This window comes from Trematomus bernacchii, unplaced genomic scaffold (assembly GCF_902827165.1).
Source record: "Trematomus bernacchii unplaced genomic scaffold, fTreBer1.1, whole genome shotgun sequence".
Lineage (NCBI taxonomy): Eukaryota > Metazoa > Chordata > Actinopteri > Perciformes > Nototheniidae > Trematomus > Trematomus bernacchii.
In genome coordinates, this window is record NW_022987727.1 from 11687464 (window position 1) to 11759552 (window position 72089).

Below are 72089 nucleotides of genomic sequence, written 5' to 3' on the forward strand. Positions count from 1 at the left end.
TATAAAGTAAGACTCCATAATTAAGGTCTGAAAACAGCCTTTTTTGTCAATTTGAAAGAAAAATATTACTTTAATAAATGGTTGGTGGTTTTTTTTCGTCAATGACAAAATATCTGCAGTAAATCATCCGAAACCTTAGACACTCAAGACATAACCAAATATATAACAAAATAGAAACACAGACACCGTGCTGATTGAAGGAATTATTATATTGTTGTACAACAATATAAGAGCCAGAATACTCGCGTCAAGTATTCTATTATTCTATTCTTATTCTATTATTATTATTAGTATTTTATTCTTAACATATTATGTGTCTGTCTAAAGAATAACAGAATCTTACAGGTTTTATACACTTCTTTTTAGTTTACACAGCACTATACCTTTGGACATTTTACAATCACATGTTACAAGACCCTAGGATCAATAACACGCTGCAGACAGACATGTGCACATTCATGGTACAAAGGTCTCTTTAGATAAACTAAATGATGAAACTCACTAGCATGACTTAAACACATGATCATATAATATAGATTATTTCAACACTGCAGAAAGGGACCTGAAACTTGCATCTAAGTGAGTGTTCTGGCACAGGGAGAGCAAACATGAACAGGGTGGCTAGTTTTGGCGAGAACTTCAGAGTTCAGACCTGAATCGGGCTGAATCGAGACACTAAACAGCTGCAGTTATTTAACCTCAAACCACCTCTAAGCCATTCTGGACTTGTAGGATATCTCCAGTGACAACTTCTGCTGCATCATTCATCAGCTATCATTCTGGCAACTTTCTGTGCCAGAACCAGGCTGCTGTTGGGAGACGCCATTTTTGGCTTCGACTATACTTGGGCATTGCCTGATTCTCTGCAACAGAGACTCTCTGTCTACGTATGTACAGGATGTTACAAGAGACTGAAAGGACAATGTTTTGAAGCCAACTGAAAGAACTAGGTGCTTACCAATGGGGAAGCCAAAGGTTGTTAGAATTGGGGCAAGCCAACATCATGTCAAGTGTTGGCAGTGCTCATTGGCCAAAGGGCTTGAAAGGAAAAGACCTGGTCAAACTGTGGATTTGCATTTAGGAAAACTGCATTCTCCTGACTTCTTACTTCAATTTGTGCCAGGATTATTTGGGGTGTCCCTCCAAATATGCCTAATATTAGTCCCCAAATTCGGCCCTTTTATCTTTAGTCTGTCAGATAGTGTTGGAAAAACGTTTTCGCAAGGAGGCAAGTACGTGTACTTGATCAAATGTCAAACTTTAACTTTAAAGTAGCAGGTCCAGATTTGTTTTGTTTGTATATAACAACCAAGTTTTTATAAATAAATGCAAATGTATCTTTGAACTTTGAAAAAAATAAGCCCAGAATCATTGGAATTGCATTCGTATCGGATAAAATGAAACCTCAAATCCTAACATAAAGATTTGACAATGTTCCGAGCCAATGCATTGAAGTGTGCTTTATTTGTAGGGAGGATTAAAAGCATCTCTTCTTTAAACATTAAGCCATAAGGAGAGGCGGTGCTGTGGAAGTGTAAACAGAAGCCATTTAGAGATTTGCTATTCCCTTTGTCTCTGACTGGCCTGCCACAGCCACTTTTGTGTGGTTTAATGTTTACATTCACAACCCTCTGAGAGCCTCCCAGATGAAGTCAAATGATCTTCAATGTGATTAATTATTCAACGTGAATTCATAAAGGAGAGTTTAGTGTGGTAAATACATCATTTAAGAACAGGCGATCTCTTTGAGAAGTTCCTTTCAGAGGGTTGTTGAAGACTCATTATACATTCGTGGACAGAAGATTGACAGGAGAGATGACAACATGGCCAGCACTTGGTATTCCTCACTTAGCGTTGAATCATCAGGAGACCCCAGGGCCCTCACCAAGTTTTACATTCAGATCCTCAAAAGGTTGTTATGTCTCCTATTTTCTATTTTATCTATCCACTTTTAAGTATTTTAGTTTCATGGTATAACCCCGGCAGAGCTCTTTTATGTCAAAAGAGAGGGTTTTGAAGGCAATCGGTTTCAACATAACAACCGTTGTTATTAATTTAGATTCATGATATGAAATTCAAGCAGTAGTATTGTTTGTTATATTAGTTTTAATTATTTCTTTTTTGTATTAACTCATGTTGTACATTCAAAACACCTTTAAACATTTGACATCCCAAAGTTCACAAAGATAATAATAAACATGGGCCATATATTTAAATATACATTAAAAGAGAATGCAAAAGATATCAGGACCATTTGATTGAATGGTGCCGTCATAAAACATATGGATCGTAATTATGAAATAGCTTCAATAAGGAGCTAGATGTAGCCCATATCGAACAATCAGATACCGCAGGCGGTGAGGGCAAACAAAATAGAAAAATGGCAAGTGGAAATATTAGTTTTGTACAGCAAACGTTAACGCATGTAAATGGTTTTTATGGGTGCGCTCTTACCAAACTTGGCAAGTGGCATGATGCCAATATTAATCCATATGTCCCAAGGCTTGAGTGAGCCTTGGGAAGCATAACTACGGATCCAGCCACATTTATTCCGCAGGTGCATTCTTTTTTGAGCCATAGCTCTTTGATTTAAGTTACACAAAGCCTTTAACTCTGCCTGCCAACCTGCTTAGCAACAACTCTTCCTAACAACACTGCAGCCTCACATTTAACAAAATGTACATCTATCATCAAAAGTAATTACATCCCCATTCTTAAGATACACCTTGTAAATCCACGTTGTGTAACCGCGTCTCAGTGAACATCTTGTGCATCTATTTGGCAGCTGTGCAACACAGACCCCTCTTTGATGTTGCATTACCTCGACACTGTGAATTTATTAGAACATTTATCACTGGCAATTAATGAAAATAATCTCGGTAACTGACAGCCTTGATCGTTTTATCGTTCAGTTATCATCAAACGGGAATAATTGGCTTGAATGGCTCTGTCGATCCTTAGAGACGTTTCACAAGTGTTTAGGGCATCAATCATAGACAAGCCTTTTCTTTATCTTTTCGCCAAACAGTTTTTTTTCCTTTCTCTTTTTGGTGACTCCAACTTTTGTGCTGGTGAGCCAGATGTTCAGCAGGAAGAGAAATGGAGCAGTGAGGGTTGCCTTTAACAAACACAAACACACTGCGAGGCACACACTGCGAGAAAACTCACACTGAGAACTGGAGTACACACACACACACACACACACACACACACACACACACACACACACACACACACACACACACACACACAACACACACACACACACACACACACACACACACACACACACACACACACACACACACACACACACACACACACACACACACACACACACACACACACACACACAAACGCACTTCTAAGCAGGTACTTGGTCATGGAAAAAGTGCCTTAAACGTGCATTCTTAATAATTTTCAGCAGGGGGCGATGGTTATGCACAGAAGTCTGCTGTATAGAAGTCTATGAGAAAATGACTCTACTTCTAACTGGATTCATTACCCTTGTAAACTTTATTACTAATGAGTTCATGTTCTTAATAGAACATGTCCAGTCTTCTTTAAAACAGCATGTTGTTCGTTTTCAAAAAAATGGTCCCAATTAAGAGAACATTTTATTTTTGTACAGGTTTTCTTTATGTTTGACAGGTTGCTACCACAATGCTCCCCTAGTAGTTGTGTTAGAACATTAATAATATGTGCCGTTATACTTAGCTCCACCCTCTTATCCTTTCGCTTAAAAATGGTTGTGCACAAACCAAGGGGTGATACGATAATTACGTCCACAGCCAAACTCTATACCAAATGTACATCTAAAAATGGCTACGAAAAAGTAGGTTATATTTGAGTATGTTTTTTCAATTAGCTGCAGTTTCATCGTTGTTCCCTATATGCACTGTTTAATATAAAGTTATGCAAAATGATCACATAAGTCTCAACATTTCTGTGCAAGTTGCCTTAAGGCCTTTCAAAGGTGCATAAGAGAATACTAGTCGTCAACATTTGAACAAAAGTCTTTCTGATTCCTCTCACCATCACTGGATAAAACAGATACATCATTTAGGGTTAGACTCAGCTAAGGAAAAGAAGAAACGGTAGTTCTTCAAAAGAATTGTTGGAAACTTCATCATCTCATTACTTATGAACTCTATAGTAAGAAGCAATTCAGACACAAGGAGATATACTGAGCTGCTGCTGGGTTTACCTGGCGTTCTGCATTAAAGTAGAAATAGTAAGCTGTGATTTGTCTCAAATGGGGATAAGAAGGCAGGAATATACTGGCTTCACACCGAACATGACTGAAATACCTCGCCTTCGATTTGAAAACCCCTTCACTGGTTGTGATGATCAATTGCTTTCCTTGTCACTCTTGTTTTTGAAGTATATAAGACCACCTTTTGTAAGCACGGTTACATTGTCTATGGTGGGAAATGTATCATTGCATCATCTGTGCATCTTTTGTTAAAATGTTAAGCCAATTCTAACTGTACTCTGTTAGTGGTGGATGTAAACTGACTTCAACACCAAAGGTAATGAGTGATACATGGGGCCAGTCTAAATTAATCAAATCGTTTTTAGTCTTTTCATTTTGCAAACATGTAAAATATCTTTAATTACATGTTATGTTTGTTTCTCTTTGCATATAGAATGAAAAACGTTATGATTTGCAAAGTGGCTGCTGAAGATTTCTCTTTGGCTTAAAGGGCCCATGTCATGGCCATTTCCACTGATCATAATTACATTGTTGAGGTATACTAAAATAGATTTATACTGTGCAATTTTCCAAACTCACATTGGTTTCGCATACAGCATCTCTGTCAAGCATGTGTATTCAGCAGTATTCACTCTCTCCACTAAACGACTCGTTGGGGCTCTTGCCCCCCCCCCTCCCTGTGAGCCTAGTGTGCTCCGATTGGTCAGCTCGGCCACTCTGTTCTGATTAGTCAACCACCAGAGAGGCTCCGCCCACTTTTTTCGGGGAACATCAGTGTAATAATGGCGTCGGTACAGCTGATATTTTATACGCTAACTAACCGAACTGAACCTACAACTGTTGTTATAGAAGAGTGTGACGGCCCCAGGGCCTTTGTGCAGGTGTGTTGCAGGGCTTACGGTGGGGTGGAGCTGAAGAGGGTAATCAGCGCGATCACGGACACCTCCGTAGCCGGTGCTATTAATCCCAGCGGCCCGGCGATTCTCTCCCCGACCACCTATCTCTGCATTTACCACAATAAATGTGCCGTGGTTTTGTAAACTCGTGTATGTCTCCTTGCCTTTCCGTTGTGGCCTAACGGTCATAACAAAGAGTAAGTTATTTTTACCTGTAATAAACTACTACTGTTTGATGAGAAATCAAATCATGGTTTGCTATATATGAATGATATGTTATAGGAGCAAATAATTCAGGGAAGAAAGGATAGGCCTACTAAGTATTTCCATTAAACTTTATTTTTAGAAATGTACAAAATGAACATAAATATACATATATACACGGTATATCATCCATTCCTCCTCGCATCTTGCCTGGCCGCAGCCGGTGCCTTTTAGCACGAGGCCTCAGTAGTAGTAGAAGTCCCGTCCCCGTCATGGATTGTCCGCCAGGATCTGGCTGGACGAAATCAAATGCAAATCACAAAATATTAGAGAAACTTAGTTGTTTTAGATTCGTTAGTAGTAGTTGTGGTAGGAGTGTAATGAACAGCTTGCCTGCTAATATGCTAACCTAGCTTTGTTTACCTTGGTAGCTAACACGATATGAACGTTAGCTTGGAGGAAAGGCAACTATAATGCAGTGTAATAAAACTACTATGAACAAAAGCTAGTGGTTCATATTAGGCTAGCAATAACGTGTTTATAATTGCAATCGTATACGGGTATTCTGCTACGTTCGGTCATACAATGTAACTTGCATGAATACATTGTTTTGCGCTAGCATACAGCTAGCCTCGTTAGCTATACATGCAGTATATGTACTGTCACAATGTACGGTAAATCACCCGGAGTATACTGTATGAGTATTCCGTGTGTGTGACTGCAGACATTCTCCTGCCATGACAAACATGTAAGGCCATCTGCTGACATTGTAGTTGATATATTTAAACGCTAGCAACGTAGCATAACAAAAATGTTTTTCCGACCAAACCTAGCTCTAGCTCCGTGGGTTAGATCGGTAGCATACACGCTATGCTAGCTATAATGTAATTACGTTTTGCGACTGACTGCACGGCAAATCACCCGGAGTATACTGTCAATAGGTATTTTGTGTGTGAATGCAGACATTCTCCTGCTATGAGATACATGTATGCAAGGCCATCTGCTGATATTAGAGTTGATATATGGAAACGCTAGAAACTTAGTTAGCACAGTTAGCACTGTGTCAATGGCTTAGCAGTCCAACACAGTTTACACATTCTTGTTTGATAAATACACAAATAACAATGCAAACTTACAGGTTGTGTACCCGGATCTTCCCCTGCTCCAAACGGTCCAAACAAGCTGTGCATATCCGGCCTCAAACTGGGCAATGTTTTGGAAGCTTTCGTCTGTGAAATGCCGGTTCTTCGAACCTCTGAAGGAACAGTGTTAAAAAGAAATTTCAACCACTGACTTCGTCGTGGTTCTTCCGTCGGTAGGACAAACAGCTCAGATTTCTCCTCACATTTCAGGAAACAGGTCCTTGGCAGTGGCATGACTGGATGATTGTGAACTGAACCAGAGCTTCCAACAGTAAATGTTAGGCTGGCAGAGGGTGCGGCCAGCGCGGCTGGGTGTGACCATAGCTCTTCGGGATTGGTCCATTTCGTTCCGGGTACCGCATGACATCAGGCCGTACCCGGAACTACATGGAAGACTCAAATAGGCAGTGACGTATCTCCAACGAGGCGTTTTGGGGAGGTATTTTCTGTGTTAGAGTTTTACTCGCTACAGGGTGTACTTTGAGGGTTTTGACTCTGCACACCGTTTACATGCATAAAAACCTTCATAACACACAAGGGGACGGGTAATAACCGGAAAAGCATGACATGGGAGCTTTAAGTCAGGTGAAGGCAGTAGCTTGGGAACCGGATGTCACTGGTTCAAGTCTATGAACAGACCTAAAAAAACACACAGTGTGGACTAGTAGCTTGTAGCTCATTCGCTGTGACTCCTCTCCATTAATACATGCCTATTGTGTATTGGTCCTTTTGGTGCATATGTGTATTTTTGATATATTTTATATACTAAAATATGATAAAAGTGAAAATGTAATTTATTTTCCCTTGTGGGATTAACACAGTATGGCTTTTATTTTTTTTTAACTTGATTATCGATAAACCCATTGGATATGTTTTAACTGCAATTGTCCCACTTGAAGGTGCTTATAGGGGCAACATTACGTTTTTCTTTTTTCCTGTAGTGTGTTCTATAGATTTGTATGCACGTAAATGGTCTGCAAAGGCTAAAATCCCAAATATCCCTCCAGAGGGAGTTTTATTTCCCAATACCCCCCTCCTGCCTGAAAAGCTTCAATTGGACTACTTTGTTTAATTTGTTTAATATAGTGATATCACCAGAGTTGGGTGTAACGCGTTACTGTAATAATATTACTTTTGTCGGTAACGGAGTAGTGTAACACGTTACTTTTATAATTCAGTAATCACACTACAGTTACTAACATTGCCCCGACACGCGTTACTTTGTTACTTTTTTCAGACAAGAGGGGTTTCCGCCGCATGTTTATATGTACGTAATCTGCGCGACTTGGGTCCACATCTCCACGTGCAGTGCTGCATAAACATGGCTGAGTCAGCGATAACTTTCGAGGGGTGGAGGTATGCCCATTATTTTGAGTTCGTCCGAAGAATAGACAGGAATGTGACGGTGATGTGCAAACTGTGTCCAGGCCAGAAGCTGTTATCCACTGCTGCAAACACCACATCAAACCTCAACAAACACCTGCAAAGAACACATGCTAAGGTGAAGCTAATAGCTAAGGACCCCGAACCCAGAGTGAGGATGTTGTGAGTGCGCCGCCGCCGACTCCGAAGCAGCAAAAATTTGAATTTGGAGGACCGGTAACCAAAGCAGAGATGGACAGGCTTGTAGCATCCTTCATAGTAGAGGAAATGTTGCCCATTTGCACAGTGGAATCACCATCGCATCGTTCAGAGATATACTACGCAAAATACAGAGACATGCAGGAGACTTCAGGTTCAGGTTCCTTGGGGTCCACATCACTGAGGACCTGACATGGTCTCTTCACACCACCACCATCACCAAGAAAGCTCGACAGCGGCTCTTCTTCCTCCGCAGGCTGAGGAGGTTCAAAATGGATTCCAGGATACTCTGCAACTTCTACAGGTGCACGATAGAGAGTATCCTCACTGGCAGCATGACGGCCTGGTACGGCAGCTGCACCGACCTCGATCGTAAGGCTTTACAGAGGGTGGTGAAAACTGCACAGCACATCACCAGGACGGAGCTGCCATCCATGGAGGACCTTTACTCCCAGCGGCTCAGGAAGAAATCACTACGGATTATCAAAGACCCCCATCACCCCAGCCACAAACTGTTCTTTCTGTTGCCGTCTGGCAGACGTTACTGCAGCATCCGGGCAAGGACAAGAAGATTCTGAGACAGTTTCTTCCCGCGGGCAGTGAGACTGTTAAACAATTGAACTGTTGAAACAACATCAAACATTCAACTGCTACTCAGTAGTATGTATCTAATACCTAATATATATATATCATTCCAATAACTTGTATATAGACTCATACTGCACTATTCCACATCATAACTTTATTTCATTTTTATAACTATTATTATTTTTGTATTGCTCTTGCTCTTATTGTTATTATGTTATGTTATTATGTTGCATTGTTGGAGAAGCCTGTGACATAAGATTTTCAACTGCATAATTACTCTGTAGCTATGTCAGATTGACAATAAAGAACCTTGAACCTTGAACCTTGAACCTTGAGACAGAGGACAGCCATGGTCAGAGCTATCTGGATCAGTCTTATGCGACAATGGAAACTGAACTAAAGAGAACATTTGAAACTTTAGCAGTCTGAGTGATCTGCCTGTAGGGAGGGGCGGGCCGGCCCTGCGAGTAAAGTAAAGAGTAAAGTAAAGAGTAAAGTAACGATTTACTTTATGTAGAGAGTAACGAAGTAGTGTAATATATTACTTTTTTTTAAAGTAATATGTAATATGTAATATATTACTTTTTTTTAGTAACGACCCCATCTCTGGATATCACTATGTAAGACTCGCGTTTCTATAGGCTAACGCTCTAACACATTATACGTGAGCTGTTGACCAATTACAACAGAGCTGGCCAGCTAATCAATCAGAGCAGACTGGGCAGTGGCGGCTGGCCAATAGAGGGCGATAGGGCGCCGCCCTCCCTAAACCACACACAAAAACATTATTATTAATAATAATAATAATAATAATAATAATAATAATAATAACAATAATAATACTAATTAGTTATATAAATTGTCAATATTTGTGTGTTTAAAATATGGAATGCAGAAATATGTGTAAAATATGATTTAAAAATAATGTGCGCAATATATATGCTTTTCCTACACTGTATGACTGAAGTTCAGTTCTGGGGCGATGGAGAAATCGCCCCACGGAGGCGGGTCTTTGTAGCAGGTTAGCCAATTGCTGATTCAAGATATGAACGTGTGTCATAAAATGTAGCCAATCAGCGTCCTCAAAACTAATACCAGAGGGGTGATTATTTTATCGCCCCAAGTAAGCAACTGCTACGCAGCTGGACGACGGCCACAGGATTGCGGTGAGGAAACACAATCAGGTGGTGGATAAAAACAGGCATATTTTATCCAAAATAATGAAGTTTTGTGGGGCTTTTGAGTTGGCTTTCTGTGGGCATGATGAGACTCTTCAGTCAACCCTGGCATTTTCAGGGGATTGGTGGATTTTGTTTCCTCCCTGCACACTGTGCTAGAGGAGCACCTGAAGACCGCCACCGTTTTTAAAGGCACGTCAAAGACGTGCACCACATTGATTTTATCTTCAGCTTTTTGTATTACTGTTGATTATACCGTTGTTCTGTAATATATATTATATACATCATATATATATACATACATAAATGTATGCAAATATTGATAATGCCATTGTTTTTAAGTTTTTGTACATAGTCCTCAGTCTCAAATGCTTAAATTGTTTATGGAGGCATTACAATTTAAGACTGGTAAATTAACACTGAAAACTCCAGTTTTTTTTTGCATTTAGTCATACTGGGATGTTTGCTGAAATTGATTGCATGTGGCACAGCCCTACCTAGAAAAAGTTCCACCAGCCGCCACTGAGACCGGGCTCTGGTTTCAGACAGAGGGTGAAAAGAGGTGCTGCAGCACAGGCAGTATGAGAAAAATAAAGACCTTTTTGAACATTAAAGTATGGAGACATGTCACAGTAGAGACACTAGGCTGGAGCCAAACGAGAACGGTAACGCAAACAAACCAAAATCGTTATCAAAAAAGTCTTCCGTCCACACGCAATAGGCACCAGAAACGTGTCCTTCCACACGAGACCGCTCAACCCGCTGGAGACGCTGTAGTACATATGCCGGGCTTGTAAGTGGCGCTGTACTTCCGCCACAAAATACACCAAAAGCAGCGAAGAAGACTTCCGAGCATGGTTTCCATGGTTGCCCTTCTGTTGATTCTCTGCGGTGGAGGTGGGGAGAGACAGGGCTCTTTTTCTCCATCAGCAGCAGCTGATCTCTGATCTCTCTCTCCTGTCCGATTAGACTTCACTCGCGTTTATGTCCATATCGATCAGATCTAGCTAGTTCTAGCTAATGATATGACTGCCTGAGTGTCAAAGGACACCTAAACAATAAGCGACATTTTGACCGGAGAATTTTAGATTTTGGCTAACGGAAACTCTGCCATGCGGGGGGGTCTGCTGGAGGCACCTGCTGGGTGCACTGTCTTGCGAGATACCGGGACCTGGCTCGAAACACTCGGAAAACTGTTGTTGTTTTGGCGAAACACATCAGCAATGACGCGGGTGACACGGGGGTGAGCAGGAGAGGTGGGGAGAGGCGGGGCTATTGCGTCATTGTTATCAGAAAATGATCGTATAGGGCGTAGACACGGAGCCGTTTGGCCCCCCAGAGCGTTTCATCCGCAGATCTACCCACCTTGGGACCCGTTATCGTTATCGTTATCGTTATCTGCGTTTCCCTGTCGGCCTTGTGTGGCCGAACCGTCTATATGATAGAGAACTGTAGCGGATACGACCGTTACCGTTCTCGTGTGGCTCCAGCCTAAATACAAATAGGTTTTGGTCCGACCTCCTCCAGCGTCAAACCCCACCGGGCGAGTTTCAGAAGTGGAGCGTCTTGCGTATTTTGGGGATTGACTGGATGCTCTGACCGTTCCACTTCCTGCCCGGCGCTATGCAACGCCTCGCGTTGAAAATAGACCAGCCGCGTATTTTTAGCGGAGCCCAGCGCCGAGACGCTTCTGGGACGCTTCTGAGACGTAACGTGGCGCGTCTGGTGGAATAGCACCCATTGACTAGAGTGGCCGCGACTGCTGTGAACGCCGCGGCGCAGCCGTAACGCGGCCGTAACGCGGCCGTAATGCGGCCGTAAAGCGGCCGTAATGCGGCCGTAAGGCGGCGGCACAGACGGACCCGGTGGAATCTAGGGGTTAGTCCAATGACAACTGCAAAAAAAGTTCCCTGACATTTCTCTGTCGTCCTCTCTCTGTCCCTTCCCTCCGACACATCTCCTTATTTTGTTCTTTCTTTGCTCTCAATTGCGCAGCGCAATGTTACTTCTGACATCTATGGTATACTCAAGGGTCAGCATTATGTGGCTTGTAGCATTGAGAGACACCTGATAAAAGATATAACGAAAAACCCGAAAACCTCTTATGCCTGTCATGCTTCAGCTGCTGAACCAGAGCGAGGCAGAATTGGCGTAGGATATGGTCTCATTGTAATTAACTCTAATTAACTTGTCTAAAAACAGACACCTATCACACACTCGCACACAGCCAGATAGATGCATGCATGCTGCAGACATCATAATAGGTTTTTGGGATGAAAACACCATAACGACAGAGAGTACTAACAATTATTTTTGCTCCTGTCGTCTCTTCTTCTGATGCCCCGACCCCTGCACTTAGGTGTATTGTAAGACTTGTATTGAATGGTATGATTTCATATTGAGGTGGTTACAATGTGCAATGATTGTCTCTTTCCCTGTGTGTTTGTTCAGAGGGAAAACAAACGGCCTCAGAAGAGTATGTAACAAAAGAGACCCTTGAGTAGGTCTCAGTCTATTTTCCTATTCCTATCACTCACACAAATGCAAACACACTTAGGCACACACTGCGAGAAAACTCACACTGAGAACTGGAGTACACACACACACACACACACACACACACACACACACACACACACACACACACACACACACACACACACACACACACACACACACACACACACACACACACACACACACACACACACACACACACACACACACACACACACACACACACACACACACACACACACACACACCCACACACACACTCAAGCCATTGGCTGAGGTAAATCAGCCTATTTGCACATTTTAATACTATTCTGCCTTTTGCCGCATTAGAACTTCCTCCAGGCTGTGGATTAGACTGCTGCCAGTATTGACTTTATTTAGCATAAAGGCTGCTAGTTGTGAAATTATTTATATAACCACTGCCTTGACTCAGACTTTCTTATAATATTTAAACGAAGAAATATAAGTGTGTGACCATACAGAAACACACGATTGAGATATCAAAGACCTTGACAAGAACTAACGACACGTACATGCTCAAACAAACAAAAAAAGTCTCTTCACACACTGTGACACACACATCTTGTGAGAGGAATCAAACCAGTTTTGAACTCATCTTATCCTGGGGCTGTTGCCCTGGCAACCTTGTCTTTGAGGAAGAAAATTCCTGCAAAGGATCCATAAACAGGTTGGAAAAACACTAGGAGCTAAATCAATGCAACATCTATGGTTCTTGTATTAAAACGACACCTTTATACGAGAAAACATCTCTGTTGTTCAGCGTGAATTTAGGGAAATAATTGAGAGCAGTCAGGAGAATGTGTTGTAATTGTTGTTTAGGGGAAGAAAATGAAACGTACACCGCTGTTTTAACTTGAAATGAAAGGAACATCTATGATGCCAATCGATAAACTCAAAACTGCAGTGGCTGTCAAGGACAAACAAAAGAAGGATGATTTCTTCATGACTACACTGGTCGATATGGCTTCTATGGCTTCTTTTTCCAAAATGCAACAACAGTGTCTTGGATTGTTATTGACAACTTGCCGGTTCTTATTTTTCATGATTTTCAAATGATAGGTGCTTAAACACTTTCTGTAATTGCCCTGTTAAGTTTTATAAATCCAGGCTAGATAGATAGATAGATAGATAGTACTTTATCAATAATGAGCAAATCCTTTTTTGTATGGAAATTCTAACTTTTAACCAAATTATAAACCCATTAAGATTGAGCCTTTTGCCCCCTGATTTGCCCTTGCATTTGCAGTGTAGCAGTTGTTTTTTTTGCGCATATTGAACTCCAATTGGACAATTGCCCTGACATGAAAGATGAGTAATTTTTTTGTCCCACATGGGGAACAAAAGCTGAAGAGAGAAGTCTTAACCCTCGCTCTCATCAATTCAGTATACTCATTGATGTACAGTACCTTGTTTATAGCCTAATGTCAGCTATGTATTTCTTGTGATTGCATTTATGCTCCTGCTGACAAAACATGTAAGTATCATACTGTAAACATGTGTTTGCCACAGATCCAGCAGTATTCCAAAATCCGATGGTAACATCTCATTGCCTTTGGTTAAGGGAGCCCTTGCTAAGCTAACTTAAAGGTTGACCTACACTAAGACTGAACCACTCTATGAAATAAAATGGAAGTTTTGGAAGTATTTTTTTATTGCATTATAAAGACACACATGTAACACCTTTTTTCCAGCAAATTGCTTTCAAATATTTACACATTTATTTTTGATTCGTATTATGAAAATATTGCAGTTAGAATAGATTCATTGTAAATGTTCAAATGATCACACCAAAGTGAGATGAAACTTAATCTTTGTCTCCTCTCTTTCTCTACCTTTTCACGGATAAGACATATTCAGATGTTTTGATTGCGAGTTCAATCGAGTAATAATAGTGTTATTGAGAGATGAGAGAAAATCAGAGTGAGAAGAAACAGAGAAGGAAAGAGAGGAGTGGGAGTTACCTGCCTGGGCCTCCTTCTGATCGATGGCCTTGCCTGCAGCCCTGCCACTTTTAACACTCTGCTTTAAGGAGCGCTGTCACACACACACCAACTTCAATTGTTTGAACTACTTATTTTGTATCATTTGATGCATTTGTGTCCCCTGAACTGACTCCTGCAGAAAGCCACCTCAGCTCTTTCTCCACAAACACACACACTGTCAGCTTGTCTTCTATATTGTGCCTGCACTAGTCTTTAATATCCTGACATTCAGAGCGCCTGTACCTCAGAAGTAATCTCACCGGCGGAGCTGCACACACCGAGTCCTCTCACAGTAAAAGCTGTACTTTTGAATCAGCACTAAACCCAGAATTATTGTCAACACTGCTTCTGTGTGACTCCGCTTCTCGGTTGTGCAGGTAGCTGGTATTAAAGCTGCCACGGAGTCCCGACTCGGTGTTACACACACAGCCATTTGAAGCACAGGTAGTCCCGGCAGGAGTGCAAACCATAACCACCGACACTATTCACTTCAGGAGAAAAATGGGGCCCACAAAGATACGTTTTTTTTTCTGCCTCCTACTCTCCAGCAGGGCAATCCTTAAATCTACACCACAGATGGAAGCGATTGCCTTTTTCTCAGTTCCCACCCAAGTCACGAGCCCGGTGTGTTTGCATGTGTGCAAGGCTGTTTACACGTGGGTGAAACTCTGGGGATGAAGGGCAGGGGGAAAAGGTGGCATTGCCTCCCATGAGGGGACTGTAGTAAGGCATTGTGGGCCACAGCGCTTGGGCCCTCCCTCCAGTCTGTCCCGTCTCGCGCCCCACCTGCCCGTTCCAAGCGTCCATCTGCCCATCGCACATTAGCCCACTCCATCCAGCACCATCTCTTTAACAATAGCTGACACTGTTTTAGATCGCTGATTAGCACTTTGTTCTTTTTTTCACACAAAGAAACACCAGATCGAAAGACGGACAACCGTGCGTTGGCTGTGCAACACTAGGACTGTGTTGCAGTATTTTAATCGATGATGTCATCTTAAAAGCGGGCTCAGCTGTTCCAGTTTTTAACGACAGATGGAAAGTTTAGGCGTTTCGATAAAAGAATGAAGTTCTTAAGTGAACAAAGACTTATTATATGAACACATGAGCAGACTGTCTTGAATGTTTTTCTATCACAAAAGCTTGTACTGCTTTATAATTCATGGTTGGGATGTTTATTGGTATCATAGATATTCATTCCGAAAAGATATGTGCCTTTGTTAAAACTCTCGTACTACTGTTCGATTCAATCAGTGCTGTGTGATGTGAAGCCTTTACACAATTTGAAATAAATGTTGTATTAATGTGGAATAGCGATCCTGATTAGGCTCCAAGGGCCCTGCGGTGTGAAAGGTTACACAGACACAAGTTTACAATGTACTCCGTGCATACTCTACATCAGCCTGCATGCATTGACCTTGTCAGCTGATGGTGGTGGGCGGACGCCTCCAGAGTCTAGTTTGCAGCGGGGCAGATGACCTCATGTTGTCTCCAATCAGATACAGTAAGAACACAAAGTCTCGGGGCATTCCCTGCTGTCACACTTCATAGAAGGAAACGTTGAATAAAAACGGAAGACAGAAAAAACTTTTTTATCAAGTCGAAGAGTAGCCTCGCATTGACTTCTACTGCCTGAATATCGAACGAATGTATAAATATTCAGCAAATCTTCGCCACTTACTAAACTAATACATACAATAGACTGCAGTTTGAGTTCTTAAGGTTTATATACTCTAACTTTGGCTAAAATAAAAACTTTTATGAAGTGTTAATATGTGGGTGGAACAATAGTTGTGTGTGTTTCCGGCGTGTTTTACCACTTGAACAGTAACTATGTTAGACCTAAGATGCCTTCACATGACAAGAGGTAAAATGGCTCTGCGCTGACATTGCAGTTGTATTGCTATCACCAGAGCATGTATAGTATGACTATAAACATGTTTTTGTTTTGTTTTATCAGTGAGGATGCTAATATAAGAGATGATTATGAAGAGACATGATAGCATGTAGACTGTTGTAGCAGGACGAGGGGGAATAAAAACAAAACTAAGGAAATATCCCTTCCTTGGTTAAAGGGGAGGGGCTAACCAAGCCACACCTGAGAGCTGGAGGAAGGTCATCAAGGCAATAAGTCACACCTGTGTGCTTTGGTAAAAGAGGAGCTCTCATTCAACTGCAGACAGACAACTGAACAGAAGTCTGATCCAGCAAATGAACCTAGGCTAATTTATCCACCTTTCACATCATCAGTTAACCTGCATCCCCCTACCCCCCTTAAAAAACTCTACACTCAAACCTGCCCCACACACCCCACTCTGAACTGGTTTGACTGAACTCTACATTCAAACACCCCCATATTCACAGGACAATACAACAATATAAAACAACCTTTTTATTTTTGAGAGAGAAATATATTTATAATTCTTGTGTCTGGCGCCCTAATTTAATTTATTACTTTTTGGATAAAAACCTACGCTTCACTCTAACAATACAACTATGAAAATTAATGAGAAAAATGTAGGCTAAAGCTAACGTTAGGGGTTACAGAAAATGTAAGCTAATTAGCTTACTAGAGGTTTTATTTAATAGTATGGCAAGTAACTTTGTCCCGAAGCATGGAGTGACTATTTACAAAAGCACCTTTATTAATTAGCACATTAATGCAAACAATTTACAGAAAAATAAAATATTTTATGACATATTTTTAAGTTAATTACATAGCTGTTGTAAGCAAGCACCAGTAGCACAATTAGAATAGATCTAAGCTAACGGAGCATGCTAATTGTGTTTCATCTCTTTAGCCTCATTATTCGGACTGGATATAATTCTCCAGTGGGGGGATTTTAACATACCTGCGCTGGTCAGTGATTTTGATCCTGTCCGCAGTGTTTATGTGGGTTGTTTTTTTACTCCCACTCTGGTTATAATTGCAGCAGCAGTGACATTCTGTACTGTTATTATGTGAACTGGCTGGTCCTCTTGTAATTTAAATCATGTGCGGTGTGACTATGATTTTTTGAAGGCTAATTACATTCCCTTTTGGCTTTATCCTGCTGAATGTGCCTGTTTATTAGAACATATCCTGTAGGGTTGAACAACAGATGTAAACATTTTACTAAGCAATATTCAAATCATAAGAAAATATTTGTGTCTAAGAATATTGTTATGGTGCTGCAGGGATGTTCTGGCCTACCAAACACTTTCAATATGTCTTTCAATGAAATAGGAATAATAATGAAAAGATGATCATTCCTTATTGTAACGTACACCATATCACATTTGCAATATCAGTCAAAATGATCGCAATTTACTATATTTTACCAAATATGTCAGCCCTTATGGTTAAATTGGAGTTAAATCGCAGAGGAATGTCATTTGTACTTTGATCAGTTGTTTCAAACTACCAAGGTTTCCATGTTTTTCTACCAGATATTGATTTATGCTACTTGTTTAAAGCTCAACCCTGTTTTCCTTGTTCAATAAGTCACAGTTTTTTTATGTTTGCACTATTTTTGCAAATAAAATACCTTCTGATTTAAATGAATGTTTCTCTTTCAAAAAACTTTAAGCATTTTTTCTTTAACCTCTTAAGCCCTGAGCCTGTTTTTCAGGTCTCAGGCTCGAAAATGACATTCCCAGAACAAATGACCATATCTTCCCTTCTAAAAGGGTTAAATTAATAATCTTTATTCTCAAAGTAATGATAAACCTGTGAGTTGGATGTAGAAAAGTCAAAATCAATATAGATGTTTTTTATTTTAAAGAAAATTCAGATTTTACATAGTAAAAAACTGTAAATTATAGTGTCCGTCCAAAAATATTTTTTTACTTATAGTGAAAACTACCCTTGGATGATGGGTTAGTAGACTAAAAGCTATAGGAATCCAAAGTACAACATATAATAAGTACCCTGTATCAAGATTGATGCAAAACAAGTGAATTCTGGGGTCATTTGGGTGGATTTGACCTATCTCTGGCCCCCCTTGGTCGATTTTGATGAATGAAAGCTCTTTATAACCGCTAGAGCCAATGGAATCGAGGGAAAGTTATATACACACCAAAACATTAACAAATAAGGAGTGAGAGTGACGCGTTACCAAAACCGGAAGCTGCATACACTCTGGTGGCTACCATTAGCAGCTAACTTTTCCGCTCCGATTTTTACATAAAAAATGGAATTATGGATTATAAATAATTTTTTAAAAGCTACAGGTACATTATCAACCTATGGATCAACAGTTGTAGACATTTTTTCTTTCGTTTTAATGCCATTGAACACGTCTTTTGACATAATTGACAGCTACGGTGAGACGATCTGCCGTAAAAGCTCCGTAAAGGTACGTGTTGTGATGTCTGTGTTTGCTTCCCCTGTCGCAAGTTCGGATCGCTCAGTGATGATACTATACCTAAATAATCAGTGGAGTCTCAGCTTTAATAGGCTATATTGTATGTGCAGCTACGATAAGTAATAAGGGTATCTTTATCTTGAATTGTGTGCCGCAGTGCGTTAGAATTTTTTCGCTCAGGGGTCATTTAGACCCTTCTTATGAGACTTGTGTTTTGTTTTGGTAAAAATGGTTCATATCTTCAGTTAGCTGAGATTCTTCCCGTTAATCTGGTGCTACACATTAATAGTTTCATAAATGTTAAGAAGCCCTGAGACATTATCTCGAAAACAAAAAGGTGGGAGGGGTCCAATGGGGGGACCGCCGTGCTTAAGAGGTTAAGCCAGCGATAGTTTCCTCGGAGCAGATTGAGATATGTAATGCTCCCGGATGTGAATCAGATGGGGTAGGATATGTGTCAAACCACCATAATCTTTCTATATTTACAACCGCGGCTCCCATCTCTCTCGCTGCGTGTTTACCTTGGCAGCGGCTGCTCTCGGATCAGCTCTGTGTTGCCTTGGCCTCTGCCCCCTTCCCTCTTCTCTGCCTACACAGGTTGCATTCCTGGCTGCTGCCAGCCAAGCAGCCTGTACCAGTGGCACAGAGAGAAGGATAGAGAATAAGGGGGGAGCGGGGGCAGAGACGGCAAACTTTTAATATGAGCTCAAGTTATTGGCATGGTAGCAGCAGTTACCCAACCGTAGCTGCAGTCATGCCAAGTTTTGGCAAACTTTTATAGTATAAGAAAAAGCACAATTCCCATTGTAACAATGAATCCAGTTAATAGACCTGAATAAAGATCTGTTGGAGTCTTTCAAAGACTGATTTGTGTTTGTTAAGATGTCATGTTTCTTTGTTAGCAGCTGGTTTTGGTTATCATTACATGATGCTCAGTGGTGTAGTGGGCGTTGGACGCGGGGGTACGCCGTACCCCCACTTATTTGGAGCATGATCTTTTTTTCAATTGTCTAATAAATATAAAATCATTGCCAGTGTTATCAGTTGCAAGTGTGTATTTGTTGTAATAATGACAAAAACATAATACATTTCACAGTAATTATAATACAAAATAAAAACGATTTCCTTAAAAAATTATGATTCGTCATCACGCTCGTGACCCCGCGGCGAGCTGGGGGTGTGTCACTGACACTCGCCGCCCGCCAATTTTGCGGCAGCTCTTTCCCTCAAGAAAGCTAACGAAAAAGCTCTATAATGGCAGGCAAACATTTTTTACTTGACTTCTTTTCTAAAAAGAATATAATTCACAAGAAGAAAGAGGCAAGCAGCATCGAATAATCGATTAATATTCGCCAGGGCTGTCCGATTTTCGATTTTGATCATGGTCAGTTTCTGGCATCCCTATTATGTACCAGTGTGTCCATGGTTTTGAGTCTGTGTGTGTGTTGTGCGCAGCGCCGTCTGCTTTTTGCAGTACAGTAACTAAAGTAGGACTAAGTATACCGGTAGTTTCTGTGGACCTGTCTGCCCGTTTTGTGCAACCCGGTATCACGGCAAGACGTGAACATGTGACGATCTACCATGCTGGGAGACTTGAATATATCACGGTTTCGTCCCTTCAAACGTGACAGTTACACGGTATTGTTATCATGGCCCAACCAGTGGAGAAATACCCGGAAGTGCCTAGCAAATGGTCTACCGCGCCTATTGGTCGGTTTTTATTGTCAAAATTAGATGTTTTTAATTTATTTTTTAATCGTCACACTCGATTTTCGGATTTATTCCATATTCAATATCCATTACTAAACAAAACAGCAATTCTACTCCACTACAATTCAGAGGTTAACCTGGTATTTTTACTCCACTACATTTATTTTAGTTACTTTGCAGATTCTGATTAATGATGTGAAATATAAACAACCCTTAAATCAGGCTTTAGTTACACCTGAGTAAAATTCAGGGAAAGGTGATTGTCAAGTGCCAACAATCAGGAGAGATATTTGATAGTTGCTGCTTGAGAAGACTAAACATTTATCTGCAGATCCCTATAAAGTATATTCATTACTCGTTATTCTCTACTAATAGTTCATTAAAGACTGTATATAATGGCTATTTTGCATATCCCTTTCAAGATTTCAAGATTTTCTAAGGATCATTGACATGTCATATACACAACTAATTCAATAACGTGCTTTAACCACTAGGCGGTGCACACAGCCATAATAACTTTGTATTATTAGTGTAGGACACTTGTGTATGTATAATATCTGAAGATGTGTAGTTTTATTCATGTTTTCACATAATTGTACAGGATATTGCTATATTATTTCACATGTTTTACTTATAATATCTGATTTGTAAAACATCACAGACAGAAAGGTATATCTGTCATTTAACAGTAAGCTATTGAAATTCTGAATCCATAGATGTGTCTCCCATCACCCAAATCCCCTGACTATTCTCTCAACTCAGTATTTACATTCTTATATTCAAAGAAAATCAGTAATATCTTTAAAAACGACAAGTCCTTTTATATCAGCTGTGCACCGTTATGGTGTATAACGTATTTTTTTTCGGATTTCACATCAACAGTAAGTCCGTTTAACTAAAATGTCCGTGCGGAACAATACCCCCAACCCATAGATCCGTGGGTGAATAATGTCAATCACCACATTACACACACCCCTTCACATTTACATTTTAATTTACATTAAAGTATTTCGTGAGGCCTTCTAAAATGTTTTAAAATATAATTAGGGTTGTAGTTGAAGAGTTTGTAAATTGGGTTGCCTGGCAACGCAATCGCACAACGTCACGTCCGTTAATTCCACATCCTCACCTCCACACACATGGATTAACATCGATTTAATACATTAATGTAGCCTTTGTTTCTGCTAAAAGAGGTGTCGACCAGCTAGGGCAACAAGAAAATCGGCGAAATCAAGTGTGATGATTAAAAAATAAATTAAAAACATCTAATTTTGACAATAAAAACCGACCAATAGGCGCGGTAGACCATTTGCTTGGCACTTCCGGGTATTTCTCCACTGTTTGGGCCATGTTAACAATACCGTGTAACTGTCACGTTTGAAGGGACGAAACCGTGATATATTCACGTCTCCCAGCATGGTAGATCGTCACATGTTCACGTCTTGCCGTGATACCGGGTTGGTTTTGTGAGTGCACTGCGCGCGTGCGCACTTGTGTGGCATTGTTTGGGATGACCAAATAAAAATAGCGTCCCCCCAGTAAAAAAAATCCCCACTACACCACTGATGACGCTTGAAGAAACACTGAAACACATTCGGTGAGACAATCACCAAAAGACTGTCAGCAGTTCAATGCTGGGACCATACAACACTGGGACACCATGCAGTTCATACACTATTGTTACCCATGTCTTTGTTTTGAGTTTCGTCTGCCAGTCAGCAGGATTGCAGATAAACGTGAACATGAAACTGTAGTATGGGCAAAGAATCAGAATTGGAATCAGATGTATTGCCAAGTAGGTACATTGGCTGATTTATCGTCAAGCTTACTAACACAAAGTTATATCGTATTGAGTTTTTGCCTCAACTCCAAAAGCATCATTTTGGAAAGCAAAGCAACTGACATAACAAAAAAAGCTATTCAAAAAAATCTATTATCACTGCAGCAGGTTGCCATTACTCATTGCGATTGGTTGCCAAGTTTCAAAAAGGTGGGTCTAACCTAATGAGCTGATTTGATGGAAGATGACAAGAGCAAAAAGAGCAAAAAAAGTCATTTTAAATCTTGTTTATATTATGTGTTTTATGTATTTTTTAATCTCTGTACTGCTGTTTGTGATAACCACAGAGATGGAGGACAGCTACATTATAAAATCATGCTCACATACACACACTCACATAGACTCACACAGAACACACCCCACATCAGCAATGATGGCCCCGAACTTGACATCACAGACTAGGGAGCATTCTCATATTCATAAGAATGAAATATGAATGAGTGCAGCACGCATGAATACTATGGCACAGTTACACATTCAAATAAATTAAACATTCATATTTACATTTGCAACAAAGTGGATATTGCAGTTCCACCAGCGTTGAATATTGTATAAAGGTTTTTTTTGTGCAGGCACACATTGATTCTGTCTGAATATGATGGAGGCTGCAGTGTTTCTAACAAAGGCCTTGAAATATTGGACACATTCAACTGTGCTTCACATTGATTCTATTATATGGTGGTCATTAAATGCTCATAATTTACTAGATTTGCAAAAGTACTTTACTGGTTTACTGTGAAAACATAGTCAGTAAGTAAGTAAAGTTTATTTATAAAGCGCTTTTCACAGACAAAGTTACAGAGTGCTTGACAAAACAACAATTAGTTTTGAAGGTGTCAACAGAGTCAGCGGACCGTAGGTGAGCGAGCAGAGCGTTCCATAGCTTAGGAGCCACAGCCTCGAACGCTCGATCACCGCGGGTCTTAAGGTGAGTACGTGGGACAGACAGTAAATTGAGCATGTGTGACCTGAGTGGGCGGGCTGATGTATATGGATGAATTAGGTCAGCCACATATGCAGGAGTCTGACCGTGCAATGCTCTGTAGGTGAGGGTGAGGATTTTGAACTGGATCCTATAAGCTACAGGGAGCCAGTGAAGAGATCTGAGTATTGGGGTGTTGGAAAGAGGAGATTCCTAGCTTTCTAATGATATCACGATTGTTGTTGTACTCCAAATATTAAGCAAAATATGTCACATCAGTGGCGAGCCGTGACTTTTATACCTAGGCCCTCTGACCCCACCCCTTCCCTCGAAAAAAAAGAAGAGTTATTACGTCACAGCGTATACTTCAGCGGAATATCAAAACAGCGGCCCGGGGTGCAAAACGCATCAATGACAGCGACCCTCTACCACACAAAACAACACCATTTATATAAACACCTATCATGACAGGGCACCCACAGCCAAGTAACAATTCAAAATGAATTAAGTCGGCACGGCGGCCCACATTGAAAATGACTTAGGCCTACCTTTGATGATCAAATCACTTAAACACAAAGTCCATCCTCCTGTCCTTTTGGATGAAGCACTTGATGGCGGGGTCATGCAGCTGATCCTTTGCCACTCCAATTTATTATTGTAACTCAATCTTGAAAATGACTCGGTTAATAATTTCGCAACAAAATGTTATTTTAAATACAATTAAATCAAGTTATTTTGGTAAAACTAATGAAAAATGTAACAAAAAAATAATATAAAAAATAATATTTAAAAAAGAATGTTGTTTTTTTAATGTTTTAAAATATTATTTTTTAGAATATCTTAGGCCCTCACAGAGAGCCTAGAGGGCCCTGACGGCTCGCCACTGTGTCACATTATATAATGACTGTCACCGAGTCATCATTTTGAGAAAAAGGCCTTTAAAGTTTCCTCTTCTCTGGAATCCATCGATCTGATTGATTATTAGCGGAGCAAATGATCAAAATACTACGGAGGGAAGATATTTTCGTTTGGATTACTGGTCTGGGGGAAGCTCGCGAGTGTGTGTGTGTATATGTGTGTGTGTGTTTGTGTAATTTTGCGTTTCTGTGTATTGTTTGTTTCCCGGGGAAAACACTCACGAGAAACACCGGCTGTTGTTATGCCTGCTGTGACGTTAAGTTACTCCGTTCTCCGCTTGTAATTATGCCGTTACAAGCTTCAAAGTTGTATTTATCATCTGAATTTGCCGAAACAAGTTTAATATTCTGAAAGCCAAGACTTTGTTTAATTGAAATCAGATGAAAACAAACTGTAACGGACCCTGCCGTGTTATCTATGATTACTATACGCCTTACATTCATAATTTCAGCCGGAGGGAGGGGAAGCAGCGCTGCGGAACAGCAGAGTGGTGAGTGAGAGCTGTCATCTTCCCTTTACAAGCTTCAAAAATGTATTTATCGTGTGATTTTGGAAATAAAAGTTTCATATTCTGAAAGCCAAGACTTTGTTTATTTAAAATCAAACAAAACACCCGAACCCCAAAAAACTATTTTTTTACGCAAATCCACGTTTATTTTTAAATGAGCCGTTGCGACTTCCGACTGATTTCGATAGAGCGGGTCACATGTATCCTAAAAGCCTCACTAGGTTTAAATGAAATGTGGAGCTGGATATCGTCCGCGTATAAGTGATATGTAATGTTAAATCTGTTTATGATTTGTCCTAAGGGTAGCACATATAGGGAGAATAACAGAGGCCCCAAGACCGAGCCCTGCGGGACACCACAGGACAGTGGAGAGGAGTCTGACACTAACGGCCCGTCCACACAGCAGCGTTAAAAAAATCTTGGAGGTGGGCGTATCTGAAGCTTGAGGATTTTTTGCGAGCAAGGCACCAACAACCAATCACATGAATCTCCCGCCCGTGACATACGAAGCAAAAAAGCCCGAAGTAAACTGGATATAAACTCCCCAAACAGGCGAAAACATACCACTGTCTCTGCCACCTCCCTCCATGCCTGGCTCCTCCGGTTTATATCCCGGTAGGTAAATAGGGACTGGTCATAAAGCACCGGGTGATTCCCTACCGCTAATTTCTCCTCCATTTTTTGGAATATGAGGAAATGACCTGCGGTATGTCTCTCCCAGCATACACGCGGTTTGATTGGCTCGCGCTTGAACTGTCAGATTTGCGTACACGGGATTTGATTGGCTGACGCTTCCACCTCAGCCTCAAAAGTTGAACATTTGCTCAACTTTGAATCCTGAAAATCCTGAAAATCTCCGCTCTGCTGCCCACAATGCAGTTCGGCGAAAAGTGAGGGAAAGTGACGTCACCCCATTCAAAGTGAATGGGCAGAAGCGTTTCAAGATTTTTTAACGCTGCTGTGTGGACGGTCCGTCAGTCTCCAATCAAGACAGTGAAACTTCTGTCAGCAAGATATGATGCAAACCAGTCTAGTACTATGCCAGATATGCCCACCCAGTCACGTAACCTCTTGATCAGGATATGGTGGTCTACAGTGTCAAACGCAGAACTTAGGTCAAGAAGTACTAACACAGAGCAATCACCCACATCAGAAGCCATCAGGATGTCGTTAGAAACCCTCAGGAGAGCCGTTTCAGTGGAGTGCTTTTTACAAAACCCTTACTGGAACTTATCATAAATAGTGTGCCTCTCCAATGCAGCAGTGAGTTGGTTGGCCACAACCTTCTTTAGAACCTTTGACAGAAAGGGTAGTTTTGATATAGGCCTGTAGTTCACGGGCAGAGCCGGATCTAAGTTAGTTTTCTTTAATATGGGCTGAATAGTGGCATGCTTAAAATAGGAAGAGACACATCCTGTAGACAAGGAAGTATTAATAATAGCTGATACAGCACTGCCAATGTTTGGTAAAACTTTTAAAAATAGGGAAGTTGGTATTACATCCAGAGGGCAGGAAGATGGCTTCATTCTCCAAATCAAATCCATCAGGTCTTGTGAGTTGATAGGTTGGAAGCAGTCCAGAACAGCATTGGATGGAGAGGGGCTAGAGTTGGGCAGTGGATGAATACTGGACCTAATAGATGCTACCTTATCTACAAAGAAGATAAGGAACTTGTTACAGTCATCTTTCGAAAGACTTGGTAATGTAGAGAGTGGTGGTGAAACAATGTTATTAATTGTGTCAAATAGCATTTTGGGATTTTTTTGTTGTTGAAGAAATTAACTTCGCAAAGTAAGCACTCCGGGCTTCTTTTACTAACGCATTAAAAGAATATCTTAGATCTTTGAGATATAGGCGATGCACTTCCAGCCCAGTGGTTGTCCATAGTCGTTCTGTCCTGCGACACTTCCACCTCAGGCAGCAGACAGCATCTGTTATCCATGGAGAAGTGTTGCAGATAGCCCTAGTCCTATCCTTTAGCGGTGCCACTTTGTCCAGCAACGTGGAGCAATGCTGATTAAAAGCTCTACATCATTCATATTAGTGTTATTATCACAGCAAAAGTGAGCTGTGAACTGATCAGCTGTACTCTGAGTAATAATGTGTGAACGTAAGGATGTTTTGAGACACAAGGGGTCAGTTTTTACAGATAGATTAAAGAAAATACATTTATGATCACTGATCAGTAGGTCCTCACAACGGATGTGATCAACATCTAGTCCCAGAGAAAAAACAAGTTATAAGGTATGACCACCCACGTGAGTAGGCAATGTCACAATGCTCTCTCTTTTTGTGTTCATTGTATATATATTTAAGTCAGCAAGTGCAAAAGACCTAGGTTTCTAGAAGAAGTGATGAAAGACAACCATTGCGCACACAGGCAAATCAAATTAAGAGGGTTACAATAAAATGAGCTTGTGATGTGCACACCGAAAAATCTTTGTGCTATTAAATGATCAGTTCTGCAATGTAACTAAGTACATTTACTACAGTAATCATTTGTTCTACACTTACTTTTTACACAAATACATTTGTATATCATATATGTACTACTTATTTACTTAATACTTTCCAAAATGTGCTCTATATTGACAAATTACAACATAAAAACACTCTTACAATTATTTATTTACATAAACACACAATATCATATTCTATAATTACACAACACATTTATAAGAGACATTCTGCACAATGAGTACTTACTAACCCTATTATAGAACGTTTTCGTTTTATACCTGTTGACATGTGGAGTAAAAGATGACGTAGTCAGGATGGACACAAAAAGGTAACTGAATTATATAACAGTTACATAAAAATAAGTAATACTTTGATTACTGTTACATTGCTAAAAATTGACGATTACTAGCAAGAAACAATGTTAATAAAAACTAAAATGAGCATATTGTGTTCTTCCTTTAGCTTGTGTGAAACTAATTGTTGTAAAAAGATCAGATTGTATTTCTTTTGTAAGCTGTACTGTACTGTTCACACTGTGTGTGAATCTATACGCCTACTGCCTGAATCTGCTTTATGGTTTTCACTTTCTTTGCTTCATTTGTTCTTTTTAATTCAGTAGGTGAACCTATATGTTCATAAAATAGTGCGTGTGAGCTTAACTGTGTGTATTAAACTAAAACGGAGCAATTTCTGTCAGCTCAGATTTGATTTCTGCTTTTTTAAACTTGAGGATTTGCTCATGTGTTGCAGGGTTGGTGTGTAGGCTACTGCCTGAATATGCTGAATGAAAGGCAGGTTTTCCTATGAATCAAGTCTCTGAGCAGAGGACACTTTTTTGATACTAAATATCTTTCTGAGGGGACATTGTTCTGTTGTCTTACAAAATAGACTTAAGTTAAAACATCTTATTGATTTTTCTTTTCTCTTGTATTTATTTGCAATGTATTCAATATTGAGGTCATCCTAAAGTAACTGAAAGTAATCTGGTTACATTACTTTTATATTTTGATACTCAGATTAGGTTACTAATTACATTTTTTAACAGGTAACCAGTAGTTATAATCAAATTCATTTTTAAAAAGTAACCCTCCCAAGCTGGTGACAAGTAAGAACATTTTTTAATAGATGTCCGTTTAAAGATCTAAGGAACTAAAAGGATATTGTTGCCTGAAATATGCCTAAAATGTATTGATGAGAGCAATCACTTCTTCAATTTAGCAGAAAGCGTGATCAAAGTTGTTGTTTTCACACAAGCTAAAGGACGAACATTAATTTCCTGATACATAAACTCTGTGTCCCCAGACCACAGCTGATATTATTGGAGTTCAAGTACCTGTCACTGTAAATATTGATGACATTTGTTCAAAAGCAATACTGCCTTTGATTTATTACCACCTTCACTGACAGGTTGGCTAAATAAATACACTTTTTGGTTATTGCTTGGCACCTTGGTGAAGAGCACACCTAATTCTTATGCCCTGCCTTGTTTATTTTATGTTCTTTTTTACTTTGTTTTCTGTCTTTAGACGTTTTTTGTGTGTTTTTTCTCCTCATATCTTTTTGTGGCAAAACACTTGTGCTTTCATCCGGGACATGTGACACGGAGCAGCTTCTTTGATCAGGAACGCTGCGAGAAACAACCTCAGACTACAGAGGGCTTTCTGAAGGAATTCAACTGCACTGATATTCCATTGAAGATTTGGAAATAAGCCTCTTTCATAAGTAGTTGGTAAAAATGTATAATTTTAAGGTAATAACCTCAAAATGTGACATTCTTTACATAATGCATACTTTTAAAGTCTATTGGATTTAGTATTTTCCAAGGATCAAAGATTGAGTTCCTAATAAATGTAAAGAAACAGGAAAACCTACTAACAAGGGGTGGACAGTTTAAATAAGCTCCAAATAATGAAATTACTTTTATAAGATTGCAAAATAATTCTGGTTAATTACAATTTGGGTTGCTATGATCTTCATTTTGACTAGTATAGTAGAACTGCGTTAGTTTGTTTACAATCTGATAATCTAATTACAGATTAGCCAGATAAAAAATTAAAACTTTTGTTTACGTTGCTGTTAAATCTCTTTCTTTTTCTCTTTTAGTTTCTCAGAACTACCAACATTTGTTTCCAAACAAACTGCACAACGGAGACTTTGATGATATCTTTTCTGTCCCCCTTCTGTCTTCATACGAACAAGAAGATTAATCAATGTGTTCATATATAGTAAGCCTTATGGCTACAACTAGCAGCCTCGCTAAAGTAAATGTCCAAGGGAAAAAAACGGTACAATTCAAATGAACTAGAATCTCAGTTCTAAGATATATGAATAAACCACACAGTAGGATAATGAACTAGACATGAGTTCTGTTACTTTGGGATCTGTCAAAGAGTCTGTCGGTTGTTGGCTAGGGATAGCTACTGTAGCTATTTTGTTGAGTTTTCTCTTAGCAAATGTATTTTTTCTGAGAGGAAGAGAGCTATTCATGCATATGTTTCATTTATTTGGAAGGGAGAACAGCACTGAATTAGATCCTGAGAGCAGTAAAGCGAGGCTTATACAGAACTAAACAAAGTGCATTCAAAATATACTTCATCACGTTAAGTTTAAGCAATTATGTTGTCTATCGCCTCTTAAACAATGTGTTGCAAAGGTGCTTCTTTCAAGCAAAAACCAACAGGTTTCTGTTGTCACCGACAAGCTGCTTGACTTTCTAGACGGACAGATGGAGTCAAAAGGAGCCTGCTGAATTATGAAAATACATGGGGAGTCTGATTATTCATTGCAACAACGATTGTCATCATTTACTCACTCTCAATGAGTCTGGCCCTATTTGTTTTCTTGAGAAGGTCACTGTGACAACTATTCTCTGCAAAGGCTTGAATATTCATCCCCGGTGTTAGAGCATCTTTAATAGAGTGTATGATTTTCTCCAATAGAAAGAAAGATTGCATCTGCAGTTTCATTATCTTTCTGTATAAAAACGGTGCCTGTGCTCCCTCTGGCTTTCAACACCAACTTCTCAAGATAAAGTCTGACATCAGTAATTATAATGATATTTCACTTTGGTTCAAAAGCCCAACTTTCCATTCAATGAAATTGCAACATTGCCTTCATTTTATATTCACCATAGCCAAACAGGCTGTTGTTTTTATTAATCTCTTATCAATAATTTAATAAGCAAACATGCCTCGTGAAAAGTGATACACGAACCAAGGGAAAGCAGTCAACCTGCCTCGGTGCATAAAGAACAGATGTAGGTTTGTTCAAGCCTCTTGCACAGTTCACATGTGAGGGTAGTGATTGACTCATTTTGGCAGTGGAACAAACATTACATCTGAACTGATGCAACTCACATTATTACAGCAGCAATCTACAAATATGCATAGCAAAAGTCAGCAACACTGCCCAGCAACGGTGTTAACTCAAAATGGATCAGTAGTGCAGTGATGACGTATTTGTGTATGATACTGACACATTTCGTTCATAAGGATGATCGTCACATATAAACACCACTTTTAGGATCGTTGTTGCTTAATTACAATTGCCGTAAGTCAAAAGCTATCGTTAGGCTATCAACAAATTACCTGACCGTCGCGTCACGTCCCCACCGCTAAGCTAAAGGTGGCTTTGATAAGAGGGAACCGAGAACTTCTAAAATGCCAACTCATTTCGGGGTTTAGAACTCACTACTGCATCACCCAATATAGCCAAGCTTTCCAGCCTTCATGACTAATTTTCCACAGGCTGACAAACCCTGTCCTCTAGCAATGTTCTCTCATCTTACAGACTCAAATATGCATAACACCAAAGGTTTTTCAAATCTTACACGTGTGGCGTGAGACAACGCTCTCGGGCTCTGTCAAAAGCTGCCTAAACAAATCACACACACCAAATAAGAGGGAACATCAAAGCCACTGAATACTACAATGATAACACTTCTGCACATAGAACAAAGTGTTAAACTGGATTTTCTTTCACATATTAGTACCATTGTTGGTTCATATAAATAAAGGACAGCACAGGCCACTGCAAAATTATTAAACTTTTCATGTCAAGTGTAAGCTTCACAAGCTTTTCTTCATTGCAATTTCACATTCATTAAATATTGATCAGTCCATACAAATGTAACTTTTAATGCAAACAAGAAAGACCTTGTAAAGGGTAGGGTTGATGAAACTGACCAATTATATTTCAAAGTGCCACTAAATGTAAAACGCATTGTTAAGAAACATTTTAAAGCCACGCCGAAGGTTTGTTTGTGGCTTTCAGCTGATTGTAACATTCTTAAGCGAGAGCTATCATACAGCAGCAGCATCGATATGATTCTTTCCAAAGTGAGAGTAACATTAAAACCCATTGTATTGTACCATAAATAACTGTACAAAAACAGATTAAAAATGCGACAGACATTTGAGGTGTTGTAATTACTTGGGTTATTATTGTTATGGAATCCCACCTTTCTAAAAGGTTCAATTATTTTGAAATAAAAGACAGCAAACTTTTCCTCCTGGACTATGTGTCAGTTCACCGAAATGTCTTGATTCTAACTATTTTGGCTATTAGAATCTTTCCACACAAATAGTTTGCTTTGTCAGTCACAGTCAAAAGCAACAAACACCCTGAACTGGATACCTTTTTAATACGTCAAATCATTTAACAGGGCTCGACTCAGTTCAAATGACCAGTAATACCAACCATAAAAACTTTAGTTAGAATTCAAATTGCAAATGGGTATCCCTTCAGCTAGCTGCTAATGCTTCCAGCACATACACATATATTATTAAATATAAACTCAAAAGGCACAGTATTAAAAGTGCACAAACAAAATACATCAAGGTTCAACAGAGTTCAAACTGTTACAGCCCCATTACGGACCGTCCACACAGCAGCGTTAAAAAAATCTTGGAGGTGGGCGTATCTGAAGCTTGGGGATTTTTTGCGAGCAAGGCACCAACAACCAATCACATGAATCTCCCGCCCCCGACATACGAAGCAAAAAAGTTTGAAGTAAACTGGATATAAACTCCCCAAACAGGCGAAAACATACCACTGTCTCTGCCACCTCCCTCCATGCCTGGCTCCTCCGGTTTATATCCCGGTAGGTAAATAGGGACTGGTCATAAAACACCGGGTGATTCCCTACCGCTAATTTCTCCTCCATTTTTTGGAATATGAGGAAATGACCTGCGGTATGTCTCTCCCAGCATACACGCCGTTTGATTGGCTAGAGCTTGAACGGTCAGATTTGCGTACACGGGATTTGATTGGCTGACGCTTCCACCTCAGCCTCAAAAGTTGAACATTGTTCAACTTTGAATCCTGAAAATCCTGAAAATCTCCGCTCGCCTGCCCACAATGCAGTTCGGCGAAAAGTGAGGGAAAGTGACGTCACCCCATTCAAAGTGAATGGGCAGAAGCGTTTCAAGATTTTTTAACGCTGCTGTGTGGACGGTCCGTTAGAGTCTTACCTTGACTCCTGGGTTGCAGCGTAGGGCAACTCTTAGGTTCATCTCTTGCTTAGTGAAATCTATCTCCTTCAGTCCGGCTGTGGTTGTGGTCGCTAGGTGGAAACAAAAAGAGACAGATATAGTTTTTTACCTGCATCCTTTCGGACTACAAAAATGTGCACGAGATGATGCACTTTCTACAACTATAGTCCTTTATTTGAGCACTTTGGCATTACTTATAAGGAGTTCTTACAATTCATACGTTTTGTTTTAAATGCTTTGATGCTACAATATGTTTATATGATAGTGATATTATGATATGAGACTTGATATATTGTAGATATTGTAATATTTCAAGTGTTGTCCTCCTTTTCTTAAACATTGCATCACAGTAAAGTTATGTCATTTTCTAAACTAACCAGAGCTGTTCTTTTAATTGCCTTTACCCACATAGTTATTATATCCACAATACTAATGATTCATGTCCCTTAATTCTCATTCTCTAAATATTTGTTGTGAAAGCATACATTTTCTTCATATTGGCACACATTTACACACATTTTTATATGATTTTCTTAATGTCGCCCAGCAATATTTGAACCTTGAATTATTTTTGAAATAGTATTGTTGTATATCTTAACATTTTGTAAATAACATATTCAGTGATTCTCAAACAACCCATTACAAATGCATAGCGGAGTTGAAATTGTTGACATATTTACATTTCATGCGACAATGAATGCAACATTCATATGGCTAAAGAAATGAATGGTAACTGTCACACTTATTTTAAAGTGGGCCTTGAGATGTACACCTGTCTTTGAGACGGAGGCAGTAAATATCAGCCGGGGGTCACAGACTGACAGTGATTGAATCAAAATGACACATCCATTGTAGATTGGCAGTGCATTAGAGTGCAAATGAGGCTTTCAAAACCTCTTCTTCAACATGGGAAAGTGCGGCGAGGGGCCAGTGGCTCTGCGTTGACAGCGTCTCAATATTTTTCCTCCTATAGTGGTTTCCTAATGGTCCTACTTAAGAAAAACCTTATGCTTCTTTATCATACCGAGATGCAGTGCTACCTGTCAAGAAAGGACATTTCCAATGAAGTGACTGCAGATAGCATTCTGCCATGTGAAAAAGAAAGGTATATGTGCACAAAGCAAGCAGACCTTTTCGATCATACTATATTTTTGGAGCTATTGGACAAGTAAAAATCTAAATCCGGCTGGTATTCTTATTCCTATGCCCACATGAGTGATTCATGTGAATAAAAAGGCTGGAGCCGTCCGATCTTTCGAGTGTGAATCTACGCGGGCGGTCTGAATCGCAGACAGGATGTCATCACTTTGTTTGGAGGAAACAACATTCTGACACCTTAGAGGAGAGTGGCGGCGTGCTGTTGGTCTCTGGAGAGACATTTTCCTGGCAAACGAAGGATACTGTCAAAATGCATGCACGCGCACACTCGGGTAAACAAGCCGGCAATTTAAGCAGGCAGTCATAATACATCCACACGCACTCGCTGAAGCTTTAACAGTAGGCAAGATTGCTGGGTCCAGACAGCACTTTCACACCTCTCTGTCTTCCTCATCTCTCATTTGTCCCTGTTTTGCGATGACAGGGCCCAGTGGGGGAGTTGTGTGAAGGACAGGGGAGAGATGCTGTTGATGCGCGTGCCCATGAGTCTGGAAAATGCATGCTTTTCAAAAGTGCTTGACAAGGGCAATTTAAGAGAGCAGGAACATTTTATTTTAAAACTATAATAAGTAATGTGTTCTTATCAGATTTAACTTGTTAAGCATCCATTGGTTAATTAAACTAAGTAAGATGTTAACTGTAAAGTGTCTGATACAAGATAAAGACAATGACAAGTCATAAAAGGCAAGGCAAGGCAACGTTTATTTATATAGCACCGTTCAGCACACGGCAACCCAAAGTGCTTTACAAAAATAAAAGACATTTAAGAATAAATACAGTAGAAGCACATTATAAAATGGCATTTAAAAAACAGGCATTTAAAAAGCAAAGATAATAAAATAAACACAACAGGTATAAAATACATGAATAAAAGTGATACTGCAGTGTGAATATGAACAACTCACTCAAATGCAGCGTCAAAAAGCGAACCTGCAGGATTCAGGGAGTTTGTTCCAGATGGTCGGGGCATAAAAACTAAACGCTGCTTCTCCATGTTTAGTTCTGACTCTTGGAACGGAGAGCAGACCCGTCCCAGAAGACCTGAGACTCCTGGATGGTTCATAGTTCTGCAGGAGATCGTTAATACAATTTGCTCCTAAACCATTCAGTGCTTTAAAAACCAGCAGCAGTACTTTATAATCAATTCTTTGGTAGACTGGAAGCCAGTGTAAAGACTTCAGAACTGGACTGATGTGATCCACTCTTTTAGTGTTTGTGAGGACTCGAGCCGCGGTGTTCTGAATCAGCTGCAGCTTTCTAATGGATTTTTTAGTGAGACCTGTGAAGACACTATTACAGTAGTCGAGTCTACTGAAGCTTTTCTAAATCCTGTTGTGACATTAGTCTTTTAATCCTAGATATGTTCTTCAGGTGATAGTATGTAGACTTAATAACTGTTGTAAAGTGACTGTTAAAATTCAGGTCTGAGTCCATCACTACACCTAGATTTCTAGCTTTATTCGTTGTTTTGAAGTCTGCCGACTGAAGCTCTGCGATGACTTTTAATCGTTCCTCCTAAGCTCCAAAAACAATAATCTTAGTTTTATTGTTGTTCAATTGGAGAAAGTTCCTACTCATACAGTCATTGATGAGCTCAATGCACCTACTCAGTGTTGTAATCGGAGAATAGTCTCCTGGTGACATTTTTATATAAATGTGGGTGTCATCTGCATAGATATGATAACTTTGGATTGGAGGGAGGCTGTGGCTCAGTGGATAGTGTGCTGGACTTCGAATCAGGGGATAGCAAGTTTGAGTCAGCATGTCGTTGTGTCCCTGGGCAAGACACTTCACCCCAAATTGCTCCTGTGGGGATTGTCCACAGTACTGAATGTATGTTAGTCGCTTTGGATAAAAGCGTCTAACAAATGACATGTAATGAAATAACTTAGGTTGTTGTTTTTCATTATTTGAGTCAGTGGTAGCATATAGATATTAAAAAGCAGAGGTCCTAAGATGGAGCCTTGAGGAACCCCGCATGTCATATTTGTCAACGCTGATGTGTAGTTGCCTATAGAGACAAAGTTTGTTCTGTACTTTATGTAGGAATCAAACCAATTTAGAACTGTTGCCGAAAGTCCCACCCAGTTTTCTAGTCGGTCTAGCAATATGTTGTGGTCAACAGTGTCAAATGCAGCGCTGAGATCTAATAATACTAACAATGAGATTCTGCCACTGTCTGTGTTTAAGTGGATGTCATTGAAGACCTTAACAAGAGCAGTCTCAGTGCTGTGGTTTGGTCGAAAGCCTGACTGGAATAAATCAAAAATGTCATTTCAAAGAAATGACATTTTGCCTAAAAATGGGAGGTTTGATATTGGCCTTTAATTATTCATTACGGATGCGTCTAGATTATGCTTTTTTAAGAGTGGTTTAATTACTGCAGTTTTCAGGGCCTGTGGAAATACACCCGAGTGGAGAGACTTGTTTACTATGTGAAGTAGATCTGAGGCCAAGCAATGTTTTGAAAAAGCCTATAGGTATAATATCGAGGCAGCAGAAGGAGGATTTCAGATGTTGAATAATGTCCTCCAGGTCTTTATCATTTATCAGACGGAATTGTGTCATGATATCTGAACTGAATTTGCTGTACCTGATACAGAGGCACTGACTGCTTGTCTAATTTTCATAATTTTGTCAGTGAAGAAGGAGGCAAATTCATTGCAGGCCCTGGTGGATAGAAATTCAGAGGCTACTGACACTGGGGTGTTTGTTAGTCTGTCGACGGTAGCAAACAAGGCACGCGAGTTGTTTTTGTGTTTGGTAATGATGTCAGAGAAGAAAGACTGTCGTGCCTTTTTTATTTCCTGATTATAGATGCAGAGTCTCTCTTTATATATTTCCAAGTGAACTTGGAGATTTGTGATCTCCATGGTTGTTTCGCTCATATCTTAAAGAACTATCAAGGGAGAACCCTCTGTAATATGGAACAATTATTTATTTAGTTTTCGAACCATTTCAACTAGATATTGTGATAGTTGTTTCGCAATAGAGGTGCAGGTAGACAGATTTTGTATTTTGTTTTAGAGAGTACCCGCTAACTGTTTCCAATCTTGGTGCTTTATGCCAACCTAATTGGCTGCTTGCTGTAGCTCCATATTGAATGGATAGATATTTTCTTCTAAGCCACCACCACAAATAAATGTGTATATTTCCTAAAACTGCTGTTCTTTAAGTTTGTATCAAACAGAAATGGTTCACTCAAACATCCACATTCTATCCATGCCCCCGTAAAAAAAATAAAAGTCTAGTTGGCACAACCTAGGTTAGCTAGAGTGCTACTGTAACTGCTAAAAACTAGCTTGCTTCCAAACTGTTGCGCTCTAGGGTCCCTTCAACGCAATATGCAATACGAGGTGCAACACAGCTTACACTCTAGATTTATCTTTTTAGACACTGTACTTTTCTACCCAACTTACCTCTTCAATGTTTAACTATTTTAACGCAATTGTCTAGGGGCCATAAGACGGCAATTTGTGCAATGGTACTTACCAAGAAAATGCTGAAACAGGGTGAGAAGTCTTTAAGACAGCGCAATGTATATTACATAAATCTTGAAGGAGTTTCAAACTTTTTTATCTTCAAATCCCAAAGTTTCATTGCTTCCATCACTCACAGTCTAAGCCTACTTCAAAGTCAGAATGTGCTGGATGTTCATGTTAGTTTCAAGAGATCTTAACAAGTCATTTTTGAGTGTAGCTTGTGGCTGTTTTCACACGTTCAAGTGCACTCACATATTTTTACTGTGTGTTTGCATCCGCAGGCGTGTTTAGCGTCCGGGTGCCAGCGTCACCTCAGAGCCTCCCCGCTGCTCTTGGCCTCTACAAGACGCCACTTTCTTCAACAGGCTGAAAATGGAGTCGACTCCAGCTGATTCCCAATGAGAGTACTCAACAAGGGTCTAAGAGGAGTGTATTTCAACACTACACATGAATAATAGCAGCATTTTGTATTGAAGGAAATCTTTTTCTACTCTCCCTGCTTTTTCTCTCACCTCTTTGGCTCTCTGGAGACTACGGCGCAGTGGGATGTTTCTTTAAAGTAAAGACGTTGACCTTTACAGATAGAGGTGGACCACGGCAAAGCTTGCTGCACACTATCTGTGAATCACCATACGGGAAATATGCCATTTTGCCAGAACTACGCCCCAAAGGGGTTCAAAAGCTTTGCATTTTTTAGTCATTTTCCATTTACCAGGGTTTTTTCTGTAGAGTTGTGGTGTTTGGCAAAGAAAATGAGATTACATGCGGGCTCAAACCTTTCATAAAATAAACACCCCATGATTAAAAACACTTGAGCAGTGCTTGAAATGTACTGAATGAATAGCATTCTGCAGAGTTTGACACTGAACAGCTTTGTTAAATATCTGCTTGATACCAAAAGCTCTATTTCATGAAAACAGCATTCTGTTTTATTTGTTTTAATAACTCTCATATTAAAGGTAGGGTAGGTAAGTTTGAGAAACCGGCTCGAGATACACTTTTTGTTATATTCCATGGAATGCTCTTAACATCCCGATAGCAATGAATATCTTAAGTGCTTTGACAAAAAATCCATAAAAAAATGTCATCTGTGGAAGCCGTAGTACTGTAAAAAGCACGACCAATCATTTTAGCCGGCCCGACTAAAATAACTGGATGGCCTACCTGCCTGTCAGCCTTCCATCTGTGCACAAACTTATCTCGTGCCCTCATTGGTCATGTGCGCGTTCGTGTCTGTTGGAGGAGGGGCTCTGTAAGGAAGTGGCAGATTTTCTCTGGTTGTGTATTTTCAAATTCTAGCGATCTCGAGCCGGTTTCTCAAACTTACCTACCCTACCTTTAATACAAATATACCAACAACTACTCTGTATCTGTCTGTGAATGCCTCTTTTTCAGTTCATCTTCAGCCTTAAAGTTTTCTTTCATATCCCGCATAAAGGAAAAACTGTTTTAACTGTTTTGACCATTACTACCACAATATAATACTACTACTAAGACATTTCAAACATCGAATCAAATTGAATCATGAGATCCCCTGAGATTTCAACACAAACTGCTGCCGGATCACTTTTTAAATATACGAAAAACAAAAGTTTAGAGAGTGAATACACCTCCTGTTGTGATATGTGATATACGAATGGTAAATGTTAAATTGTAATATTCAACAGCTAAACGCTTGACTTTTAAGGCAACAATGCATGCTTTGTTAATATTAAATGAAATGGTCTGATTGGTTTGACTATTTTGCACAAGATACAATTCTCTCAATCCAAAGGGCACAGCAATGTTGCAAGTAGATAATCACAAAGCATGAAAAATAAACATGTATCATTTAAGAAAATGTAATTAAAGCATCTTTCTCTTCGTAAAAGTTTAGTGATTTAGCAAAACTAAAATAATTTAAACTGAATTGGAATGAATGTCGTGGCCTTTTGTTTTTGATTGTTCTGCATTCAAACAAAAAAGGCACCATTTAAGAAATACATATTAAATCAGGCGTAACGCAAGACTAAATCACTTTTAGAAAGGATTAGCCTTACAAAGTGTGTGACACAAAGTTTTCTCTATTGTTCCCTCCATAACTTCCCTCACACACAGCGTTCATGCAAGCAGCAACTAGTGCTGGTTTCCTGCCAAACAGCCTGCAGTCTGAGCCTTTTTGTTATGCTAATGTCCAGACAGCAAGCAGAGAAGAGTGGAGAGAAGACCTCCTTTCATCTTCATATGTCTGATGTTTTTACGTCACCAAAGTCACATTCTTTCTCATCATAAACTCTACATTGTATCCATGATCACTCATTTTGATACCTATCTTTAGAGAGGAAGATAGGCCTTGCCTTGTGCCATGAGGATTCTCATATATAGACGGTATTGTTAAATGTAGTAATTACTACTGTCAACACACACAGTTGCCTAGATTTAGCTTTTTAACTTATTCAGACCATCAGGAAAAATAAACAACTATACTTGAATTAGTTTCTATCTGCTGAAACTGTTCAAAAAGCAGAAACATTCACAGTTCGGTTATTATTAGGCGGTTATATTTCTTTCTTCATACTCTCATGATAGTGACATTAATATAAAGGAGTATTCTATAGAAGCCTACCCACACTGCAGAAAAGCTGGTATACCTTCAATGTCCACCTCAAATAAGCCTGTCGCTTAGTTTGCAACAAACCCCCTTCATTAATCAAAAGGATACAAGCACCACATAAAGAGAATGCTGTCCATTACAGTTACTAGAAAGCAAAACATATGCAAGTCATAACCAAAAAAAAGATTTGAAAAATGCAATTGTTGCACTTCTTTGCAATATCGAGTCGTGGAGGACAGAGTCTTATTGGCTGGAAATGACTTAGCATTACACTAAAAAGTTAAAAAATCGAAATGTCATCACGCTGAACATGAGTCCGCCTTTAGCTTAGCGGTGGTGATGCAATCGTGATAGTTATTTTACAGCCTTGCGTTAGCCATTTACTTTTAGCTATTGCATTTACACTATAAAAAAAAGGTGTTAGTATGTGGAGAAAATCCTGCTTAACAAAACATTTAAGAAGAGAACATGTGTTACCCACTTATCATATTTTCTCCCTGTTAGCCTTTTGTCGAGGTAGCCCTTGCTATGCTAACTTCTGCCCTGGCCTACATAAATATGTCATCACTGCACCACTATTCTAAACTAAATCCAATGTGGAACCACCTTCTATTTTCCTATTATTTAAAATAAGAAAATGCATGCACTCATTCAGTGATCCGGTCTCAGGGGAAGGAGGGTCCGAATAGCGGGCTAATCTCAAGGCTGTCCTACTTAGAATAAGTTGAAGCACCTGGACACACAGCACTTCACAGGAGACAAAAACACACAGAGGCAGACGTACACAAATTGAGGAGAAGGCCAGCTGGTGTGTGTTTGTTTATGTGTGCGAGTTATGAGATATGCAGAGCTCCTCGTACCATTCCCCGTGGGTTTCCCGTTCACAACACATTACGCACTTTCTACTGCTCACCTCCTTCTGAATCCATCTCTCTTACATCCCCCCACACACACACACACAGACACACACACACACACACACACACACACACACACACACACACACACACACACACACACATACATACCTCTTTAGCTGAGTAACAGAGACACAGAGTGCATGGGGAGGTTTTGACATCCTCTTAACCTGTTAAGCCCCGAGCCTGTTTTTCAGGTTTCAGGCTCGAAAATGACACACACAAACCCACACACAAACCCACATTTCCGCAATGAATTTCCGCTTTAAAATAAATACTTTATTAATGCCATGGGGTGAAAACTGTTCATTATAATAGTAATATTTTAGCTTTTCTGTCTGTAACCACACCTGTAGGCTCACTCAATGTTCCGCCCACAGCACTATCTGATCCAAATAAAAGCCATAAGCGGATTGTACAGGGAGGGCCAAATCTGCAGGACCATGACGTGCTATTTAACCAAACTGGCAAATGCAATAAGGCCCCACAAAACAGGCAAATATAAATCAAAAACAATCCTATACATTCATGTGAGACCTGTCAAACATCTCAAGTCATTTCAAAACCAGCCAGAATCGTCTCCTTTTTCTTCACAACGTGGGTGGTTCACAATCACGTCTATCACACCCTCTGTGGGCTGTGTGAGCCCTGCTGGCCACCATAGCTGTCATCCCAGTATGATTGATTGTGATGAAATGCCTCCCACAAGATAAGGAAAGAGGTACTGCAGCTGTCAAGGGTCATACACCATGGAAGTCCATCTGAGTTGCCGGCTGCCTTTACTCTATGACACTAACTGTCTTAAAAGGTGTTTTAAAAATTCTAATTTGCGTTGATCAATCTTAAAAGGACCCCTCTGAAGTAGCCAAACGCTAGCCTGCAGCGACAACAGGGGTTTAGTTTGCATTGGGGGAGAATCACATCACCTCATCTGAGGGCCAGATCTTGGGGTTAACATGAGGATCCCAATTCTGACAGGGTGTCAATACAAAGCAATTTACGGGACCCCATGAAGAATCGACCCTCTAGATAACAGGCAATCTCTCTGCTCTGCTGGTCACCACGGCCGGCAGAAGACCAAATCAGAGCAGAGAGAGCTAAGCGGAGACAGGGAGAGAGGAGAGAAAGAAGTAAGGGTGTTTGATTAGGAACATATAGTGCATCAACACATGCCTACAGTTATGCCTCATACACACATACACGTATGGTACAGTGTGTGCACACAGGAGCCAGACACACACAGGCTTACAGGTCCACACACAAAAAGTCTGGCTTACACACCTATACACGCAGCGCTTTCACTCACACAGCTGATATGGATGCGGCTCAGGAGAGGGAGGAGTGTGAGGCAGTGGATAAGATGCACCACCAGACTGAGAGAAGGACAGAAAACTAAACACAGAGCAAGGAGACTCACAATGAGAGAAAATGGTTTCTGAAAACAAATGAATGAAGTTTTACAAAGAAAATATTTTTTATTCCCAAAAATGATAATTACATCATGGGTAAAATTGACTGCCTGGGCTGTTTTTCAAGCAGACCTCAAAACTGTAGAAAAGAGAAATGTGTATGCTTGGTTTGTGCAACTAATCAGTACATCATCATTATCATCAGAAAAAAGGCTATACAAAGGTTGAATATCATTTCCTTGGATAGGAAAGGCCAATTTGTTACATGAAAATTAGGGCTGTCAACGTAAACGCGATTAATCTGAAAAAATAAATAAAGGAAACTCATCACTAGGGCTGCCCCGTAATAGTTGACTAATCACTTGTCGACTAATAAAGTCTTAATCAAGCAATTTTTCAATAGTCGATTAGCTGAAAACAAATATATATAATGTATATAAAAAGCTCCATCCTTGCGCTGCATGTGCTAAAGTATGACGCGTCAGCCGGAAACCCCCAGACTTCATTCAGAGCGGAGCCTGGTCATTAAGTTAATTTGGTCAGGCAGGAAATCCAAAGTGTGGATCCTTCTGAGCATGTATAGGCAAACTACGACGACAAAAAGTCTCCTCCATACCCACACCATCGGAGCGCAGCTTCCTGAATGCCGGCTTCATAACAAAACACTGCGCTTAATTATCCCGACGACAACATGTGTTACTTTCTCAGACTCGGAGGAACAGCAGCAGTAAGTCAGGCAGTAGGCTATCTTTGAATCAACATATATAGACCTATAATATATAATCATTCTTACCTCAGAAAGCGATAAAGCTTTCATTTCATGATGAGGGCGTAATGCGGAGGGATTTTTGCCGACACTCATATTTTCAGTGTTTCCGTTTCCTCTGTAAAATATATATATTTATAATCATAATGTATAATAAACGTGCAACGATTTGTTGACTAATCGCCTTAATTGACGACTATTAGTCGACTAGAAAAATCTTTAGTCGAGGGCAGCCCAACTCATCACATAAATCACGCCAGTTTTTTTTAATAATAATACAAGTTTTTGATCAACAGAACAAAAAAAAAGAAATGTTGCATGTTGTACAAGCCAAACCAGCCTTAAAGTGTTTTTTCTTCATTTGAAGAAAAACAATTTGAAAAGCATTGTATTTTATGTGTGTATCTGATATTGGGCCATCATGGTAATTATACTGCACTGAAAGGCTTTATGTTCTCAGCAATTGGGTACAAATATTATTGCGGACATCTGTATCGTCAATCAGCCAATATAAATAAGAAAATATCCCCAAAACTGTTCTCGGCAAAAATGTACATGGCTGTCTACTTGATGCTTTGGCATCTGATTATTTTTCACACAATAATGTACAAGAGTTTCTTGTTGAACAGTCAAAGACAAAATGTACAATTTGGCAGCGATTCTTCTTTTAAGTCTGGCTGTTGAAGCAGCATATTAATGAGATGTTCAACAATCACTTCTGGGTATTATGTTCAGCCTCCACACATTTGTGTTCTTATCATGTGTGGATACTGATGTACAGTGGTGCATTGGAGAAACAACTGCAGAGCATGAAAGCAAAGTCAAGTATGGCACTGAGATGACACGGTGAGGGAGAGGGGAAAGGGGCCTTCACAGAGAGAAATGCAGCGGGAGAAAAAGATTTGGGTAAAAGACATGGAATGAAGTGCAAAGGATTGTGGGTCAAATCATACGTTTGCCTGCTGTCAAGGGTGAAGCTCTGGACTCTGGAGGCAGAGGGAAGAGAAAGCTCCTCCAATCCAGAGCCAGTCTGTTAAGTCGTGGATGAGTGAATAATATCGCTAATTAATCCCGATCATGAGAAACATTTAATGGTTTCTTGTTCAAAAGCGTTCACATGCCTTGTGTTTGTCATTTTGCAACTCAAAAAATTTCCTTTTTTTGTATTTCCTGCCCAACTTTAATTTGGTGAATTTCAAAGTGAACCATGGATGGTTCTTTTAAATAAAATGAAAACAGGCTACCTAAAGACAATTAATTAACCATGTCAGCATGATATGGTTTGATATTTGAATGTAAGGTACAACTGATGTATTTGGTCATAAAATGAAGAAAACCACCCAGTAGGAAAACAGGTTTATATATTCCCCAAGCACACATATGTCGTTTAGAGGGATGACCTTCAATTGGCTGCATTTATTCACCTGTAACTTTACCTCTGGGTTTTCTGGTTTTACGTTTGAAGTTATTCTCTTACATCTTTAGTCTTCACCAAAGAACCAGCTCTTTCCCAGAAACACCTTTGAACGATGAGAATATATTAAAAGAGAGATCACCTGTTTCAAAGGAGGATTATAGGCAATAGTACACACACATGCACTAACAGAAATAGGGAAAGCATACAGCTGTCAAAACTATTGATCTTCATCTTCCGCTCCTTTTATCCTACTCTTCCTCTCATCTCCATGAACCATAAATGTATGAAAAGGAGCGGGAGCAGCCAGGTGAATACACTACAACTTGGTTACCATGGAAACACAGGTAGCAACTCTCAAGACGATACTGTATTTAGAATTCTGTACACACACAAACTAAATATGTGTTTTAGTTGGTATAGTATTGAAAGTATGAATACCTGCTAATATTTTCTTACTGCTACCTGACTGACCTTTGACCTTTAACTTCAACATGCAAGGTGAATGTAAAACCTCTGCACTCTTACTCTTCAAACGTTAAAGTCGGAAATCAGTCCGAACTGACTTATCATACATAAAGTGGTGCAGTGATGAGGTATTTATGTAGGCAGACCCGGGAAGTTAGCATAAAAAGATCTACAGCAACAAAAAGCAATGGGATCTTTCCATATATAGAGCAGAAAATAAACTCTTTGGCAAACATACGTTGATGATAGTTCCAGATTTTGTTCAGCAGTATAATCTCCACACATTTGTTACATGTCCTTTTGTTCTCCTCCTCCTCACTGCAAAGCTGCACCTGATCTGTTCCTGGCTCCACCTCCGCTCATATGGGGGTTATTCCCTATCTTTATTCAAGAGCGTGGTCTTTAAATTTGAGAGCATCATTTATTGATTTCAGGTTTAGATGATGTATTTCTTTCCCTCAAACCCTGTCCTCGCACTCAAATAGTGCCTTCTTGCGCTTAGATTTGCTCTGCTTCTGCTCAAACTGTACGCTTGCACTCAGATATATTTCTGCTTGCAGAGATTCCCCGTGTTCCAGCTTAAAACCTTCTCCTCGCACTCAGGCTGTTTCTGTGCGCTCGTCAAATGTCTGCTCTCAGATTTCTGCTGTGCGCTTGGATTTATCGTGAACTGTTAGTTCTGTTAGTTCGCCGGAGCGTCGCAGCGGGGTTACTGCGGAGCGCGAGCGCAGAATTGCGCCGCATTTGCGCATGACTGATGTGCAACGACATGTGACTCCTGTTTCTCGTAAGATCTCCCTTTCTGTTGGTCACTTGTTAGCACTGCAGACCCTTCACGCGATAGCAGAGCGAACAGGTACAGGAGGCGTAGAGCGAGGGATCATTGTCCACTAGTTAATCGATCGTAGATGGCGTCGTGCTCGCGGACGGATACAAAAATATACTTTGGCGGCCGTTAATATACCTGGGCGGCCCGCCCAAGTAAAGTCTATGTGTGGGAAACCCTGGTTATGGTATGACGTCATTGCAAAAGGTCTCAGTAGTGTTTTGACGTGAGAAGTTGTCTGTCAGTCCGAACCCCCCCCCCCCCAAACGAAAACTCTTTGGTTCTCCACGAATTACACAAGTGAAAGGGATTTAAAATGCATCCAGCCATTTCAATAAACTATTTTTTTCTTCAGGTGAGTAATTGCCCATAATAATGAGGGGACCTGCCATGTAGAGTGCAACAAGTATTACAGTGAGCTATTATCTCCAACTAATTATACTGCTATAAAAGGTTATAGGCAGTAGGTACCAAAGAAAATTATAATCAAATACATTTAGTCTGCTATTTGCATTGCTTCATGGAGATTTAACAAACATTGATTACAGCAGCGTGCTCTAATTATTGCTATAAAAACACATATCATGGTTTAAGGGTAAATCCATTTGAATGTAATTACAAACATTTCTACTGTAGGCACATTTAAAAAGGAAACTTTTTATATTGAATATTATATATACAATTGTATTTAACCAAGGCATAACATTGAGATGTTTGAAACATGGATTTTGAGGATAAAACATTTTCTTAAACAACATTGTATTTTTCTTGCCCAATGAACAAAGTATATGAAGTACATGTATTTGTTTATGGCTTTGTGGTGATTGAAAAATGGCTGTTTTATTAACCATATATTATACATATATAATCATAGTAACAGTTAGAGTAGTCAGAGCATTACTACTCTAATAATGTTCTTACTACCAAGAGCATTATTAGTAGTAAGAGCATTATTAGTGCTCTTAGTAGCATTAAAGCACTTCTTAGACTCCCTAATCTCAATGTCAGTATTTCTTTTTAAAGAGCTTTAATAAGGTTACACAAGCTTACAGGTTTTCACGTTTTCTTCTACGATATTCAATATGTCATTTGTTTTGTTGCGATGCTAACTTCCGTGTCGTCCTACTAAATCATCACCGCACCACTCTATAAGATAGGCAGACATCATTCTCAGGCCCCTTACTGTACGTACATAATACTTCAGCCTCTAACAGCTCGACTAGTTTATCCTAATATCTGCACACTATCTCTCTATCACTCTTTCTTCTCCGTTACTCTCATAATAACTTTCTCCCCCTTCACCTCCCCATCCTGCCATCCATCTCCCTTTCCCTCAGATCTCTCAGTATTTGCAGTCTGATCCAGTCTGGATGCATGGCTCGCTAATAGGGTGAGGTAAAGATATTGGATTAAGCACAGATTACAGATGATTAATGCTGCATAATGAGGACTAATCTGGCGCTCTTCTGCTCCACTCTGTGTTTCAATGTGTGTTTTTGCTCTGCCCCTCCTCTCTGGCTGATTCATATGCCTCTAGGTACAGCTGCTGAAATATACATGAGATGTTGGTTTACTGAAATAAAAGAAGATATGTTAGGCTCGGGAGCTGTTTAAACAAGAAGGCTCGTGTCACTTAAATCCAGCGGGGGTAAATGATTAGCACTTGTCAGGCAATCCATTACGCACACACATACACAATCTGCAGACTCAGATAGCTCTAATGCTAAGAGTCCTTGAACACACACCTAATAAAGATATGTAAGTTGCTATGCCACATTGTATTTATGAAGTGCTTCAAGACACACACATTCAGACACACACACAGACACAAAGACTTTGCCCTTGAAAAGTGCAAGGATAGGGGGAAGGTCACAGACAATCCTCCCATGGTCCTCTGGGGCCTACCAACATTCGGGACACCACCTTTGGGAGTACCACCCTGTCATACTGCTCCTTTCTCCCCTTTTTGTCTGCCTCCCCCTTGTCTCTCTCTGCCCTTCTCTTTCTTAAATATAAATATAATATAAAACTGATCTTTTAAGAGCTTTGTAGGCCATGAATAATGCTCTAAAACTTAGATTGCATGACCAAACAACTGATATGATGCTCCCTAAAATAGATATGCAGTCGGTCATCAAAATATACACATGCTCAGGACTGGGACCATTTGCTTCATGCCTCTTACAACATATGTCTCTATCGGCACTGCTGGCCCAACAACAAAAAAACAAATTAAATGCTCTGGTATTTAAATATATGTGGTCAGTTCCTAGGTAGGTGGCACCACTCATACACTATGACATGATTCGATGTGTGTGAATGTTAGTCTCCCTGAGTAGGTGGCACCTTGCATGGTAGCCTCTGCCTCTGTATGAATGTGAATTCGACCAGAATGCTGACTTGACCTGTATATGTTAAAGTGTTTTATTTGGGTAGCAAAAACATATAAAAGAGCTACATGATTGCAGTCTATTTATCATGTTATCTTCATATCAATCATTATCAGAATGATTGATATAAAAAGCTAAAAAGTATGTAGCGCTTGTATCACAAAGTCTTCTACTACGAATATTTGCTTGCACATATTTCATTATCTAATGCAACTCCTTTGCTTGATGACATTACATTTGTGGCCAAAGCTATGTTCAGTAGTTTGAGGTACTGACACCTTGAACTGAAAAATCCAACACTCCCAAAATACAAACTGTTTTACAGGAGATCTAATTTTCAGTTATTTTAAAGGGGACCTATCATGCAAAATGCACTTTGGTACGTCTTTTATACATGAATATGTGTCCCCGGTGTTCCAGGGAACTCACCAAGTGTCAGAAAACACAACCCTCTCTATTTTCCTCCATACCCAAATCTCTAAAAAAGGGGCTGCAACGGATCTGATACAAACTGATCCAGATTTGAACACTTCTATGACATCACAGAAGTGGCGCTACGGCTATTGGGCCAACTCTCCACCTATCAGGGGAATGTGGGGTTGGGCCACGGCCGGCCATTGCCGCTCGAAAGCGCTGGAGACGCTGTAGTACATATCCCAGGCCTGTAAGTGGCGCTGTAGTCTGCCACAAAAGCAGCGAAGAAGACTTCCCGCCCATAGTTACCATGGTTACCCTTCTGTTTATTCTCCGCTGTGGCTTTTTTTCTCCCTCCCCGAGGCAAGCGTTTGCTCCTGCTGCTTTAATTCAATGCAATCCCTCCCCGTCGAGGCAAGGACTGTAATTCTCTCCGGTTAGTCCACCAGCAGATGACAAACACCCACCTCTCCGCCTCTTCCAAGGAACGAGGGGACCGTGTGGCAGAGTTTCAGTTTCAGTTTCTTTCGCCGGTCAAGATGTCCGTTAAAGTTTAAATCTTCCGGACAAAATTAGAAAAGTGCCGGTCAAAGGTCTTCTTTGTTATTTATTGAGCTTTAAAACAAATGAATAACGACTCTATATAATAATAGGCTATAATAAAACATGGAAGACGGAGATCTATTTTTCTCCCCCTCTTCTGACAGCCCAGCAGCTGTTCAGAGCGCGCTCCCCTCTCCTGCAGGGGGGCGTGGTCAGCTGCAGCTCACAGAATCAGACCCCTGCAAAAACAGTGCTGGAGAACAACAAATAGAGCGAAATGAGGCATGGCTAAAATGCACGATCTGTTTGGTATTTTGAAAACAGAAACGTATAAATATACCTTATATAGGTATGGCCCTACAATATATCATTTAAATATAGCATGATAGGTCCACTTTAAGAGTTTTACCTGGACAGTTAACTACACAACTGAAAATCTATATCAGTTATGAAATGATCTGTTGTTTCCAGTCAATTCTGTCCTAAACACAATCAGCTGTTCTGAAACAGCTATCAACCAAACATCTTCTACGATCTTGTAGTTACCCAAAAAATACTCTTGCTGCTATTAAATGTGAATTGAAGCCTGTCCATGTGTGTCATTATGTTGTCTTTAAGTTGGAGGTAGAGGCAACGTTGGTATTTTAGAGGAAAAGTTCTTTGATAGAAATGGCTTCCCTTGTTGACTCTGTGGTGTTGAAGCCTGCTATCAGAAGAAATGTGTTGTGGCCACCTTCTCTTTTTATCAAAACAAAATGAAAGTACAGGTTTAGTGTGATGATTTCAATTGATGGTTTTGATCAAGGGAGAGACACTTTTAGGTTTTTTTCAAGAACTGCCAAAAACTTAGAAAAATTGCACTTTCCTTACATGGTATACTTTTGAGTTCTTTTGCACCCTATAATAATTGCCCTTTTCATTTTTCCTCCTCTACCTTTACTGGCCTTCCATCCTCCATCATGTATTTTTCTCCCTCCTCCACCTCTACTTCATACTCCCACAGTCCCAATTCCCCATTTCCCTTCCAATCACAGACTCCCTGAGGATTAGAAGCCCTCTCCCGTTTTCCTACCCCCATGAGACCAACATAGACGATCCTCAGACACACACACACCCACACACCAAAGCACAGCCATTCACACAAACAGCAATCTCTCTGCCTCATCCCTTTATCCTCAATCACCATCCCTTTCCCAGATGTGCCCCGTCCCATGAGAGAATCCCTCCAAAATAATAAAATAAAGCCCCGCCGCCTTCCTCCGTGGGACCCTCCAGCCCCTTTCTGTACCGGAGAAGAGCTGATGAATGTGGCGGGGCAGATGTGGATGAGAGGAGAGCAATTAAAATCTTCTCTGCTCTCCTTTTCTCTCCAGATCCAGAGGGAAAACTGGGAGACAGAGATTGTGTCTGGCATGAAAAGAAAAAAAACCTCTATCTCATCTCAATCAGAGAAACCCATTTTGAAGGCTGAATAAAGACAAAAGAACCACTGGCTTTTATGGGACCTCACACATGCAGAATCAAGGGCATTCAGATCTATTGAGGATGACACGCTGGCACAAACATATGAACCACATATGGAAAATCTGATCAGAATTTCAGAGGACAAAGATTGGAGGACCAAAATCGAACTCTCAATCAAAACTTTTTGGCAAAAAGATGTTAAATCTCCCCTTAAATTAATATTCCAGCTATCTATTCTACAGATGTAAACATATACCATATATAAACCTGGTAAAATCTTAGTGAAAATTAGATTAATTTGCAACCTAGTAATCAATATCCTCTTGTGGAGAGCAGACCTATACTGTGCTTTATTCTGTGAAAAGCAATTTATTAGGCTTTTTAATAATGTGTATTCATTGATATAACTTTTTCACTTGAAAAAGAGCTCTCACCGCCTGCTGAGTGTCCAAATATATTAACTATGGCTTCTAAGAATGGGACTTCAATGAAGATGAAAAAATCATATATCAAACAAAAGAAAAGGCCACAGAATCAATTAGGAACGCACAAGGAGAGCGTACACCATCAACAAAGTGGTTTCTGTAAAGGTAAAGAATAATGTGCGCATCTACACTGTCATTGGGATTAATTCAAAAAAAAGTAGTGAGTTCTTTCTTTGTCCATGCTACAAACTTTACCAAAGATTTTGCAAACTGGGCATGTTTTATTTTAGAAATTCTGCGGAGACCAGAAAAACCACACCAAAACTAACAAAAAATGTATTTCTAGAGGTAAAGATTATGCACAAAAAATAACTCAGATGAGTGGATATAGCACTTAACAGTTTTCCGTAGTATCTAGTTAATACGTATCGAGAACTGATCAAAGACTGAAAGCATAAAAACCACTGGTCAGAAATCATGAGGAATTTAAAGGGTATTCTTGTGTCAGTGGACATGTTTGCAAATGTGTAGTTTTAAGGGTTTCCTTCAGAAAGCTTGCTGATGCTTAACACAACATGAAAACACAAAAGCACCCCACATGTTGAGTCTCTTGTCTCTAGGTTATTCTATGGACAGCTCCTGGTGCTGAAGTCAAATGGAATATACATACTACATTACATGTCACTTGTTAGACGCTTTTATCCAAAGTGACTTACATACATTCAGTACTGTGAGCAATCCCCAGAGGAGCAATTTGGGGTGAAGTGTCTTGCCCAGGGACACAACGACATGCTGACTGCAGTGGGACTGGAACTTGCTATCCCCTGATTCAAAGTTCAGCGCACTAAGTTCAGCGCACTATCACACTGATAGTCTTATACTAGGTGAATAACTGATGAAATAAACCACACCTTAATTATTAATTCCATGATTTAAAATGTAAATGCAATTCAACGATGAGTATTATGCAACCAAAGAAAAAGTGTGTCTTGAGATTGTTACTGGAGAGAACAAAAGCAACACAGTAGCCTGATGTTGATAGCAGTATGATGACGGTAGATATCATTGACTGCACAGTTAATAGAAACATGTTGTCCTTGTTCTACATTCGAAGTGCTGGCTTTGAATACATCCCGCAGACCAAATCTAATAAATGACCCGGTTAAAATGTCAAAAATAGCCTGGATGCCAACATTTCTGGACGTTTGTAGTTTTTTTCCCCACAATAATTAATTAAATAATACTTGTATTTAAAGAGGAGATAATATGCAAATGTTCAGGTCCATGTTTGTTGTGCCTTTATTGTGGCATGTTTACATGCTTTAAATGTTCTAAAAGGTCTTTATCTTTATCATACTGCCTGTGCCGCAGCACCTCTTTCCCCCCTGTATAAAAGTAGAGCCCAGTCTGCTCTGATTGGTTGGCTGGTCAGCTCTGTTGTGATTGGTCAACCGCTTAGAAATGTGGTGGAAATGTCCCGCCACTTTGCTTCACATACAATGTGTTGGAATGCTAGCCAATAAGAGCGAGTTGCGGGAGTGTGTTCGAGAGAAACTCCCCCTGAAGGGAACTTTGGTATTTTAGCCTTTGCAGACCATTAACATGCACACAAATCTATAAAACACAAAAGGTAAAACCCAAAGAAGCATAACAGGGCTCCTTTAAAAAAGTGAAAGTCAAAACTGTATCTCCATGGCAAGCATATTGACTGATTGATATTTGAACAAAAGACTCCTTTCTGGTATCTTTCTTTTCTTACTATTCATATCTCTACTACTGACTGTAATTAAGTAATTCAATGTCCAAAAATATTTATGAAAACCCTACAGCCACAAAAAGACTTATAAACTTTACAGTTTATACGGTTTGTACGACATGGGAAACCAGAGAAAAGTAATTTGCATATATCAACTAGAGAGAGTGAAGTCTTCCTGTCTTCATGTGAATTGTAAATTAGCATTTTCTTTCCTCGAGTAATGCTTTGCCTGAGACATATAGTAGAAGTACACTGGGCTACTTGGTTAAGATAAGACACTAAATGTACCCATCCAAACTGTGACATGAATGTACGTATAAGGGAAAAACAGATACTATTTTGGGGGGAAATCTTTCACTTGGTATCCCGGCATCATAATGAGATGTAATATACGAGTTTCCTATTTGGTCACATGAAGGTTTGATAAGAAGAATTTCTGCGACACCAAATAAGAGACAAACTAAATCAATTAAAATGTGTAATTTCCATTTGAAAAAAAAACCTCATCAAGGGATGCTCTTTAAAATCACTTGCTGAAATGTTCTTAAGTGAAATAGCTGAAATCATATGAGATAAACAAACTACTTGTGTTGGGATTTAAATTACGTTTTTGTCGAACTAGCCTTTTCTTGTAAAATGCTTATTTGGCTCTGTACTATCATCCCATCATCTTCAAACCCTCCAATCAGTGCAATCAGTCAGGACCAGTGCAATCACCAGGCCCAGCAAATAGAGCTAAAATGATTGGTTTCCATTGGCAGTGTCCTACAGAGATTCTAAGTCTCCAAAAAACTGCTGGATTTTTTCCCACTGACCATGACAGAGGCAAGTTTCTCAAAGAAAGTAAGGATATGTCTAAGATACATTCCGCTTTCTGTTTCAAAGGCACTCATTTGTAGTTCTTTATGGTTGTTTGTTCTCGCCTTCTTACATTAAAGTGCCCTAATCAGTGCAGTCAAGCCAGGCTCGGATCACAGTCCTTTACGGTGTGTGAGTGGACTGTCACACTGGGACCAATTAGTCTCCCGGGTCTTGTTATATAGGCACAAATGTCAAGAGAGAACCATGAATAAAATGTTAATAACTTTAACTTAGATGCAACTTTTCCGACACTAACTAGGCTTAAACTTTGATGCAAAGTCCAGTGGGGTTTTTCTGTGACTTTTGCTGTGATGTGTGATGTTACATAAACTACATATGGTAGTCTACATATAGACAGCAGGCAGGAGAAAATAACATTCTCTGTATAATTAGCAACAATAGTTAGAGGACAATTACGAAGAAAATGTTGAAAGAAGAAGAAACAAATTATCTTCAAAAGTATTAAAATGCCGAGATATCTACGTCTTACGTGCCTTAAACAAATACCTGTGTAGTAAAAGTCATTGGATTTTGGCGCCAAAGTCAAATTTTATGATTACCTGGAATTGTTTAGATATTACGGTCTGGACCAATATCTTGGACCAACAGACATAAAGACATTGCCACCCGTAGAGCTACGCTGTTAGCGTGGCTAAAAATAACATACTGTAGATATACTCAACTTTACCTTTGCGTACAGGGACAGGTGAAGTGACTTCAACTATATGATGCGATTTTGCTAGAAAACAGAAGCAACTGGAAGTACTGACATTTTTTATTTGATAATCGCCAGTAACACGTTTAATATTTCAGAAATTACAAACAATATTAACCCTAAATTACGGCTGAGAAGTGCAATCGACAATTACAAAGTGTGAAACACTTTAACAAAGCTTGAGACAAATTTACATTTTATAAAACAAATGTACATGTTATAAAACCAATTTACATTTTCTAAAACAAATTTACATTTTCTAAAACAAAATTACATTAGCAAAACACTTTTACCAAAGAAAAAACAATTTAACATTTACAAAAACAAAATAACAAGATGCGAAACACTTTTACAAAGCTACAGACAAATTTACATTTTATAAAACTAAATTACATTTTATAAAACAAAATTACATTTTATAAAAAAAAAATTACATTAGCGAAACATTTTTACAAATACTGAGACAAATTTACAAGTGTCGAAACGCTTTAACATTTCCCGAAACACTTTAACCAGTGGCGAGCCGTCAGGGCCCTCTTGGCCCTCTCTGAGGGCCTAAGATATTCTACAAAATAATATTTAAAACCATTAAAAATATATATATATTTTGTAATATATTTAAAAAATATATTTTTTTAGTTATATTTTTCATTAGTTTTACCAAAATAACTTGATTTAATTGTATTTAAAATAACATTTCCAAATAAATAAATCCTTTGAATCTGCCTATTCAGTTTCTGTTTGAATGTGAAGGGTTAAATGAAAGAAGCTCCTTTGTCTCTGCAAGGTGAAGATAGGAGCTGATTGGTGGTCCTGCTGTAAATTCACAGAGGGCCCAGCTATAGTAACTCAATGAGAGTTACTGCAGGTCTCCCTTGAAAAAGAGATCTATGATCTCAATGGGACCAATCTGGTTAAATAAAGGTAGAAGAAGAGAGAGTAATGTCAAATGACAGTACAATTGACCAATCATATCTTCCCTCTAAATGGGTGGGTTTTATTATCGCGGACTTTATGACAAGTTCCGCCTGCTGTGAAGCTTTTCTTGTTTCCATAGCAACAACAACTTCCTGTCAACAGCGTAAACTCGCCTTCAAAATAAAAGCATGCCAAATTACACTTAAGACATACAACTGCAACAAAAGTAACAAACACAATGCAATATCCTTTTCAATTTCAAAGAACACACATTTGATTATTTACAGGTGTTGTTTTGTGTGGTAGAGGGTCGCTTTCATTGCGTTTTGCACCCCGGGCCGTTGTTTTGATATTCCGCTGAAGTATACGCTGTGACGTAATAGGCTTGTTTGAGACGAGCTGCGGCTGGCCTCGAAAGTAGACGAGAATAGCCAATCGCAGCCGGGGGAGGTCTCAAAAAGCTTGCCTGAAGTCGGACAGCTCGGAATCGGCTTCTTCCTCTTCTTCTTCTTCTCTCGGTTTTTTGGCGGATTGCAAACAACTTTAAGGTGCATACTGCCACCTCCAGAGTCGGCTTGACTCGGTTTGCATTTATAAAGAATGCACAAATGTGTTTAATCGTTAATGTCAGATATGTACTAAGTAAATACATTTGTTCCTGCTCAAGATTAGATTCAACTTTATTGTTATTGCACAGATTACAGGTACTGAGACAACGAAATGCAGTTTAGCTTCTAACCAGGAGTGCAAAAAGCAGTAAAGTGAAAAGTAATGTACACAATCTACAGAATAAAATATAGAATGAATTGAATGATGAATAAACAGTAAGGGGTATGAATACACTAGATATACACAGTAGCCTATGAGCAGTATGAACAGTATTCACAGTGTGTATGAATATGCTAAGATATATAAAGTATGAAAACGGTAAGCAGTGCAAGCATAGTATAAATTATATAGATATTAATTTCATGATGATAAACATTGTGGAACAATGATGAAAAATGTGAATGGAAGTGGCGACGTAAAACTGACACAAAACAACAACAAACTTTTGCCGAGCCAATTGGAGAGTTTCATCACCAGCACGGGGTAAAAACCACCAATGAGCAGGGGTACACAAACTTTTTTATTAAAGGTCCAGTTGTGAACTTTATACAAGGTCACTGGTCCGGATCAATGCCAGCAAAGTCCCCCCCCCCCCCCCCCCCCCGAGCGGAGAAACGAAACTGAAATTAAGAAGCAGTTTCTTGGCGCTCTATGCATGGAGTTTCCCGACAGGTCGTTGCAGTAAATTAAAGGGTGTTTCATGTTGTCGTTGCTGTGGACCTTCTTAATCTACCTTCTTTGGGGGCCCCCTTCTGGTCCAAGCACTTGCCTGCCTTGCCTGCCTTGCCTGTCGGTAAACGGCGCCCCTGTATACACACACACATTCAATACATACATACAGTATGTCAAGGTAAACTTGCGGTTAACTTGCAGTCTGCTATGCGTGTCACGCTCGCGCACACAAGTAAATATATATGCACGTTCATTCTCACAACGCGTCAGACACAAGACGCGCGTACATGATGAACATTAATTTATCAGATTCTTTTTTTTTTTTTTTATACATTTTTTTTCTTTATATTTTTAATAATGGGACACAGGGTTCGGTCTGGATTGATTTGCAGTTCGGTCCGGATCCGGACCTTGGTCCGGAGTTTGAGAAGCCCTGAATTAGAGAATCAAACCGGAAAGGGAATGCCCATCATACCAGAAGTGACGTGCAAGTGATTGACACAAACTTAAGTTTGTTTTGGCTGATAGACCGCCGGTACCTATGGACGGTACGAGTGTGTTTATGGTCGTTAAACATGTTTTGTCTGTTCTGTGGAAACCACCTGGGCCAAGTGACATGGTTTTGCTCATCACGATATACTTTCTTGTGCACACGAGATACGTTCTCGTGCACACAAGAAAGTTACAGGTTCGCCAAGTAGGAACTGGAGCTGTGCCTTTTACACACAGCCTTCGCTGTGTTTACCTTCATTAGACAGCTAAAGAGCGACTGCAGGCTGCTTCGTTTTAACCACACACACCTCTACACACACACACACACCTCTAAACACATCGAACTGCCCGATTATTCCCCCTATTACTCGTTTTATGAAGGAGATGTCCGGTCCACAAGGCGCATGACGTGTGTGTGTGTGTGCTCTGTCCAACATCAATTTCATGTAGAAATATTTGCAAAAGATCCTTTTATCCCTCATTAAATATACCAGAATACATGAATGAGTATTACTCAAAATGTACCCAGTAAAAGTACCTCATTGTATTTGTGGTAGTAGTCTAACAAGTACTGAGTCCAACAGTGTCAGTTTTATTAAGAACTTATGGTACAAATTATTTGTATCGCAAATAAAGCAGAAAAAAAAGCATTATTTTACTCTTGTACTACCGTCAGTGCCGCTTCTCGGCGATTACCGTAAAGGCGCGATTAATTGCGCACTCAGTGTCACACACACACACACACACGCCCTGGTGACCGGACATCTCCTTCATAAAACGAATAATAAGGCCTAATAATCTGTGTGTGTGTGTGTGTGTGTGTGTGTGTGTGTGTGTGTGTGTGTGTGTGTGTGTGTGTGTGTGTGTGTGTGTGTGTGTGTGTGTGTGTGTGTGTGTGTGTGTGTGTGTGTGTGTGTGTGTGTGTGTGTGTGTGTGTGTGTGTGTGTGTGTGGGTTAACTCAGCAGCTTGCAGTCGCTCTTTAGCTGTCTAATGAAGGTAAACACAGCGTGTGTAAAAGGCACAGCTCCACTTCCTGCTTGGCGAACCTGTAACTTTCTTCTGCGCACGAGAAAGTATATCGTGATGAGCAAAACCATGTCACTTGGCCCAGGTGGTTTCCACAGAACGGACAAAACCTGTTTAACGACCATAAACACACTCGTACCGGCGTTCTATCAGCCAAAACAAACTTAAAGGGGACCTATCATGCAAAATGCACTTTTGTACATCTTTTATACATGAATATGTGTCCCCGGTGTTCCAGGGAACTCACCAAGTGTCAGAAAACACAACCCTCTCTATTTTCCTCCATACACAAATCTCTAAAAAAGGGGCTGCAACGGATCTGATAAAAACTGATCCAGATTTGAACACTGTCCTGACGTCAGGACAGTGGCGCTACGGCTATTGGGCCAACTCCACCAATCAGGAGGAGACAGCCACGGCCATTGCCGTTCGAAAGCGCTGGAGACACTGTAGTACATATGCCAGGCCTGTAGATGGCCCTTGCAAAAACAGAGCTAAAAAATGGCAAATTGAGCAAAATGAGGCATGGCTAAAATGCATGATCTGTTTGGTATTTTGAAGAAAAAAAAAGTATAAATATGCCTTATATAGGTATGGTCCTACACTATATTATTCAAATATAGCATGATAGGTCCACTTTAAGTTTGTGTCAATCACTTGCACGTCACTTCTGGTATGATGCGCATTCCCTTTCCGGTTTGATTCTCTAGTTTGTTAAAGTGTTTCGGCAAATGTTAAAGTGTTTCGGCAAATGTTAAAGTGTTTCGGAAAATGTTAAAGTGTTTCGGGAAATGTTAAGGTCTTTCGACACTTGTAAATGTGTCTCTAGCTTTGTAAAAGTGTTTCACATCTTGTTAATTTGTTTTTGTTAATGTTAAATTGTTTTTTCTTTGGTAAAAGTGTTTTACTAATGTAATTTTGTTTTATAAAATGTAAATTTGTTTTATAACATGTACATTTGTCTCAAGCTTTGTTAAAGTGTTTCACACTTTGTAATTGTCGATTGCACTTCTCAGCCACCGTACTAAATGCACTGAGTTAGAAATCACTAGTGGAATGATGGCTACCCCATATTTAATGTTGGGACTCTGACCTCTACACAATCCCTAAATGTCTTCTGAAGCTTTAGTCCATGTAAATATCATGACTGGGTTTGACCCTCTTCCTACATTCTTCATAAAGTGCTTTACCTAGCAGCACTGATGTTGAAGGTCCCATTGTTCTGGAGGTGTAGAGGACGCCCTGTCCTATACGCTATGTAGCATACCACACTCTTTCTCCACTCTGTCTCGCCTTCTCCCTCTCTCTCCCCCCAAAACAACCCCACCTCCCTCCCAGTGGGGGACTGGGTGCCATGTGGTGATGAATAGTCAGATCTGAGGCAGGAGGACGCTCAATGTAGGTCGAGCTCCAGGGGCTGTCGTCTACTGGTGTGTGTAGGTGTATTTATATACGTGTGTGTGTGCATCGAGGCACTTGGTGGGGGAGGCTGGCTACATGCTGCTCTCCAGTGAGTGGGGGTTTGTTGGAGGTGAGGTGGGGGTGATGAAGAGTGGGTATACCTGCTACAGCATGATATATGGATTGTTCGTACCCCCTTATACACCTGTTCCCGATGCCTATTCCTTCTCTGCCATACACACAATAAGGCACACATACACTCCACCCCTGCACCCCCACTCAGAGACAAGGTGTGGATAATCAGCTCATTTGTTATGGTGCGGTTAGATTAGCGTAGGAACATATGCATGATGATGAACTGCACTGCATCAGAGCGACAACCTTGTTCTGCAGGACATGGAGAGAAGGATGGGCTAATAAACGACAGCGAAGTGAACTTCAATGACTTTGAGGTCAGAGAGAGCGGGGGTGCAGTGGGGAATGGGAGGCAGGCACATTTGGAGGTCATGCAGGCTAGCTTTGTTTCTTTTTTTTAGGCTTGAAGCTGAGGTAGGCAGATTATTTTTATATCACTGGTGAAAAAATGCAATAATTATCTTTCAGCATCTCTTAGTTAAACTTGTCTTAGGTCCCTTGTCCACATAGGGCCTTTTATGAGGTGGGCAGCATCTTTATAACATATTTAAAAAATATAAGAGAGCAAATGATATCACATGCAGCCGCCACAAGAAAAAGCGTTGAACCAATCGTGTTTTTTTCATTTAGCGCGGTGATACGCATATAGTTAAAAATACTTTAAAAGTGCCAGTAACACCACTGTAGAAACTTAAGAGGTTGTTTGTTTTTCACTGTGTCTCTATTTAGGAAACTGCCAAAACAAAAATTAAAAAGCTTGTTTCTTTGAGCAAATCAGTCAGTCGAACACTCGATGTTTCTGCCAGTGAGTGTTTAACTGACATTTATTCATACAAATTTATTTATTCATACAAAGTGTGAGAAGAAGAATCTTCCCGACAGTGTTCATGTTTAAAAACCATGTCAAAAATGTATAGTAGCAAAAAAAGATAATAAAATCCAATGGACAATGCTAGTTTGCCAAAAAGGCGCTATGTGGACAAAGGCCCTTGGAGAAAATGAACATTCTGCTCCTCCTCTTTACTCGTTTTCTGGCTTTGGAAGAGCTAGATCAGGGACCAAGGCAACTTGGATGGTGGTGGGGGCCACATAATGTATGTACTGGCCACCAGGGGGCCGCAGATTCACTTGGAACACACACACACACAAATTCCATGTATTGTATGTAATTATTAACAAATATACTAAGTCTGACATCTTCATTGACATTTTACAATCTTTCAGGGAACATCCTCTAATAAGCTCACTAAACAAATATCAGTTCACAGAAATGTTGTTTAATTTTCACAAGTGGCATGTTTGTATTGAACAGGCTATTTAACATGGGAATAAAACTATTTTAAACTATTGGAAAGCACGGAAAATGTGTGTGCATTAAGATTAACCATTAAGATGACATAAACATGAAGTCATGAACACTAACCCAGACATTAGTTGTCTAACTTGAACCTAAGACACTTGTAGCCTCTGCTGACGCACAATAAGGGGAATGTCAACACAGGCACCTGTCAACCCGCACTCTGCTGTTCCTCAGCGCCGCTCCCCCTCCCTCCCGCTGAAATTATGAATGAAAAGCATATAGTAATCATAGATAACACAGCACGGTCCGTGACAGTTTGTTTTCATCTGATTTCAAATAAACAAAGTCTTGGTTTTTAGAATATTAAACTTGTTTCACCAAATTCAGATGATAAATGCAACTTTTAAGCTTGTAAAGGCATAATTACAAGCAGCAACTTAACGTCACAGCAGGCATAACAACAGCCGGTGTTTCTTGTGAGTGTTTCCCCGGGAAACAAACACAATACACACAAACGCGTCACAGATTATTTCGCGGTATTTGGCTGCCGAACGAAATCATGTATGCAGCTCGCGACGTAACTAGGAGTCTAGTGGACGGTATCAGTACTACAAGTAAATAAATTAAAACAAGTGTTGCATGCGGCCCCCGGGCCGCCATTTACCCATCCCTGAGCTAGATCATAAAAGGAATCTCTGGCCAATAACATTTAATTTCAGAGAAAGGGAATTCATATTGGCTCTTTTATAAATGCAGATGCATGTGCACGTCCCTCCGGGTAGTGTCAGCCTGAAGGTAATTGTGAAAAATGGCTCACCATGGCTAAAGGTTTGCAGCTGAAGCTAACTTAAAGCTACGGTAAGCACATTTTTGGAGAACATTTTCTCACAATCTCTGAAAATGCTCAGCCAATATCGTGGCAACTATTCGAGAGCCCCAGGTTTGCAAAGAAAACAGGAAAATAGTTCACATAGAATTGTAACTATAGAAAGGTATCAGGGTCACCGGGTTTCTAAATAATCCAAACATACATTTGGCATTTTTAGTCCTGCAAATGTTGTACTACTTTATAAAGATATTTCCCAACTCTTTAAACACTTTCAATCACCAAAAATGTTTTAATTGCATAGCAACTTACGAAATATACGCAAAGTAAACGCTTTAAATGTCTGCTATCATGCAAAACGCACTTTTTGATGTCCCCGGTGTATGGGAACTCACAAAGTGTCAGAAAACAAAACCCTCTCTCTTTTCCACCATACCCACATCTCTAAAACATGTAACATGGTCTTTGTTTACATTAGCAAGCATCGCTAACACTCAGAGCTAAGCTGTACTGGAGAGAGTTTGTGTAAAAAAGCAGGAAATAAAAAAGGAACTCACCTTGTGGTAAACCCGCAAGAGAAAAAGCATTTGAGCTCCATACTGTTTCACAAATAATCCTTGATGTGGTTTCGAACATCGGCATTTAATCACGGCAGGATTTAGCTGAAAATCTGAGTTATCAACCTCAATCTAAGATGGCGCCGCAGATGGCTGCTTTGGTGTTTTGGTGTTTTGGTGCACTCTGTTTTGTCTCAGGGGGGCGTGTGGCGTATTGGGTTGTCCGTAGGTGTTCGGATCAGGGGGTCACAGGTTCAAACCCCACTGCAGTCAGCATGTCGTTGTGTCCCTGGGCAAGACACTTCACCCCAAATTGCTCCTGTGGGGATTGTCCACAGTATTGAGTATGTAAGTCACTTTGGATAAAAGCGTCTAACAAGTAACATGTAATGTAAAAAAATGTAATGTCTTGTTTTGTGCGTTAATTCAGTGTTTACATACAGTACACCAAACTCTTTCAACAGGGAAGAGCTCCTAAACATTAGAGAAACAACTTCAGCTGATTACTTTCCCACTTTTCTCTGTTCTTCCGTGGAATTACTGGACATTCTTGTAAAAGGTACCCTCACGTGCATCAGGGCACTGAAACGCCACAGGAGAGGGAAACGGGCCGGGACACTCGTGCACCTCCGGAGCCGCGGACTTTGCACGCCGCTACCCGGAATATTTCTCTCCAACGTGCGTTCCATAAGCAATAAACTGGACGAGCTTCAGCTACTGGTTAGTAGAAGCAGATACTTTTCTTCATCTTGTGTTTTGTGCTTCACTGAGACCTGGCTGTGTGGCTCGATTCCGGACTTGGCACTGCAGCTGGGAGGCTTCCAGCTGTTCAGTGCGGATCGTGACACGTAGCTCTCTGGCAAATCAAAAGGTGGAGGAATATGTTTTTACACTAACAGTGGCTGGTGCAACGATGTGACAGTGATTCTGCAGCACTGTTCTCCCACTCTGGAAACTTTTATCATCAACTGCAAACCCTTCTATTCCCCCCGCAAGTTTTCTTCATTCATACTGGTCGGTGTTTACATCCCACCGTATGCGAACATGCAGGAGGCGCAGCGCACACTCGCCGACCAGATACTGTGTGTGGAGAGGACCTATCCGGACTGCCTAGTCATTGTTCTTGGTGACTTTAACAAAGGCACCTCAGCCACGAACTCCCAAAATATAAACAGTTTATTAAATGCCCCACCAGAGAGGGGAATATTTTTGATCACTGCTACACCACCATCAAGGGAGCCTATCACGCCGTCCCCCGCGCTGCACTGGGCCACCTGATTCCTGCATACAGGCAGAAACTCAAAGTGTGTAAACCTGTAGTGAGGACACTCAGGCAGTGGAGCAGTAAAGCTATGGAGGAACTTCAGGCGTGTTTGGACTGTACTGACTGGGACATGTTTAGGACTGCTACTCAAAGTCTGGATGAATATGCAGAGGCTGTGTGACATCATACATCAGCTTCTGTGAGGACAGCTGTGTACCAACACGCACCAGAGTGAGTTTCAACAACAACAAGCCCTGGTTCACCCCTAAACTGAAACAGCTAAGGCGTTGTGCACACAGGAACGTTTGCGTTTATGCACAGTATGCGCTTTCAAAAAAGTCTTCCGTTCACATGCATTCGTTTCATTTAACGTGTCTGTTCAAACGAGACCGCTGGAAACGCTGTAGTACATATGCCAGGACTGTAAGTGGCGCTGTAACTTCCGCCAAAATACACCAAAAGCAGCGAAGAAGACTCCGGGCAGCCCCGCAACAATGTTGCCATGGCTACCCTTCTGTTTATGCCCCGCGGTGGATTTAGCAACATGTAGTAGTTAATGTAATTCTCCATGTCCACTTGTTGCTGATGGTTGTGGTAGAGGAGCTGTAGATGTTGTACTAACATCTGTAGCATGGTCGGTAGCAGTAGCACTAGCAGTAGCTACTGACAGTAGCTACTGGCCATGCTACAGCAGTGAGCAGGAGAGGTGGGGCTATCGTTATTTTGTGTGTGGCGATTGCTGGTATTCAGCGGGATATAGTAATTTCCTCAGCATGTAAATATATGGATAAATGCAACGGGGAAGTTAACTGAAAGAAACCGAATCTGTGGATATTGCATCGACCGACCAAGAAGCACGTCCAAGAAGCACGTCTCCGTGGAGAGGACGCGCTCAGAAAGAGAGATATTCTCTACAAACACCGGGTGAGCAATGAACAATAATGGCCTGGATTAGGCAGTAAAGACAATTTTGGTGTATCGCAGACCGGACTGTTTAATTTTGTTTGTGTTGTTTGGCTGGAAAATTGTCAATTGTCTAAAGGCTCAGACACACCAACCCAATTTTAGACGTCGATAGATGTCGATAGATGTCTGGCCGTCGATGAGCATCCTGTCGCCCTACTCAGATTGGTGTGTCCCTACTGTCGTGTCTTTTCGGCCGTGCCGACACCTTCCGCCACCGATTCAACATGTTCAATCGGGAGGCTGTCGGCTAAAGGCCGTCTGCCAAAGCAATCACTCTGATTGGCTGTTCAGCTTAGCGAATCAGTGCATGAGAAGCGAAATGGAAGTGATGGACCCAAACAAACGATTAAGAAGGCAAATCTGAGATTTCATTTAACTCCAGCTCTCGACACAGGTTCGGGAAAGCCCCATGAGCTTCTCGCTGTAGAGTGAAAATGGAACGCACACACTATTTGTTGATTGTTTATATCACGTAGTCTGTTCCGGTTGTTGCCTCTTTTGAATGACGAATACACACTACCGCCGCCTGCTGGTAAGGAGAGTTATTGCCACTCACGCATGCGCAGTTCGTACGTGCTACTTGGCCGTCAGCTGAAGTCTTTGTGGTGCGTTCCAGTGCGACTGTTGGCCAAGACGCAGGAGACGTGAGGCGACACAACAGTCGTGTTCCGTCGGGACATGTTCTTTGGTGTCAGTTTGGTGTGTAGGCCCCTTAAGACAGATCACAAACTACAAGCCAAAAGCCTCACTCTCCATGAACGACTGACGCCTTGCAAACGATCTGAATCAGTTCTACTGTAGATTTGAAGACAAAGAGTTCAGTCCTGACACCATCCCCCATGACACCTCCCAACAGCTTCAGTCTCACACCTCCACGTCCCCCTCCCCTTCAGTGTCCCACTCTCCTACACCACAGATCTCCCCAGCTGACACATCAAATTCTCTCTCAATCAATAAAAGGGATGTAAACAGACTTTTTAGAAAACTCAATAGCAGAAAAGTGGCTGGCCCTGACAATGTCTCCCCCTCCACCCTGAAGCTCTGTGCTGATCAGCTGTCTCCGGTGTTTACAGACATCTTCAACACCTCACTGGAGACATGCCACGTCCCAGCATGCTTCATAACCTCCACCATCATCCCGGTTCCCAAGAAAACAAGGATCACAGGATTAAATGACTACAGACCCGTGACCCTGACCTCTGTGGTTATGAAGTCCTTTGAGCGCTTTGTCCCACATCAAATCCATCACAGACCCCCTCCTGGACCCCCTGCAGTTCGCCTACAGAGCCAACAGGTCTGTGGATGACGCTGTCAACATGGCCCTTCACTTCCTCCTCCAGCACCTGGACACAGCAGGAACCTACGCTAGGATCCTGTTTGTGGACTTCAGCTCTGCCTTCAACACCATCATCCCGGCTCTGTTGCAAGACAAGCTCTCCCAGCTGCACGTGCCCGACTCCACCTGCAGGTGGATCACAGACTTCCTGTCTGACAGGAAGCAGCACGTGAGGCTGGGGAAACACGTCTCTGACCCCCAGACCATCAGTACCGGTTCCCCTCAAGGCTGCGTTCTTTCCCCTCTGCTCTTCTCCCTGTACACCGAGGTCTGCACCTGTGACACCACCCTCATCGGACTCATCTCTGGTGGGGACGAGTCTGCCTACAGGTGGGAGATGGACCATCTAGTGACCTGGTGTAGGGACAACCACCTGGAGCTCAACGCTCTCAAGACAGTGGAGATGGTTGTGGACTTTAGGAAGAACGCAGCCTCACCCGCCCCCATCACTCTGTGTGACTCCCCAGTAACTGCTGTGGAGTCTTTCCGCTTCCTGGGCACCACCATCGCCCAGGACCTCAAATGGGAGCAGAACATCTGCTCCCTCATCAAAACAGCACAGGAGAGGATGTTCTTCCTGAGGCAGCTGAAGAAATTCAACCTGCCACAGACAATGATGGTGAACTTCTACACTTCCATCATAGATTCCATCCTCACCTCCTCCATCACCATCTGGTACGCTGCAGCCACAGCCAAGGATAAGGGCAGGCTGCAGCGTGTCATCCGCTCTGCAGAGAGGGTGATCGGCTGTAATCTGCCATCCCTCCACGACCTGCACGCCTCCAGAATCCTGAGGCGGGCAGGGAAGATAGTGGCCGACCCCTGCCACCCTGGACACAAACTGTTCACCCCCCTCCCCTCTGGCAGGAGGCTGCGCTCCATCAGGAACAAAACCTCTCGCCACCTGAACAGTTTCTTCCCCTCCGCTACCGGCCTCTTAAACAAGGCCCGGCCCCCCCACTGACACAACGTAGACTCTATATGCATTACATTAAAGGTGGGGTAGGTCAGTTTGAGAAACCGGCTCGAGATACACTTTTTGTTATATTCCATGGAATGCTCTTAACATCCCGATAGCAATGAATATCTTAAGTGCTTTGACAAAAAATCCATAAAAAAATGTAATCTGTGGAAGCCGTAGTACTGTAAAAAGCACGACCAATCATTTTAGCCGGCCCGGCTAAAATAACTGGATGGCCTACCTGCCTGTCAGCCTTCCATCTGTGCACAAACTTATCTCGTGCCCTCATTGGTCATGTGCACGTTCGTGTGTGTTGGAGGAGGGGCTCTGTAAGGAAGTGGCAGATTTTTTCCGGCTGTGTATTTTCAAATTCGAGCGATCTCGAGCTGGTTTCTCCAAAATTACCTACCCCACCTTTAATGCACACAATGTTCAAATACTGCTTACTGCACATATTCTTATTTCATATTTCATATTTTATATTCTATAATTCATTGCATTCCATTTAGCTGTAAATTACTGCTTTATTTGATTGCTATTTAACTATATTTTATTACAGTGTCCTTAAAGATTTTTTGTTTTATATTAGATTTCTTGTTTATATGGAGATTCTTTGTTTTATATTTTATGTATGCACCATGACATCAAGTCAAATTCCTCGTATGTGTAAACCTACCTGGCAATAAACCCGTTTCTGATTCTGATTCTGATTCTCTTCCCTCTGCAGCTCACAGCTTGCCTTGCCATGCTCAAAAGGGGGCGGGGCCAGCAGCTACTGACCCAGAATCAGCCCTTCTCTAACAGCGCTGAAACAGAGGATGAGGGATGTCTCAAATGCATGATCTGTTTGGTATTTTGAGCAAAACACATCATAGACATGTTTCTTTATATTTTTGTAAGACCCATAATATATGCCAAAAAATAGCACGATAGGAGCTCTTTAAAAGACTTTCAACATGTGGCTCATGCTTTTTGTAGCATGCACCATCCCACAATAACAGCTGCTAAAAAGTAGCTGGAACCTAACCTGAGCTTTTTTTTATTCAGCTAAGCTTCTTCTATGATTTACAACAACATATGGTATGTCTGACTGACAGAGATTGGTTTGTTATCTACCCTTGATGTGTGGATAATTCAAGCTTGTATTTCATTCATACACAGAGCATCAGTAAGTGCAGAGAGAAAGTTGATACACACAGATAGTTAAGGGTCATGTAAGCTGCAAACTTAAATTTGTTTTTGAAACAATGTAAAGTCTTTACTGTTGTTAGTAGCCCACATCACAGAATTTTTGAAGATGGTCCATTTAGGTCTCGTGCAGAAATGCTCGTTTAAGTTGAATTTAAAAAAGGCATTATAATGTTATTCTCTCCCACACACTCCCCCCCTGCCTGAAACGCCTCAATTGGACTTCTTTGTACGGTGGCCCTGAAGTGCAAGTCAAAACAACATTTCACAAAACACTACAGCATTTCAGAAAACACATACAGCATTTCAGAAAACGCTACAGCATTTCACAAAACGCTACAGCATTTCAGACATTACGGAAAGGGTATTCCTTTAGGGAGAACACTTCTTGTTTGTGATTGGACAGAGCTAGCCGGAGAAGCACTGCTGTGATTGGTTGTTTTGCTGCCAGTCAAGAAATTACGCTTCGTGATTGGTCAGCACCCGACAGCGCCACGTATTTCCTGTTTGGTACTATACAGCTGTTTCTGCACACATTTTAAACTGAGTTGGAAAGAATGGAAGAAGAGATGGAAATCTTAAAGTGGACCTATCATGCTATATTTTAAAAATATATTGTAGGGCCATACCTATATAAAACATGTCTGTGAATTTTATTTTTCAAAATACCAAACAGATCACCCATTGTAGCCATGCCTCATACTGCTCAAACCCCTCTTTTGCAGCCCTGTTAGAGAAACGCAGATTTTGGGTCCTTAGCTTGAAATAAATAAATAAGAGGAGGCGGAGCTAATGCCTGATCAGAATTCTACCGGAGATAAAGTTAAATTCTGCTGTGATAAAACGCCATCCTGTTTAAACCACGTCAAGGATTATTTCTGAAATAGTATGGAGCTCAAATGCTTTTTCTCTTGCGGGTTTATCACAAGGTGAGTTATTTTTTTATTTCCTGCTTTTTAAACACATGTGCTCTTCAGTACAGGTTAGCTCTGAGTGTTAGCGAGGCTTGCTAATGTAAACAAAGACGTCCAAAACACGTCAGGCATTGTTTCCGATAGCAACTTTCTGTGGGTCCGCCGACGTCACCACGGATGGACACGTCATTTCGGATGCAAATCTGTATCCGCTCGTTGTACACCCGTTTTTAAAAGATTTGGGTACGGAGGAAAAGAGAGAGGGTTTTATTTTCTGACGCTGTGTGAGTTCCCCGACGCACCGGGGACACATATTTATGTATAAAAGACATCACAAAGTGCATTTTGCATGATAGGTCCCCTTTAAGGGAATATTTTAACAAAGGATATACATATGATGTTATCCTCAACATGCTGTCAACCCATCACCACATCAATATGTCCCAAAACATCAGCTGTTAGCTGTTAGCACACAGAGCTCACAGCTCCTCATATCTGTTCAGAAACTGGACAAAAGTTAAACATGAACAAACCACAGACTGTCTGTGTCATGGCGAATACAGTCGCTGCTTTATTTCTGTCTGTATGACGTTGTTGTGAGTTTGGACGGAGCAGATACAACGTTAGTTTAGCCTGATCGATCCGATCTCCATTCAGAAAACACGCATTTTCAAAGGTTTTTCGCCTGCCGTCTTGTCTGCAGACTTGTCAAAGCATTAATTCATGGTTTTTACTAACCGGTATCAGTATGTTGTTACTTCGGCATCATTTTGAAACGTGTATTACAATTAAATCATGGTAAAATATGTTCATTTTGTTGTAGTTGGTTTCTACCACAGTATTTACATGGAGATAAGCCCTGCCCCCTGGCCAGCGCGTCTTGTTTGAATGATGCGAGTACACACAGCTGACAGCCATGGTGAAACCAGAGCGATTAGAGCGATGCGAATATTCGCTAACGGCTGATGTTTTGGGACATGTTGATGTGGGGATGGGAAGGATAACATCATATGTATATCCTTTGTTAAAATATTCCCTTAAGATGTCTATCTCTTCTTCCATTCTTTCCAACTCAGTTTAAAATTCGTGCAGAAACAGCTGTATAGTACCAAACAGGAAATACGTGGTGCTGTCGGGTGCTGATCAATCACGAAGCATAATTTCTTGACTGGCAGCAAAGCAACCAATCACAGCAGTGCTTCTCCGGCTGGCTCTGTCCAATCACAAACAAGAAGTGTTCTCCCTAAAGGAATACCCTTTCCGTAATGTCTGAAATGCTGTAATGTTTTGTGAAATGCTGTAGCGTTTTGTGAAATGGTGTAGCGTTTTGTGAAATGCTGTAGCGTTTTGTGAAATGGTGTAGCGTTTTGTGAAATGCTGTATGTGTTTTGTGAAATGCTGTAGCGTTTTGTGAAATGCTGTAGCGTTTTGTGAAATGCTGTAGTGTTTTCTGAAATGCTGTAGTGTTTTCTGAAATTTTGTTTTGACTTGCACTTCAGGGCCACCGCACATTAGGGCCACCGCACATTTGTTTACTTTAGTAACTGAGTGAGCTAGCGCTCCAACACATTGTACGTTTAAGGCAAAAGGGCGGGACTTCTCTAAGCGGTAGACCAATCACAACAGAGCCGGCCAGCTAACCAATCAGAGCAAACTGGGCTCTGGTTTCAGACAGAGGGTGAAAAGAGGTTCTGCAGCACAGGCAGTAGGATACAAATAAAGAGCTTTTTAAACATTATAGCATGTAAACATGTCACAGCACACAATACTAATATGAACCTGAAAATGAGCATAATATGTCCCCTTTAACTTTTTAACATTTTTAAAATGAATGAAATGTTATTCGTAGATGTACCTTTGACTTTTTCAAAGAACCAAAGTACAGTATACCAAACTTTATCATGTAGGGGCCGCAAACACATCTACTGTTCCTGTGGAGCAGAGCATCACTGAAGACTGCAGATACAAATCAATATCCTGACAGTACCAGAAGTGTACTTTGGGAATTTTGGCTGAGAACATGTTTTGATTGTCCCTTCTCTTATTTAACTCAGACCATTAAAGTCACAACACTCACACTACACATTCACTCTGATTGTCTTTCACTATTTCATCGCTCTCTTCTTTTATCATCAGAAACATTTAACAGCATTTCTTCTTATATACTTTATATTACTTATTTTCCCCTCCTTTTCTGTCTGCGCTCTCTTCCTTCTATGCCCTTCTACTCAGTGCAACACTGCAGTGTAACAGCAGGGAGGCACTTCCTCAAAGCCTTTTCATCTTCTCTGAGACTCTCATCTGCCTCTCTTGTGTACCGACCTCAATCTGTCTGTCTCTGTTAGCGACAATAATTCCGTAATACACTCAAGTGGGAGAACCTTGAAGTGGCATTTTTTTCCTCTGCTCTCTCCGTCACTGCGATGCTTTTATAGAGTGGTGCAGGAATGAGCTGTGGGACCCGGAAATTAGTCAGCATTTTACCAGTTCCGGTGCATGCGTCTCTCAAGCTTTTTCAAGGTGATTTTGGTAAGAGGCCTCAAATAACGGCTCAATCCCAAACAGACCCCTACATGCACTTCCACTTGGTTTGCCTGTTTGTGTGGAGGGTCCGCCACATTAAGTGCTGTTCCAATCCAACTAGTGGGGAGGGGGAGTGAGTCTGCATCGGACCTGACTTAGCAAGCTGCTCTATCTGATGTGCAATGATGTTTGTGTCTGTCAAGAAACACGCTGTGTACAAATAGTTCTGTGCAAACATTTACAAGTAAACTACGCATTTTATGTATTGTCATACGATGATAAATACTTGAAGATACAATTATATTTGTATGTCTTTTACTCAGGATAATATGTACCTGTGTGTAGTCTAGAACATGTTGGACTGGTTAATTTCATAAAGCTTTGAATATTAACAGGGACTTTTGCAAAAACAAGAAGCTCATACAAATCTGAAAAAATAATTTTATAAAGCAATGCCATGAAAGATTTTGTAAATAATTCTAAAATTAGACATTTTTGTTCAATAGATGATATTCAAAATCATTACAAAAAGTTGCTGTTTCTGCTGGAGAGAGGGAAGTTTGTCCCAAAGCTTGCTGCTGTATTTACATCCTACACCTGAAGGAAGGGTAGCCTCATTCAGCTGTGAGTTTGACTACAGACTTAGTTCATTCCATCATGGAGTTAGTAGGGGTCGGTTTGGAATAAGACCGACATCTGTGGTTACACATAACAAGCGACTACATGAAAATACTTATTACCATCATGTCAAACACAAGTCTGCCTTTAGCTTAGAGATGCTGATGTTAAAGTAATGCAACTGTGAAGTAGCTACAGATCTGTATTTCTGCAGTATTACGTAATCCAAATGAATAATCCCAGTGGTTTTTGTCCAGGGA